The sequence below is a fragment of the Oncorhynchus nerka genome, linkage group LG9b (assembly GCF_034236695.1).
Source record: "Oncorhynchus nerka isolate Pitt River linkage group LG9b, Oner_Uvic_2.0, whole genome shotgun sequence".
NCBI classification, from domain to species: Eukaryota; Metazoa; Chordata; class Actinopteri; order Salmoniformes; family Salmonidae; genus Oncorhynchus; species Oncorhynchus nerka.
This window is the reverse complement of record NC_088424.1, coordinates 3644317-3716405: the sequence shown is the minus strand read 5'-3', so window position 1 is coordinate 3716405 and position 72089 is coordinate 3644317. Positions and strand designations below refer to the sequence as shown.

Here is a 72089-nt window from a genome sequence, read left to right as displayed (position 1 = left end):
GTTAAGGCCATGAAAAACATGTTTACTCTATGTTGAAGCTTCCATTGGCAGAGAGCCAGAAGATGTACAGAATGTCCTTAAAAACATCAACACTAGAGCAGGAAAATAGGCCATCGACTATTCTGGCCTAGTGAACTTAGACATGACAAGGAATCTGGCAGGAAGTGAGCTGAGGGTTACTGGTATTACATCTTACTAGCCATCGGCTGCTGTTTTTCCCTTGAGCATCAACTGCTCCACGGGCACTGTAGTATGGCATCCAGCTGCTCCAACCTCTTCAACGTGTATGTGTGTCTTTCAGAAGGGTTGGGATGAAGCGTAAGCCAGATTTCTGTTGGACCGTGTGTACAAATGGACAAATAAATCTTAATAATACCACAAATAAAAACGTTAGAAATGTTTGGAGTCCGAGCTTGAACTAAGGCATTCATTGTTTTTTATCCTGATATTCCAATAAAGGAAAGGTGGTAGCATCTCCCATAAATGTCAGCAACAACAAGGTCTTTAATTCATGGTGCACTTTCTATTTGGAAAAAGCTGACAACCTTTGGATTTAGTTAAGCTTTTAGACATTTATGGGAGATGCTATCACATTTCCTTTTTTGGAATACCAAGAATCTACCATGACTACCCAGATAAGCAGAGCCCCATACCAGAGAATCCTTTGGTACTAAGTAACGTCAAGTTTTTAAGTTTCCCACTGGGCACAGGCATAAATTCAACGTTGGTATCAGGAATCAAAGTAAGACCCAGATGCAGACTGTCTAAGTAACCCTGTTTATTGTGGCAACACGGCAGGCAAACACAGGTCAAGCCAGGCCGGGGTCGAAAATACAGGGTAAGGCAAATGTACATGACGGCAGGCAGGCTCAGGCTCAGGCAGAGAGGTCAGGTGGGCGGGTACAGTGTCAGCACAGGCAAAGGTCAAAACTGTGAGAACTAGCAAAGAGAGGCTGGGAAACGATAGGCGCTGACAGGAAAAACGCTGGTAAGCTTGAACGAACAAGGCGAACTGGCAACAAACAGACAGAGAACACAGGTATAAATACACAGGGGATAATTGGAAAGATGGGCGACACCTGGAGGGGGGTGGAGACAAGCACAAGGACAGGTGAAACAGATCAGGGCGTGACAGTTGGTTCAACGTCATTTCATTGAAATTATGTGGAAACAACGTTGATTCCACCAGTATGTGCCCAGTGGGTAATCTCTGTTGGGGTGGCAGGGTAGCCTAGTGGTTAGAGTGTTGGACTAGTAACAGAAAGGTTGCAAGTTTGAATCCCTGAGCTGACAAGGTACAAATCTGTCGTTCTGCTCCTGAACAGGCAGTTAACACACTGTTCCTAGGCTGTCATTGAAAATAAGAATTTGTTCTTAACTGACTTGCCTAGTTAAATAAATAAATTCAGCAATGTCTACTCCAGTCACTGTCTTAGATTGATGACAATATGAGAAAGGTATTTTGGTCCCTAACCTATTCATGGGTTTCACGTCGCATCTCTACATTGGTGAAAGTTCTATGACTGAAAGTTCTACTCAATGCGTTCCTAATTGGCGCTGATGAAGCTGTCATCTAAAGTGCTTTATAGTGACTTGGAAAAAAAACAAGGACATTTCTAAAGGAGGCTAATTCTGAGTAGGCAAAGCTTTTGTCATCATTGTGACGTCGTCACCTTCTGATTGTTCCCAGTAGTCCCACAGTTTATACAGAGACAAATTGGTTTCCTAATGAATTATTTGCCTACTTAATCAATGTTATCGTATTTCCAAGACACTGCAGTGTAATTTAGACAAAATCCTCATTAGCCTCCATTTAGAATGAATAAACAAGTTTGAAAAGTTGGCCAGTCCTCAAGAAAACATTCATAAAAACGGCCTGACGCACTGGTGAATAACCCATGAATTAGCAGAATAGAGCCGACCACCGTTTCCTGAGTGTAAGCGTCGGCCAATTGCCTATTACTGTAACAAGGAAGCTGAGTCACTACATCTGTAGTTCTGACCTGTAAACAAGCAAACTATGTGTGGCATTGTGTATAATGTAGCAGAGTTTCTGGGAACGAGTCAAATTGTATTAGTTGGCCAGTGTAGGACCTACAGTCCTTCTAAGGAATCCTCTACCCCCTTTTCCTGTTTCACCTACTTCCTTTCCCCTTTCCCTTCCTTTCCTGTTTCACACTCACAGAGATTCATCAGATTGTCTTTGGTGTTGGCTCTGTCTCATGTTTAAAAATAGAAACCCCTTTCTGAATAGACAATAGATTTCTCGTCTAGCTCAAAATGGAAGACTAATTATAGACATGGGTGTTTGACTTCTCAGAATAAGCTTTATGCTTTATTTAACCTAGTCCTGGACTAAAAATCAATTTCAAATGGAGATTCACTATTGAGCATGCTTTTTAGACAAGGACTACACTTAATATGCGTCTCGGAAACTGGCCCAAAGTATTATAGTAATTTCAGTATCATAACAATTATTTATTGCAGTGGCATTACAATTACATCTCCAAACAGATGTTTTTTGCTTGAGGGCTGGAAATAAACTCAATCCAAACAACACATTTAAATAAATGATTGTGTGGATTTGCAATTAACTTTTTATTATGCTTGCTTAATATAATATGCTTGCTTATATTTGCTTCCTTCTTTCTAATCACACACGTGATGGTCAATCCCCCTCCCCCCCCCAAAGAAAAAAATGAAACGAGGGAGTATTTTTCTCCTCCCACGGCCCTCATGTCATTGGCTAAGAGACGTGATGTCACAGAGGGGGCTGCCTTATAAAAACACACTCTTCACACACAGCCAGTAGACCACACTGAGAACTAGTTTCACTGCAGTGTTAGAGCCATCGTAGACTAAAAGCTCCGGAACACTACAGAAATACAGCACAGTAGCACAAAGGATCACATCTCATCATCTCCCACCATGTGCCGAGAACTGGAATCACTGCCTATCACATGTCTGGAGAGGTATGTCTTGTCATATATCTCTTCCATCTCATTATATATGCCTGGATTTGGGTTACATTTTGGATTTACATCGATGGGAATTATTATATAGCTACTTCATGGGGAAATTCGATATACAGTTGTAAGTAAGATGTGAATGATTGCATCAATCTAATGTAAATGGTGTCTCTGTTTTCACAGGGCAAAGGAACTCAAAGCTCTCTTTAGAAGCTTTCTACAGAAGCCAGATCTGAGCATCAGTCACTCACACAAGATTGACAAAATAAGGTAAGATATTTTAGCTCAGAATACTCAACTGCTATATGGATTTTTAAACTTGATCTAAATTGAATAGTGATAAATGTAGTCATGATTGAAATTTTGCACCGGAAATGGAAAAAAAAACTTTAGGATTACAATGCTAAATAAATGCTAACAAATATTCTTAGGACTGGGTGAACTAACCTGACGCTTTTTATCAACAGGTTAAATATGGACGAGCCCTTAAAATGGAGGCAGTCATTTGAGAACCTGCTGTCCAACCAACGTAAGTCTGATTATTGATATGGGTTATCATACTGATCACTTCTCTTACTTAAATGATAAATGAATGTAGGATCTTAATTTGATCACCTTGTTGTTGCAGGAAATTATTTTAAAAAGCTAAAAGTGTGTCAACCCCTTCAAAAATGTCCATTAATTATAACCCACACAATAATTCACTTTTCCTGTTGCTGCAGGATTATTTTCCTGCTGTAGGAAACTGGTCAAATTAAGATCCTGCATCTTTAGCATACTTAATTGGGCATACTGTACAAGCTCAGAAGTATATCTTGTAGAGATGTGCATTGAAAAAGTGGATAGGAAAAGCCATGTGGCTGGTACCCCATATAGCCAGAATAAATAGCCTAAAGAGCAGTATCATGATGCACTCATAATATCACATTAAAATATACTATTCATACTTAAACACTATAGGAAATGCAGCTTTTTCCAAATATCAAAAATGGACACCTGTTGAAATTGAGTCTCATCTTTTCTTTTCCAGATGGACTGTGCTTGTTCAGAGCTTTCCTGGTGTCAGAGTTTAGTGAGGAGAACATAGCTTTCTACCTGGCCTGTGAAGACTACAGGATAACCAAGCCCTCCTCGAAGCTATCCGCTAAGGCTAAGAAAATCTATGAGGAGTATGTCTGCAGTGACGCACCAAGAGAGGTAAATATCAATATACCATACAAATACAATGATTCAATGGTTCTAACTACATACAGAATATATGTTTGAAGGGGAATTCATGGATTCAATGTACACTGCAGAAATATATGCGCCCACACACACATAATTTACTAATTGTACATGAACAATACTCAGTAACACTTAGTTTATTGTTAAAAACATATTAATCAAAATTGCCCTCTTTACCCAGGTCAACCTAGACCATGAGACCAAAGCCATCACCAAGCAGAACCTGGAGCGCCCCAGCCAGTCTTGTTTCAGCCTGGCCCAGAAGAAGATCTACGCCCTGATGGAGAAAGACTGCTACCCTCGCTTCCTCAAGTCCATCACCTACCTGGAGATCAGTCGGCACGTCAAAGCCGGGTAAGACCAGTTAAGGCTGGTTAATGCTGGTTGATGCTGGTTAAGGTTGGTTAAGGCCCACTGCAAGTGGCGAATGGGACACAAAGGAGACATCTATAGGAAACAAGCTGAAAAGCATACACTGGAAACCAGGTAGCCTCACTAGGTTCCTCCTCAGTACTGATTGGTCAGAAGTATGGAGGGGCAACTGGAGATGAATGTTGGACTGGAAGTCAGTCTGAATCAAGACTGGAAATCTTGTCCTGTGGCCTGGGAAAGAGCCTCGCTCAATGTGAAGATTGAGGTATTGAGGTTTGCAAAAGGTGAACCTGTGTCTTGAAGTCAAGGACACACCAAGAGGTTCCTGTTCACGGATTTTTGAGTAGAAAGAAGAATGAGATGGAAAAGGACTGCTTTTGCACAATCACTGATGGACAAGCTGTTATAGTTTTGTATTATCCAATGCTTTAATTTGACTATTTATTTCTGTATTTATTAGCATTTATTTATTTGTTTCTACTGTGCAACTGTTCGACTTAGATTGTAATATTTATGCATATATTTGTTTTTTTTCTTCCCAGAATTCCTTGTGACAGAATTATTTTTGGAAATAAAATGTAACTATATGAAACATAATGACATGAGGTTTTGTTCATTTTCATTACCAGATCAAAAAGGACAGAAATGATCAGATCAAAGGTTTGATGTCTTTTACATTCAATATGAATATGATATATGAAACATGCAAAACATATCCATAATTTCTGTCTCTCCTCTCTGACTTGCACATACTGTATATAGACCGAGAAGACAAAGGGGAAGGAGGTTGAAATAATTTGGCTCCAAGAACAAATTAAAGATAATCATCACTGGCCATGCACCATAATCTCCCATCTAATTGGGATGAAGCCTTTGCCTCCTAGTATCAGGCAGGCACACAAATTGCAGGGAGGACAGGGGATCATGACCCTCCTATTACAGACAGGCCAATTTGAATCCCTCAATAATATACCATGATGAATTTGATGCATTCAGCTTTCTGTGGCTTTACACTATACAGTACTATTCAATTCAACATTGTATGATTGGATCCCCCCGTGTCAATGATGCGTTTGCTTTGGCCTCGTCCTCAGAGGCCATGGTTTGTAAAGGGGAAAAAGGTTGAGCGAGGCTTGTAGCAGGGTTTCCACTAGGTGCATGTTTTTTTTGTTGCCCTACACAGTTGATTCAAATAACCAAGTCCTAATCAAGCTTTTATTATTCTAATCAGCTGTGTAATGCTCGGGCAAAAATCAAAACGTGCACCCAGGAGTGCCGAAGGACCGACTTTGGCAAACCCTGGTAAGGAGAATGGAGCAATAACTCCCAGTGGTGTAAAGCACTTAAGTAAAAATACTTTAAAGTACTACTTAAGTTGTTTTTGGGGGGAGCATCTCTACTTCACTTTACTATTAATATGTGAAACTACTTTTACTGTTACTTCACTACATTACTAATGAAAGGAATGTGCTTTTTACTCATATCTTTTCCTTGATATACAAAAGTTCTCGATACATTTGGAATGTTTAGCAGGAGAGGGAAATGGTCCAATTCACGTACTTACAGGGTAAAGTATCTAGACCTTTTCCACATTTTGTTAAGTTATGGCCTTATTCTAAAACGGATTAAATTGTGGAAAAGGAGAAGAGGTCTGTATACTTTCTGTACAATATCAATAAAACATCCCTGGTCATCCCTACTGCCTCTGATCTGACGGACTGACCAAACACACGTTGAAGAATCTCTCTCTCTAACTCTCTCTCTCTCGCACCAATAAGAATTGTATCGAAAAGGACATTTTTTAAGTAAAGTTTATATTGCGACGTGACTAGATGCACATGCGTTTTTTCTCAAAACGAGAGATAATTGGAAATGGTTATATGTTTGGAGTTCCAAGACAACTTTAGTAGTATTTTAAACTTTCAAACAACTGGTTTCTATTAGGCTACGGAATTAGAGAAGGGATGTTCCTCTGAACCTCAGGCAGTAGACTCAAGCAAGCCTGTTTCTCAAGCAAGCCTGCCTGTCTGTCTCACAGACTACGACCAGCAGCAGCAAACTATCCTCCTTATTTATGTGGAAGTAAAACACTCGTCATGTTTAAGCAACTCAATAATCATCCTAAGAATACCACCAGAACCACCTTCATATTTTATTTCAACGGAAAATCTACAAAAGAAATTGGCCCAGCCTAGTCTTTATTGATAGAGATGCATGTGACATTGCACAGCAGTAAGCTGGTTAATTATTCATTCATAAAATTGTTCTTCTTGATTTCAATATGGAAGGTACTGGTGTTTGTATGTATTGTTTCTTGATGAGTGAAAGGTATTCTTATACCATATTTTTCTGTAACAATAGTAGCACTTCATCCAATTGGGGGAATATGATTAATCGGTCGACCACACTAGAGGTCGACCGATTAATCGGAATGGCCGATTAATTAAGGCCAATTTCAAGTTTTCATAACAATCGGAATCAGTATTTTTGGACACTGATTTGGCTGTTCCTAATTTAATCTTTATTTAACTAGGCAAGTCAGTTTAGAACGCATTCTTATTTTCAATGATGGCCTAGGAACAGTGGGTTAACTGCCTCGTTCAGGGGCAGAACGACAGATTTTTACCTTGTCAGCTCGGGGGATTCAATCTTGCAACCTTACAGTTAACTAGTCCAACGCTCTAACCACCTGATTACATTGCACTCCACGAGGAGTGCAATGTTGCGTATCGTTGCTCCAATATGTACCCAATGTGTACCTAACCATAGACATCAATGCCTTTCTTAAAATCAATACACAGAAGTATATATTTTTAAACCTGCATATTTAGCTAAAAGAAATCCAGGTTAGCAGGCAATATTAACCAGGTGAAATTGTGTCACTTCTCTTGTGTTCATTGCACTCAGAGTCAGTGTATATGCAACAGTGTGGGGCGCCTAATTTGCCAGAATGTTACGTAATTATGACATAACATTGAAGGTTGTGCAATGTAACAGGAATATTTAGACTTATGGATGCCACCCGTTAGATAAAATACGGAACGGTTCCGTATTTCACTGAAAGAATAAACGTCTTGTTTTCGAAATGATAGTTTCCGGATTCGACCGTATTAATGACCTAAGGCTCTATTTCTGTGTGTTATCATGTTATAACTAAGTCTATGATTTGATAGAGCAGTCTGACTGAGCAATGGTAGGCAGCAGCAGGCTTGTAAGCATTCATTCAAACAGCGCTTTTGTGCATTTGCCAGCACGCCTATCAACTCCCGAGATTAGGCTGGTGTAACAGATGTGAAATGGCTAGCTAGTTAGCGGGGTGTGCGCTAATAGCGTTTCAATCGTCACTCGCTCTGAGACTTGGAGTGCTTGTTCCCCTTGCTCTGCATGGGTAACGCTGCTTCGAGGGTGGCTGTTGTCGATGTGTTCCTGGTTCGAGCCCAGGTAGCGGCTAGGAGAGGATGGAAGCTATACTGTTACACTGGCAATACTAAAGTGGGAAAACGTCATTCAGTGCAAATGACCCCCCTGGGAGATTTATAACTGTGAAATGGTTGTTTATGGTGAATTTTGAAGGGGAAATACATTTCCTGATTGTTTGTTCAAAATATCCCAACCACAACTGAAGTACCAAACATGTCTGTATTACTTTTAACTGTTGGTCTAACTCTAACAGTTCAGAGGGGAACTATGCTTGGTCACACACCGCAGAATTGACTTTCTCAGTCGTTCTACAAAAAAATGACCAAGCATGGTTCCCCTCTGAACTGTTAGAGTTAGACCAACAGTTAAAAGTAATACAGACATGTTTGGTACTTCAGTTGTGGTTGGGATATTTTGAACAAACAATCAGGAAATGTATTTCCCCTTCAAAATTCACCATAAACAACCATTTCACAGTTATAAATCTCCCAGGGGGGTCATTGTGTTGTATATTGGGGCTGTCAGGTTCAAAGTTACGCCATTGGTCTCAGGATTCTTGTGTATGTGAGGGGGGTAGACTGCAGGAACATCTGGAGGAGCAAATTCCCCAGCAAATTCAGCCTCCCGGAGGGGTTTTCCCAGGAAGCGGCGTCAGAGAGTATGCCAGAAAGCGGCTTCAGAGAGTATGGGCTGGCCGTGGTCTCCATGAAGACTAGTGATCCCCGTTGCGCACCTCTTCAGGTTTGTTTGCTGTGGCGCCACGGCCCACGATTGAACCCCTCAGAGCCGCGGTGACTCACTTTACATAACCTCTCTCTCTTCCCCCTTTCCTTCCACACATCAATGAAGTATGTAATACAGACTCCCACAGAAAAGTGGGTGAGGGAAAAAAAGGGTTGTTCATCAAAGCCATTCATCACATGGAGAAGGACGGTAGCCAACCAACAACTCCAGTCAAACCCACTAACTCAGTAAACTATAAGGTCAAAGATTGATGGCACATATTCCCAACGCAGTGCACTACTTTTGACCAGGGCCCATCCTCTCTCCTAGGAGTATGTAGTCTGACCAGAGGGCAATAGACAGAGCAGTAAAGCAAAGGATCAATCAAAAATATTTGATTGTAACTGTGGCAATAGTTGGAAGAGATGCATTATTTACATATGTACTGTATACAGTTCACTGTATTGTAATGAGCATGGAAAAAAACAAATGAGTGATAGAATCATTCTATGTCATTGTTGATTATAAACGTTGTATCTTCTCCAGACAAGGTCCACTGGATTAAGAATACATCCCTTATTGGCTATATTTAACTATATTTAGCTCTAGTATGGTGATCAAATCTTATGTTTACCATTCAACTTGGTTGATCGATTACAGCCAATACGTCTTAATCAAGGGGCTTTAAATCCCCTACTAGAAAGTTTCATAAATGTATTTCTCCCCAGTTCCACCTAGGCCTGCGCTGTTAGAAAAAAGGGTTCCAAAAGAGTTCTTTAGCTGTCCCCATAGAACCCTTTTTGGTTCTAGGTAGAAGCCTCTGCGGAAAGGGTTCTCCTATGGGGACAGCCAAATAACTCTTTAGGGTTCTAGCTAGCGCCTTTTTTTCTAAGAGTGTAGAGCCATTTAAAATTACCTTCATGTCTAGACTAAGTCCTTAGTCAGGCCTCGGCCAGAAGAAAGTAGCTGCGAAAAACGTGTAGGTCACGGACCTACCATTTGGAACACTACTCTAAGTGTCAGTCTATTGCGTCGAATCAGATTTGCTTGGAAATGGTTTTACTCACTCAGTACGCCATCCCCAAGGGAATATTTCCTGATTTCAGTTACTGGAAGTACTTCCCCCTTACAGTGTCAAACTCCTAACCACTCTGGAGAGAAGTTGGTCAAGTTATAGAAGTCTTTCCAGGGTAACAGTCACACAATAGGAATTCCTTTGAGTACTCCAACTCTGCCCCGTTGTGGTGAGATGGATGTAGATAAATGCACTTTTGTCTCAATAGAGATTACCCTGAGGTCAATGCTAGTTCACTGCAACTCCGCAATTAGTTTAGAATAATTTCTTTATGTGACGTTCAAGTTTTATTCTTCCACATTCACACCATTCTCAGCACTAAGATGTGAATAAACGCGCACTGTGAAGCTCATGTAACCTCATATTGTAAATGGTCCATGGTCGTATTTGGAAGAGTTAACTGAAAGGTTTCTTGGAGCTTCATGTGAACAGACCAAGGAAAACTCCGGGCCCCAGTTGCAGGTATAGCGAGATTCCCCTAGCTTGGGTGAAATAAGTTTTTCCTGGTCACATAAACATCCTTTCCCTATACAGCATATCCTAGATGATCTGATCACTACTGAATCACAAACAAATATGATGTATCATTAAAAAAGATTGTTCCATCTTACTGAGATGTTCTTCTTATGATACTGTGTGGGTGTTGTGGGAGAAAACATCCCTTTGGAGACCTGTGAGAAATGACCAAACCAGAGAGATTAGCAGACTGTGCTTTCTGAGATTTCAAAATAAGGCCGTACACATTTTTAAAAATCCACTGTGACACAGCAGACCTATTGGTGCATTGGTTGAGATTTTATTTATTGATCTATTTAACGATCGACGATCTGACCAAAGCGTACTCAGCCCAATGGGAGGACACGGGGGTCTTTCGAGGGGCTTTAAGGAAGAAACATCCACCCCTGTTAGAACATGTACTGAGATTTTATTCCAAGAAATGGTTTGAAATCCACCCACAGAGGGCAAACAAACTGTAAACAAGGCTGTTGCTTGGCAAAAAAGCTTTCCTGGCTTTCTCTTCAGTGGAAATCTTGGCTGGTTGGATTCTCTTCCCGTCTGTCAGTCTGTCTGTCTTTGTCTGTAGACAAGCGGTGCGACTGGATCACGAAGGTCCAATGTTGTTATAACCCGAAAGGAAACAATGGTTGGGATTTTCTTCCTGTGACTGTCTGTCTGTAGCTTTACAGTGTGGGTGGTTCCCAAGGTTCAGGCGGCAGGCCAGGTAACTGAGTCACTGGCTGGAAGAAAAAACAGACAGGTCCTTTCTGATTCCTGTCAAGCATAACAATCAACTGCCTCTGTGAGCCCAACAGCCTTGTGAATCTTAAGTATTTTGCCAATTCTCTAAATGGACATAATAGAGACATAATACTTTAAAACATTGTCCTTGAGCGTCTCAAAAGAAATGGAATGTCAGAAGAAGTCAAGTGGAAAAGATAGATGAACGCGTAAGCGTAGCTTAGAAGGGCAACAGATATATGTGGACTTATGATTGTTGCAAAAGGACCCACATGAAAGCATTTCACTGTTAGTCTACACCTGTTGTTTTACGAAGCATGTGACAAATAGATGTTGATTTTATTACTAGCCTAAGAGGGCCCTTATCTATTGTCCAAGAAGATGGATCATTGGACTTCGCAGATGAGACAAAACAGCTTACTTCTCCTCAAACCCCTTGTGAGAACATGTTAGTCCTTTCTCCTCGTCTTGTGTCCCAAAAAAAGCTTGGTGGACTTCAAGGAGTTGCCAGTAAATCTGAAGCAGGTACAACAACAAGAATATGAACAAAGAGTAGCAGGGCCATTAGAGTTAGAGCTTGATCATCACGAATGAGTCACATACTGGACATGTTTAATACAGTACATTGCTGGCTTAGAAGTGATGCTTGATGATTTTGCCCTTCACTTAAAAAATAAATAAATACGTATAGCGTTGAGAGAGCCATGTTCAAAACACAGGGCCATAGTCATGGTAACAAGGTTACTAGGGGAACCAAGCCGACGAGTAGCGGAGTTGTCATTTGGAGAACGTTCTCGAATTACATGACATTTGCCACTCAACCGAAAACATTAGATCCCCGTGATTGCGATTGACTTAATCCATTGTGGTTCATCTTATTGTAAGACAAATTAATTTTTTGCAATTAACTGTCCGTATCATAACAGATAATAATCAACGTTTAACGTTTGCCTCGTCACTGGAAATGTAATGGTAGCTGCCTCAGCTCTGGCATTAATTAGGTACATATTACTCACAGCATGGCATTTACAGTTTGCAGGGTGATTGCCCCCCCCAACACTTACAAAGATTTACTGGAATGAGTATAGGTTCCGGAAGGTAATAAAGTACCGGAAAGGTGTTGGATGTTCCTTGAAATACTCGTTCAAAATACTATAAATATTCATAATATCATTTAAATACTCATATGGAGCACTTAAAATACTCATAATATAGCTGAAATGTGTTTTTGTTATGCATTGTTAAATTATAACACCAGCGGACTGCAATTAGTTGTCATCACATTACAAATAGAGAACTCAAAACTCCGAAAATAGCATTCGTCATTATTTTCTATTGAATACACATTCCTTAGTTTAACTTTTTTTTTAAAGCAGGAAAGGATTCATTTCAGATTGCATGTTTGTGGACAAAAGTTGCTAAAATAAATAAATAAATAATAACTTTTTTAAAAGTATTTTGTGGCACATTTGTGTGACCACATCCCAGAGGGTGAGTGACCCACTAGACGAGTCCATGTTCTTTGGGATATAACTAATGTGATGTCAACATGAGCAGCCCAGATGTCTCCTCTAACTCTCAGCTGGACCCAATTCCTCTTCTTTAAACCCTTGGCCAATAAACTGTCTCTTTAGAACAGAGCTTTTCAAAGAATTATGCAGAGGAGAAACTAACAAAGGAAACATCAGAGAATGTGTAAAAGGCCTTACAGCAAGCATGCTTTGAGAGGTGAATGCAGTTCTATATGGCCCCCCATTCTGACCTGAGCGCGTAAATGCACTTTTCGCTCAATGCGTATTCTGACTTTGAACTTATGCATGAGAATAAAATGCTATTCACCTGCTATTCATTTTGGGTGGAGAGTCTACAGATATGTCATATTCTGAACTTGACTTCATTCCCTAATAAATTTCACCAGCTGTACCACAAGGACACCCTGAATAAGGTCTAACGAACCTGCCAGTTCTAAGTGGAAAAGCATGTACTTTATTTTTTTTACAATTGATATAACACTATTCTCCGGCACATCACAGCACCCCTCACCCTCACCATGGGACCCATGCACCAGGAAAGCCTTCCCTACCTCATCACCACCGCACACGTACACAAAGCAATCCTCTGCCTCCCGTGGCTTCAACGTCATAGTCCCACCATCTCCCGGTCTACCAGGATGCCGGAGGACTTGCTTTCCCGTACCCTGTGGTTCCATGCCGGTTGAAAGTCCAGTAAGTGCCCTCCAGCCCATCAATTGGTCCTCCCATATCGTTGGCCCCGTGTTTTGGGACGTAGATGTGGACATACGCCAAGTTCTGGAGAGGGAACCCGCTCCTGCTACCTGCCCTCCAGAACACATCTACGTCCCCATGGGGGTAAGAGATCGGCTGTTGACCTGGTCACGCACATCCCTCGCCGCTGGACACCCTAGTATCACCCACACCATCCAATCCCTCTCCAGGAAGTACTGGGGAACCACCTTGGAGCAGGACATCACCCACTATGTCAACTCGTGGTCCATATGTACCCAATCCAAATCTACCCAGCACGCTCCAGTAGGGAAACCACTTCCCCTTCCACTACCTCAGCGGCCTTGGTCACATCTGTCCATAGACTTTGTCACTGAACTCCACCTGTCTGATGGTTTTACCATTATGGTTGTTGTTGTCAGATACTCTAAATCCTGCCGTTTTACCCCACTCTCTGGTCTACTTACCGCTTTCCAGGTCACTGGGGACTATTCGGTCGTCCGGTACTATGGGCTTCCCGACGACATTGTTTCCAACCATGGTCCCCAGTTCACGTTTACGGGTCTGGAAAGCCTTTATGGAGAACCTGGGGGTCACAGTCAGCCTCACATCCATGTACCAGCCTCAGTTCAACAAGAGGAGAAGACCAGCCAGGAGCTGGGGAGGTTCCTAAGGAGTCACTGCTAGAACCAGCGTGGGGAGTGGGCCTGGTTCCTTCCTTGGGCGGAATACGCCCAGAACTCACTTTGACACTCCTCCACTGGCCTGACACAGGGTGGACTCCGAGCCAGACCGAGGCTCCTGCAGTGGACAAGTGGTTTCCGGCACAGAGGAGAGGAATATGCATATATTTAGATGGACTTCTTTCATTGATCCTTGTTTTATGAACCCGTTCTCTCTATGTATTCCAGTCTGTCGACAAAATTCTAACTAAATGTACATTGTATTTAAAGGGATGGCTTGAGACAAATGTGCTGATAAAACCTATTGAATGAAAAGGCCACAAGAAAATCTGTTGGCCAGCAAGTGGGAGGGTTTTCCGCATTTGAATTATATTTATTTAGCAGTTTGCAAGGGAACCACGTCTGCAAAGCCCTTTACGCACCCTTCATAAGATAACCTCTGACCTTAGTTCCTTTGTTTTTGTCTTTGTTTTAGTATGGTCAGGGTGTGAGTTGGGGTGGGCAGTCTATGTTCCCTTTTCTATTATTTGTGTTTTCTGTGTACTTTTGTGCACGCCTGTAAGTCACGGTTTTGCGTGTATGTGTGTTGTTCTGGACTATTTAGTTCCCCTGTGTTTTGGGGCATTTGTTTGAGTGGCGTCGTGTTCACCAGTGTGGTGAATAAAAAAGTATCGCTACTCTGAACTCTCTGTTTCCTGCACCTGACTTCTTCCTCCACTACACCCCGGGCATTACAGAATCACCCACCACCAAAGGACCAAGCATTGTGGTAACGGGCAGCAGCAGCGATCTCCAGACTCTTGGACATGGGAGGAGATCCTGGATGGCAAGGGACCCTGGATACAGCCGGGAGAGTATCGCTGCCCAAGGCAGAGCTGGAGGCAGCAAAAGCCGAGAGGCGGAGGTATGAGGCAGCGCGGCGGCGGGGTTGGAAGCCCGAGAGGCAGCCCCAAAAATGTCTTGGGGAGGCACACGGGGTGTGTGGCTAAGTCAGGTAGGAGACCTGAGCCAGCTCCCCGTGCTTACCGTGGAGAGAGGGGAACCGGGCAGGCACCGTGTTATGCCGTGAGGCGCATGGTGTCCCCGGTGCGCAGGCATAGCCCAGTGCGGTACATAGCAGCGCCTCGTATCGGCTGGGCTAGAGTGGGCATCGAGCCAGGTGCCATGAAGCCGGCTCAGCGCATCTGGCCTCCAGTGCGTCTCCTCGGGCCGGGGTACATGGCACCAGCCCTACGCATGGTGTCCCTGGTTCGCCAGCACAGCCCAGTGCGGGCTATTCCACCTCGCCGCACTAGCCTGGCTACGGGGAGCATCCAGCCAGGTAGGGTTGGGCAGGCTCGGTGCTCGAGACCTCCAGTGCGCCTCCACAGTCCGGTCTATCCGGTGCCTCCTCCACACACCAGCCCTCCGGTGGCAGCCCCCCGCACCAGGCTGTCTCTCCATCTCCTCCCTACAGGTGCTCCCATCTGTCCTGAGCTGCCAGAGTCTCCCGTCTGTCCTGAGCTGCCAGATCCGCCCATCTGTCCTGAGCTGCCAGAGCCACCCGTCTGTCAGGAGCTGCCAGAGCCGCCTGTCTATCAGGAGCTGCCAGATCTGCCCATCTGTCAGGAGCTGCCAGAGCCGCCCGTCAGTCAGGAGCTGCCAGAGCCGCCCGTCTGTCAGGAGCTGCCAGAGCCGCCTGTCAGTCAGGAGCTGCCAGAGCCGTCCGTCAGTCAGGAGCTGCCAGAGCCGTCCGTCAGCCAGGAGCTGCCAGAGCCGTCTATCAGTCAAGAGCTGCCAGAGCCGTCCGTCAGTCAGGAGCTGCCAGAGCTGCTCGTCAGTCAGTAGCTGCCAGAGCCGTCCGTTAGCCAGGAGCTGCCAGAGCCGTCCGTCAGTCAGGAGCTGCCAGAGCCGTCCGTCAGCCAGGAGCTGCCAGAGCCGTCTATCAGTCAAGAGCTGCCAGAGCCGTCCGTCAGTCAGGAGCTGCCAGAGCTGCTCGTCAGCCAGGAGCTGCCAGAGCCGTCTATCAGTCAAGAGCTGCCAGAGCCGTCCGTCAGTCAGGAGCTGCCAGAGCTGCTCGTCAGTCAGTAGCTGCCAGAGCCGTCCGTCAGCCAGGAGCTGCCAGAGCTGCTCGTCAGTCAGTAGCTGCCAGAGCCGTCCGTCAGCCAGGAGCTGCCAGAATCGCCCTTCACTCCGGAGCTGCCGGAGTCTCCCGCTTGTCCGGTGCTGCCGGAGTCTCCCGTCTGTCCGGTGCTGCCGGAATCTCCCGTGTCGCCGCTCTAAAGAGGCCACGGAGGCAGGTTAAGAGGCGGACAAAAACTATGGTGGAGTGGGGTCCACATCCCGCGCCAGAGGCCGGAGTCCGCACCTTTGGGGGGGGGGGGTGGGGGTACTGTCACGTTCTGACCTTAGTTCCTTTGTTTTTGTCTTTGTTTTAGTATGGTCAGGGCGTGAGTTGGGGTGGGCAGTCTATGTTTATTTTTCTATAATTTGTGATTTCTGTGTTTGGCCTGGTATGGCTCTCAATCAGAAGCAGCTGTTAATCGTTGTCCCTGATTCAGAACCATACTTAGGTAGCCTGGTTTCACTTTTGAGTGGTGGGTGATTATTTTCTGTGTCTGTGTGTTCCACACGGAACTGTTTCAGTTTTTGTTATTTCACGTTGTCATTTTGTATTTTTCTGTGTTCTATTAAAAGTATCATGAACACTTACCACGCTGCGCATTGGTCCTCCGATCCTTCCTGCTACTCCTGGTCAGAGGAGGAAGAAGACCGTTACAAAGACAAAATACCAACTACTGAAAAGTGTGTAGGAATGGCATGCGCAAGAAAGGTGTAATTTCCTAAATTGGAATTGGGCACTATGAGCATTCTGTCAAAATGATATGTATACTGAATGAATTTTCACATCTAGGCTATTTAAATACATTCACTCTTTTTGATATGACAGTTGACTTTTAGGGTTGTGTTTGACTGATGATTTATTAATCCTATACAGGTTTTTGCCTCTGTGCTTTGCAATTGCTCAGTGTCATTAAAATCATGCCACCCGTTTAACACTTATTTGTTTAGCACTTGTTGTTTAACACTTGTTTAAAGCTTTAGCACTTGTTCTCCTGACTCCTAATGTTTAAATGGAAATGTACAGTACGTACATGTGTGCTTTTCAAATTTACCTCATTCAATTGTCTTTATTGTAAATGTTAATGTTAAGAAGCGGATGTTAATTCTGATTCAAACATCAGAAATGAAATTAGTCTGTGAGTTGATGGTATGCCAGATTGTCACATGCTCATTCTTCTTGTAGGGCCAAACAGATCAAATTCAAGTTTGGTATCCTGCTTCAGAGGCCAGACCATGATCACACTGAGAATGTCGTCCCTCTTCCAAAGAAACCTGAGAGATGTTTGGAGATGCCTCCGAAGCATGGCAGGTAATGGAAAAACATGCTCTTCAAAACAGACAAAGCTTGCAGGCCGTAGAAAAATATGTGTCCCTACAGAATCATTTGTTATTGTAAAAGCTCAAATGTTGATTGCAATACTTTTCATTATATTAACGAAGTCATGTGCTGGATTATTATGTTTCTACATTGTCAACATTTTTCCATATGCATAGAAAGTGGATACATGGACATGCATCACAATCAGTGTTGGAATTAGATTTCATTTCTTCCCGGTACAGGACCTGCTATTTATGCATACTCTTGTATCATTGTTTTATGGCCCTAATAGAAATTTAGGTATCAGATTGTTCTGAGAATTCTCACATAGAAACTTCATTGGGAGGAAGGATGTTTGAAATGCGTTTTATACTGAACAAAAATATAAATGCAACATGTGAAGTGTTGGTCCCATGTTTCATGAGCAGAAATGAAAGATCCCAGAAATGTTCCATGTGCACAAAAAGCATATTTCTCTCACATTTTGTTCACAAATGTGTTTATGTCCCTCTTAGTGAGCATTTCTCCTTTACCAAGATAATCCATCCACCTGACAAGTGTGGCATATTAAGAAGCTGATTAAACAGCATGATCATTCCATATACAGCCGGGCTCCAGAGTGGCGCAACAGTCTAAGGCACTGCTGCCATCTAGAGACCACATCTAGGGTGTAGTGTAGGTGGGCAGTTTGCTAATGACAACTTTGTGAACAGAGTGTCCCATGGTGGCAGTGGGGTTATGGTATGGGCAGGCAGTCATAAGCTATGGACCTTGAACACAAATGCATTTTATTGATGGCAATTTGAATGCACAGACATACTGTGACGAGACCATTTCCGGAGACCTCCTCCCTTACCTCACCTCGCTCATCAACTCATCCCTGACCGCTGGCTACGTCCCTTCCGTCTTCAAGAGAGCGAGAGTTGCACCCCTTCTGAAAAAACCTACACTCGATCCCTCCGATGTCAACAACTACAGACCAGTATCCCTTCTTTCTTTTCTCTCCAAAACTCTTGAACGTGCCGTCCTTGGCCAGCTCTCCCGCTATCTCTCCCAGAATGACCTTCTTGATCCAAATCAGTCAGGTTTCAAGACTAGTCATTCAACTGAGACTGCTCTTCTCTGTATCACGGAGGCGCTCCGCACTGCTAAAGCTAACTCTCTCTCCTCTGCTCTCATCCTTCTAGACCTATCGGCTGCCTTCGATACTGTGAACCATCAGATCCTCCTCTCCACCCTCTCCGAGTTGGGCATCTCCCGGCGCGGCCCACGCTTGGATTGCGTCCTGACAGGTCGCTCCTACCAGGTGGCGTGGCGAGAATCCGTCTCCACACCACGTGCTCTCACCACTGGTGTCCCCCAGGGCTCTGTTCTAGGCCCTCTCCTATTCTCGCTATACACCAAGTCACTTGGCTCTGTCATAACCTCACATGGTCTCTCCTATCATTGCTATGCAGACGACACACAATTAATCTTCTCCTTTCCCCCTTCTGATGACCAGGTGGCGAATCGAATCTCTGCATGTCTGGCAGACATATCCGTGTGGATGACGGATCACCACCTCAAGCTGAACCTCGGCAAGACGGAACTGCTCTTCCTCCCGGGGAAGGACTGCCCGTTCCATGATCTCGCCATCACGGTTGACAACTCCATTGTGTCCTCCTCCCAGAGCGCTAAGAACCTTGGCGTGATCCTGGACAACACCCTGTCGTTCTCAACTAACATCAAGGCGGTGGCCCGTTCCTGTAGGTTCATGCTCTACAACATCCGCAGAGTACGACCCTGCCTCACACAGGAAGCGGCGCAGGTCCTAATCCAGGCACTTGTCATCTCCCGTCTGGATTACTGCAACTCGCTGTTGGCTGGGCTCCCTGCCTGTGCCATTAAACCCCTACAACTCATCCAGAACGCCGCAGCCCGTCTGGTGTTCAACCTTCCCAAGTTCTCTCACGTCACCCCGCTCCTCCGCTCCCTCCACTGGCTTCCAGTTGAAGCTCGCATCCGCTACAAGACCATAGTGCTTGCCTACGGAGCTGTGAGGGGAACGGCACCTCAGTACCTCCAGGCTCTGATCAGGCCCTACACCCAAACAAGGGCACTGCGTTCATCCACCTCTGGCCTGCTCGCCTCCCTACCACTGAGGAAGTACAGTTCCCGCTCAGCCCAGTCAAAACTGTTCGCTGCTCTGGCCCCCCAATGGTGGAACAAACTCCCTCACGACGCCAGGACAGCGGAGTCAATCACCACCTTCCGGAGACACCTGAAACCCCACCTCTTTAAGGAATACCTAGGATAGGATAAAGTAATCCCTCTCACCCCCCCTCCCCCTGAAAAGATTTAGATGCACTACTGTTCCACTGGAGGTCATAAGGTGAATGCACCAATTTGTAAGTCGCTCTGGATAAGAGCGTCTGCTAAATGACTTAAATGTAAATGTAAAATGAGATGCTGAGGCCCATTGTCGTGCCGTTCATCCGCTGCCATCACCTCATGTTTCACCATGATAATGCATGGCCCCATGTTACAAGAATCTGTACACAATTCCTGGAAGCTGAAAATGTCCCAGTTCTTCCATGGCCTGCATACTCACCAGACATGTCACCCATTGAGCATGTTTGGGATGCTCTGGATAGACGTGTACGATAGCGTGTTCCAGTTTCCGCCAATATCCAGTTACAACTAACAGCCATTAAAGAGGACAACATTCCACAGGCCACAATCAACAGCCTGATCAACTCTATGCGAAGGAGATGTGTCGCACTGCATTAAGCAAATGGTGGTTATACCAGATACTGACTGTTTTTCCGATTTACTACCCTACTTTTTTTTTAAAGGTATCTGTGACCAACAGATGCATATCTGTATTCCCAGTAATGTGAAATCCATAGATTAGGACCTACTGAATTTAATTAAATTGACTGATTTCCTTATATGAACTGTAACTCAGTAAAATCTTTGAAATTGCTGCATGTTGCATTGATATGTTTTTGTTCAGTATAGAAAATGTAAATGTCTTACCCAGTACATTTTGTCACATCTGGGCTTAACTACACGTCAAATACGCCCAAACTCTGTCTGTCACGTTCTGACCTTTATTTCCTTTGTTTTGTCATTATTTAGTATGGTCAGGGCGTGAGTTGGGGTGGGCAGTCTATGTTTGTTTTTCTATGATTTGGGGGATTTCTATGTTTCGGCCTAGTATGGTTCTCAATCAGAGGCAGGTGTCATTAGTTGTCTCTGATTGAGAATCATACTTAGGTAGCCTGGGTTGCACTGTTTGTTTGTGGGTGATTGTCTATGTTGATGGCTTGTTTCAGTGCAGTGTGCATTAGCGTCACGGTTGTTATTTAGTTTATTGTATTTGTATAGGGTTTCAGTGTTCAGTGTTTTCTTTATTAAAATTAATGATGAACACATACCACGCTGCATTTTGGTCCTCCGATCCATCTCGCCTCTCCTCTTCAGATGAAGAGGAGGACGACCGTGACAGAATCACCAACCAACCAAGGACCAAGCGGCGTGGTAAAAGACAGCGACGACAGCAGCAGCAGCAGCAACAACAGCGGCCAGCATCACAGGACTACACAACTTGAGAGGAGATAGACAGGTGGGCGGTCGACCCAGGGAGAGTGCCGGAGCCCGCCTGGGATTCGATGGAGCAGTGCGATGAAGGTTACAGGAGAATGAGGTTGGCGAAGCCAGCACGGCAGCACGAGAGGCAGCCCCCAAAATACGACGAGGTGTGGGGCTAAGCCAGGTAGCAGACCTGAGCTCACTCCTCGTGCTTATTATAAGCAGCGAATTACTGGTCAGGCACCGTGTTATGCGGTTAAGCCCCAGTGAAAGTTCCGCCCCTGGTAGCGAATGCTATGTTACAGTGAACAAGTGAACTTATGTCACATTCGTCTGCAATAAAAAGATGTCAAGCAAGGTAAACAAAATAAACATCAGTTTAAGACTTTTTTGCACACTATTGCAAATGTTCTTGGAGAAAACTAAATCTCAAATTTGTACAATTCCAGCCCTGTTCCTAACTGTATTTCACTGTTAGACATCCAGAATGTTGCTTCTCTAGCAGCCATGGCTTCTCTTAAACCTAGTGTTCGTAACTCTCATGGCCTTAAAAACAGATAGCCTCTTCTCAAAACAAGTTTTCAAGCTGAAGCAAAAATTATATATTTAGGTTGAATTTATAAAATTCACCTTTTCAGCTGCCCTGACAAATCGCCAGTACGTACAGTCAGTATCCAGACTGAATAACCGAAAAACATGGAATGATGATTATGCTCCTGAGGACATGAGCATGACATGTCACGTACGAAAAGGTGTTATTTTGGTATTGGTGTATCTGGCTTTCTGCACCTCACAAAGGAGGCTGGTCAGTTTCAAAACACTGAGGCAAAAAAAAGAGTGAGGTTACATTGACTGTGATTGGCAGAAGTTTTTGGTCAATTATTTATTTCAGATGTCATTCCCGACTCAACATGGTCAAACTCCATTTCCATCAAGCCATGGAAATGTTGTCACTCTAAGTGAATTCAAAATGTGGAACTAATATAAATCGATAAGAAGAACAATTTCCTGGTTATTTTTTACTATTTATATTGAGAATAAATCTGAAATGGTACATTATGCGTACACTATTGAGAGAAGTTCGGCATTTGTTATAATGTTGTTGAGATTTGTCAGCATGTAATAGTTTCAAGTTTCAAGTTTTAATGTCACATGCACAGAGAAATGCCTTTCTTGCAAGCTAACCCCAACAATGCAGTAATCAATAACAATGTAATACTAAAAGTAACAAGGTAGAACAAAAACTTAAAAATAAGAACACGTTAATAAGTAAGTTAGAATACTATATACAGGGTCAGTTCCAGTACCATATTTACAGCGTGCAGGGATTCTGGACCAATAGAGGTAGACATGTATAGAAGGCATTAGGATATATGATAAACAGAGCAGCAGCAGCATATATGATGATTGTATAGGAGTGAGTGTGCGTGTGTGTAGAGTCAGTATAAGTGTATGTGCATATCAGTGGAGGCTGCTGAGGGGAGGACGGCTGGAATGGAGCGAATGGAATGTTATGATGTATTTGATACCATTCCACTTATTCCACTCCAGACATTACCACGAGCCTGTCCTCCCCAATTTAGGTGCCACCAACCTGCTGTGGTGCTGTGGTGTGTGTGAGCAAATAATGGAGTGAGTGTTTGTATGTGTGTTGGAGTTTCTGTGTGCGTAAGTGTAACTGTTTAGCTATTTTGTAAGCTATTTAGCAGTCTTATATAAAAGCTGTTCAGGGATAGAAGATGTTCAGGAGCCTGTTGGTGTCAGACTTGATGCACCGGCACCGCTTGCCTCGCGGAAGCAGAGAGAACAGTCTATGGTTTGGGTGGTTGGAGTCTAACAATTTTCCTGGCCTTCCTTTCACAACGCATGATATAGAGGACATGGATGGAAGTGAGCTCGGTTCCAGTAATGTACTGGGCTGTCGACACCACCCTCTGTAGCACCATGCGATCAAGAGCGGTGCTATTGCCGTACCAAGCAGTGTTGCAGCCAGTCAAGATGCTCTCAATGGTGCAGCTGTAGAACTTTCTGAGGATTTGTGGGCCCATGCCAAACCTTTTCAACCTCCTGAGGGGAAGAGGCGCTGTCCGCCTTCTTCACGACTGTGCGCGTTTCCGGTAGTCCACAATCAGGAAGGGTAGCCTGGCTTGTAGGAGTGTTGGGCCAGTAACTGAAAGTTTGCAGGATCAAATCCCAGAGCTGACAATGTAAAAATCTGTTGTTTTACCCCTGAACAAGGCAGTTGTTCAGGGGAGCCGAAGGCAGTTGTTCCCCGGGAGCCGTGGATGTCGATTAAGGCAGCTCTCCATACCTCTCAGATTCAGAGGGGTTGGGTTAAAACACATTTCAGTTGAATGCATTCAGTTCTACAACTTTCTACATATCCCACCTACAGGCCTTTCAGTATTACTGCCTTTGGTTGGATCACTATATATAGTGCATTTGGGAACTATTTAGACTAATGGAGTTTTTCCATATTTTGTTACCTTACAGCCTTATTCTAAAATGGATTAAATATTTTTTTTAATGTTCTCATCTACACACAATAATCACAAAACAAAAACAGGTTTTTATACATTTTTTGAAAATGTATGAAAAATAAAAAACAGAAATATCACATTTCCATAACTTTCAGACTCTTTACCCAGTACTTTGTTGAAGCACCTTTGGCCGTAATTACAGCCTTGAGTCTTCTTGGGTATGGCGCTACAAGCTTGGCTCACCTGTATTAGGGGAGTTTTTCCCATTCTTCTCTACAGATCCTCTCAAGTTCTGCCAGGTTGGATGGGGAGTGTTGCTGCGCAGCTGGCTGGGCCACTCAAGGACATTCAGAGACTTGTCCCGAAGCCTCTCCTCCTGCGTTACCTTGGCTGTGTGCCGAGGTTCTGAGCAGGTTTTCATCAAGGATCTCTCTGTACTTTGTTCTGTTCATCTTTCCCTCGACCCTGACTAGTCCCTGTCGCTGAAAAACACCCCCACCACCATGCTAAACTGTAGGGATGGTGCCAGGTTTCCACCAGATGTAACGCATGGCATTCAGGCCAAAGGGTTCAATCTTGGTTTCATCAGACCAGAGAACCTTGTTTCTCATGGTCTGAGAATCTTTAGGTGCCTTTTGGTAAACTCCAAGCCGGCTGTCACGTGCCTTTACTGCGGAGTGGCTTCCGTCTGGCCACTCTACCATAAAGGCCTGATTGGTGGAGTTCTGCAGAGATGTTTGTCCTGGAAGGTTCTCCCATCTCCACAGAAGAACTCTAGAGCTCTGTCAGTGACCATCGGGTTCTTGGTCACCTCCCTGACCAAGGCCTTTCTCCCTTGGTCAGGGAGGTGACCAAGAACCCGGAAGCGTCTGGGTGATTCCAAACGTCTTCCATTTAAGAATGATGGAGGCCACTGTGTTCTTGGGGAACTTCCATGCTGCAGCCATTTCTGGGTACCCTTCCCCAGATCTGTGCCTCGACACAATCCTGTCTCTGAGCGTTACATACAATTCCTTCAACCTCATGGCTTGGTTTTTGCTCTGACATGCACTATCAACTGTGGGACCTTATATAGATAGGTGTGTGCCTTTCCAAATCATGTTCAATCAATTGAATTTACCACAGGTGAACTCCAATCAAGTTGTAGAAACATCTCAAAGATGTTAAATAGAAACAGGATGCGCCTGAGCTCAATTTAGAGTCTCATAGCAAAGGGTCTGAATACTTATATAAATATTATATTTTTTCTGACATTTTTTAATACATTTGCAAACATTTCTGAAAACCTGTTTTCGCTTTATCATTATCGGAAATTGCATGTAGATTGATGAGGGGAAAAAAATATTTTGCACATTTTAGAATAAGGCTGTAACGTAACAAAATGTGGGGGGAAAGGAAGGGGTCTGAATGCACTGATTTCCTATTATCTAGGTGGGTGAGGGCAGTGTGGAGTGCAATTGAGATTTGCGTCATCTATGGAAATGTTGGGGCGGTATGCAAATTGTAGTTAGTCTAAGGTGTCTGGGATGATGGAGTTGAAGTGTGCCATAACCAGACTCTCAAAGCACTTCCTAATTACGGAAGTGAGTGCTAAGGGACGATAGTCATTGTGGCATGAAAAGTCTTAGAGTTCTTGGGAACAGGAATGATGGTAGTCATCTTAATAAAACGTAGGGATTACAGACTGGGACAAGGAGAGGTTGAACATTACCTTGAATATGCCTGCCAGCTGTTCTGTACATGCTCTGAGAATGCGCCCTGGAATACCATCGGCCCCGTGGCCTTGCAGGTGTTGACCTGATTAGACTTTACTCACGTCGGCTTCAGACAGCTAGATCACCCAATCTGAGTTGGTGGCGGCCCTCACACCCAGCACAATGTTATTATTGTCAAAGTGTGCATAAAATGCATTGAGTCTGTCTGGTAGAGAGGCTTCGTTGGGCAGATCACGTCTGGGTCTTCCTTTGTAATCCAGAGATCTAGTGCCATCCTCTGGACACAGAGAATGTTGTCATGACAAGAAATGATAGAGCAGTCAAAACTACTTAAGGGAAAGGGGGATACCTCAGTTGTACAACTGAATGCGTTCAATTGAAATGTGTCTTCCGCATTTAACCCAACCCCTCTGAATCAGAGAGGTGCGGGGGGCTGCCATAATCGACATCCATTACTGTGAAAATAACGTTTGTGACAACCACTCAATACATTCGACTAAAATATAGAGGATTGTCATTTTCACAAGACAATAATTGTTTTAATAATTACAAATTATTTGTAATATGAGTTTTCTCCCAAGTTGCCTCTTGTGATGGACATTTCTACCTGTGGTTACTGAGATATCCAGACCAGTTGAATATACCAAGCAGACTAAATAATAGAAGAAATCCCAAAGCTAAGACCGTAAAACACTTCAAAAGTGACTTCCACAGTGCAAATCCAGGTACACAAACACATTTAGCCACGAGGCAAAAATGACCAAAAATGAAAGTTACAAATAAATGCATTCTGGCTAGTAGGTACTTTTAATTGTGTATGTTTACATGGACCGATTCTAAGAATACTCTAATTAATGAAATAGTTTGATTAAAACGTTTACATGCTTTTGCAAGAGGAACGATTTCCCTAATTATCCTGTTTACATGGTCAATCAAAACCCTTAAAGGCGCAGGGTCTTTTTTTTACAGGTCCTATTTAACCACATCTGTCCTCCAGGTTCATTACACATGGGCTTTGCCCTGTTGGCATTGTGTAGCAAATCCATTCTGGGGCCCATGGCTTGGTCCTTGTGCCCAAGCATATCAAATGGATTCTGTGATCAGTTGTTGCCAAAACAGTACCATCTGCAAAGGACTACTTTGTCAATCTGGAGACCTATAGTGAATACAGTAGGCCCGATTGAAAACAGCAGCTGCGCTGTTTCCAGATGATACCACTAGATGTCATACCTGTATCAATTATTACATATTGTGTGGTTTTATCTGAATTGGAGATAGAGTTATACCAAAGATGCAAGTAACTAAGCCAAGAGATCTCATTGGCATTTATTTTTCAAATGAGAGCAAATGAAGCATAGTGGGAAGAATAAATGGGCAGAACCAAGCACAAGCTAGCGAGATCCTATTGTCGAGTTTTAGCATGTATTTGCATATTTCCGTTCGTTCGGGTACTCCTTCTCTGTGAAGTGTTTCCACTTACCACAGCCACAAAGTCCAAATTGGCTATAGTAAACATTAATGAAAACAAAAATGCTTTTTGGTCTTCATTTAAGGTTAGGGAGAGGCATAAGGTCAGCAGTATGGTTAAGAATAAGATTACGTTTAAAATCACATTTTAAGAAAATAAATTGGAAAAATAGGCAGGGTTTTTAGTGACGACCCTGTTAAGTGTGCTTGTGCAATAACTCAATCTGCCCTTGCACTCCAAAACAACACAATTGTTTTCAACTTTAGCAAAGGGTAAATTCTATACTCTGTTCATAACAGATTCTAGTTTTGGGAACAGAACACTGCATTGAGATTGAATGTTTCATTGCCAGTGTTCAATAAATGTGAAATAGAATACAGCTTTGTAGTGAATTCCAATTAATATATATTTTTTAAACAGAACAGTCGCAACAGCCAATTACTGCAGGATATCGAAGGATATGCAGTAACAACAACCACCAGTATTTCAGTTCTCAAACGGGGGGTGCGGGGGTGTCCGGTACACCAGTGACTGCTGTGCTCTGTTCCAATGAAAACAGCCGAATCCCCCGATTTAAAAAACAAGACAAAACACAGCTGGTCTTCAAGAGGACGGGGCTTCAAGACAACTGGTAACTCTGGGAAAAAAACAAGACAAAACACAGCTGGTCTTCAAGAGGACGGGGCTTCAAGACAACTGGTAACTCTGGGAAAAAACAAGACAAAACACAGCTGGTCTTCAAGAGGACGGGGCTTCAAGACAACTGGTAACTCTGGGAAAAAAACAAGACAAAACACAGCTGGTCTTCAAGAGGACGGGCTTCAAGACAACTGGTAACTCTGGGAAAAAACAAGACAAAACACAGCTGGTCTTCAAGAGGACGGGGCTTCAAGACAACTGGTAACTCTGGGAAAAAACAAGACAAAACACAGCTGGTCTTCAAGAGGACGGGGCTTCAAGACAACTGGTAACTCTGGGAAAAAACAAGACAAAACACAGCTGGTCTTCAAGAGGACGGGGCTTCAAGACAACTGGTAACTCTGGGAAAAAACAAGACAAAACACAGCTGGTCTTCAAGAGGACGGGGCTTCAAGACAACTGGTAACTCTGGGAAAAAACAAGGTCAAAGCATGACGTCAGTGATCTTCAGGTTGAAATGTCAGTGCTCTAGAAAGATGCCCTAGTTTCTGACTTGGATTTCCCGAGTTTGATGATCGTTCCCAGTCGGAGCTCGTTTTTTCCCCAAGTTCCTAGTTGTTCTGAATGCAGCATTAGACGGTGAGAGGAAGGTAGCCAAGCGGTTAAGAGCATTGGACCAGTAACTGAAAGGTTGCTGATTTCAATCCCTGAGGTGGCAAGGTGGGAAAATCTGCCGTTCTGCTCTTGAGCATGCCAGTTAACCCTCAATTACAACTTCTCCCCGGGCGCCGATGATGTCGATTAAGGCAGCCCCCCGCACCGCTCTGATTCAGAGGGGTTGTGTTAAATGCGGAACACACATTTTGGTTGAATGTATTCAGTTGTGCAACTGACTAGGTATCCCCCATTCCCTCATTTGTCACAGGCTCTTCTACCTCCAAGCCATAAGACTGCTAAAGAGTTCCTTAATGGTTACCTGGACTATCTACACTGACCCTACACACACTCACTAAATTACACTGAGTGTACAAAATATTAAGGACACCTGCTCTTTCCATGACACAGACTGACCAGGTGAATCCAGGTGAAAGCTTTGATCCCTTATTGATGTCACTTGTTAAATCCACTTCAATCAGTGTAGATGTAGGGGAGGAGACAGGTTAAAGACAGAGTTTTAAGCCTTGAAACAATTGATTGTGTATGTGTGCCATTCAAAGGGTGAATGGGAAAGACTAAATATTTTAGTTCCTTTGAATGGTGTAGGGTAGTAGGTGCCATGCGCACCGGTTAGTGTCAAGAACAGCAACGCAGCTGGGTTTTTCACGCTCCCGTATGTCCCGTGTGTATCAAGAATGGTCCACCACTCAAAGGACATCCAGCCAAATTGAAACAACTGTGGGAAGCATTGGAGTCAACATGGGCCAGCATCATCACTTTTGACAACTTGTGGAGTCCATGCCCCAACGAATTGAGGTTGTTCTGAGGGCAAAACAGAGGGGGGAGGCTCAATATTAGGAAGTTGTTCCTAATGTTTGGTATACTCAGTGTATATATACACAGGGCCGGTTCCAGGCATAAGCAACAGTCGTGGTTGCAACTTACCATTAAGAGTAAGAAAGTACCAGGTTCAACTTTGAAATTTGGTTGTTCATCAGCAGTTTTTTGCTTGTTATGTCAGTCACTGACAGTCACTCAATTAGCCATGTCAGCTAACAACTTTTGATTGGTCGTTAGTCTAACCAGCTACAGTACATTCGGAAAGTATTCAAACCCCTTGACTTTTTCCACATTTTGTAACGTTACAACCTTATTATAAAATTGAATAAACTTTTTTTCCCCTTATCAATCTACACATAATACCTCATAATGACGAAGCAAAACAGGTTTAAAGACCTGATTGGGAGAGTGCTGCAGAGATGGTTGTCCTCCTAGAACAGGCCTGGACAACTCCAGTCCTCGGCGAACTGATTGCTGTCACACTTTTGCCCCAGCCCCAGCTAACACACCTGACTCCAATAATCAACTAATCATGATCTTCAGTTAAAAATGCAATTAGTTTAAATCAGGTGTGTTTGCTAGGGATGGGGAAAAAGTGTGACACCAATCAGGCCCCCATGGTCTGGAATTGCTTAGGCCTGTTCAAGGAGGTTCTCCCATCTCCAAAAAGGAACTCTGGAGCTCTGTCAGAGTGACCATTGTGTTCTTGGTCAACTCCCTTACCAAGGCCCTTTCCCCCCCGATTGCTCAGTTTGACTGGACGGCCAGCTCTAGGAAGAGTCTTGGTGGTTTGAAACTTCTTCCATTTAAGAATGATGGGGGCCACTGTGGTCTTGGGGACCTTTGATGCTGCAGAAATAGTTTGGTACCCTTCCCCAGATCTGTGCCTCGACACAATCCTGTCTCGGAGCTCTACAGACACTTCCTTTTACCTCATGGCTGGGATTTTGCTCTGACATGCACTGGGATATGTTTCGTATTGCGTCAGACAACAACATTGACGAATACGCTGATTCGGTGTGCGAGTTCATTAGAACGTGCGTTGAAGATGTCGTTCCCATAGCAACGATTAAAACATTCCCAAACCAGAAACCGTGGATTGATGGCAGCATTCGCGTGAAACTGAAAGCACGAAACACTGCTTTTAATCAGGGCAAGGTGACCGGAAATATGACCGAATACAAACAGTGTAGCTATTCCCTCGCAAGGCAATCAAACAAGCTAAGCGTCAGTATAGAGACAAAGTAGAATCTCAATTCAACGGCTCAGACACAAGAGGTATGTGGCAGGGTCTACAGTCAATCACGGATTACAAAATGAAAACCAGCCCCGTCACGGACCAGGATGTCTTGCTCCCAGGCAGACTAAATAACTTTTTTGCCCGCTTTGAGGACAATACAGTGCCACTGTCACGGCCTGCAACCATGCGCAGACCAGCTGGCTGGTGTGTTTACGGACATATTCAATCAATCCCTATCCCAGTCTGCTGTTCCCACATGCTTCAAGAGGGCCACCATTGTTCCTGTTCCCAAGAAAGCTAAGGTAACTGAGCTAAACGACTACCGCCCCGTAGCACTCACTTCCGTCATCATGAAGTGCTTTGAGAGACTAGTCAAGGACCATATCACCTCCACCCTACCTGACACCCTAGACCCACTCCAATTTGCTTACCGCCCAAATAGGTCCACAGACGATGCAATCTCAACCACACTGCACACTGCCCTAACCCATCTGGACAAGAGGAATACCTATGTGAGAATGCTGTTCATCGACTACAGCTCGGCATTTAACACCATAGTACCCTCCAAGCTCGTCATCAAGCTCGAGACCCTGGGTCTCGACCCCGCCCTGTGCAACTGGGTACTGGACTTCCTGACGGGCCGCCCCCAGGTGGTGAGGGTAGACAACAACATCTCCACCCCGCTGATCCTCAACACTGGGGCCCCACAAGGGTGCGTTCTGAGCCCTCTCCTGTACTCCCTGTTCACCCACGACTGCGTGGCCACGCACGCCTCCAACTCAATCATCAAGTTTGCGGACGACACAACAGTGGTAGGCTTGATTACCAACAACGACGAGACGGCCTACAGGGAGGAGGTGAGGGCCCTCGGAGTGTGGTGTCAGGAAAATAACCTCACACTCAACGTCAACAAAACTAAGGACATGATTGTGGACTTCAGGAAACAGCAGAGGGAACACCCCCCTATCCACATCGATGGAACAGTAGTGGAGAGGGTAGCAAGTTTTAAGTTCCTCGGCATACACATCACAGACAAACTGAATTTGTCCACCCACACAGACAGCATCGTGAAGAAGGCGCAGCAGCGCCTCTTCAGCCTCAGGAGGCTGAAGAAATTTGGCTTGTCACCAAAAGCACTCACAAACTTCTACAGATGCACAATCGAGAGCATCCTGTCGGGCTGTATCACTGCTTGGTACGGCAACTGCTCCGCCCACAACCGTAAGGCTCTCCAGAGGGTAGTGAGGTCTGCACAACGCATCAACGGGGGCAAACTACCTGCCCTCCAGGACACCTAAACCACCCGATGTTACAGGAAGGCCATAAAGATCATCAAGGACAACAACCACCCGAGCCACTGCCTGTTCACCCCGCTATCATCCAGAAGGCGAGGTCAGTACTGTAACGTCGTTCTTCGTTTGTGGAAAGAGAGTCGGACCGCAGCGTGGTTATTACTCATGATCTTTAATGAAGGAAAACGGAACGATACATGAAATAACTCATAAGTACAAAAACAACAAACGGAACGTGAAACCTATTACAGCCTATCTGGTGAACACTACACAGAGACAGGAACAATCACCCACAAAATACAAAGTGAAACTCAGGCTACCTAAATACGGTTCCCAATCCGAGACAACGAGAATCACCTGACTCTGATTGAGAACCGCCTCAGGCAGCCAAGCCTAACTAGACACACCCCTAATCATTCACAATCCCAATGCTATAAAACCCCAATACGAACACAACACATAACCCATGTCACACCCTGGCCTGACCAAAATATATAACGAAAACACAAAACATATTGACCAAGGCGTGACAGAACCCCCCCCCCCCCTAAGGTGCAGACTCCCGGACGCACCTCAAAACCATAGGGAGGGTCCGGGTGGGCGTCTGTCCATGGTGGCGGCTCCGGCTCGGGACGTGGACCCCACTTCCTTAATGTCCTAGTTCCTCCCCTTCACGTCCTGGGATAATCCACCCTCGCCGCCGACCTTGGCCTAATAGTCCTCACCCAGAACCCCACAGAACTGAGGAGCAGCTCGTGACTGAGGGGCATCTCGGGACTGAGGGACAGCTCGGGACTGAGGGGAAGCTCGGGACTGAGGGGCAGCTCGGGACTGAGGGGCAGCTCGGGACTGAGGGGCAGCCCGGAACTGAGGGGCAGCCCGGGACTGAGGGGAAGCCCAGTACTGAGAGGAAGCCCAGTACTGAGATGAAGCTCAGGCAGGTAGTAGGCTCCGGTAGATCCTGGTTGGCTGGCGGATCTGGAAGATTCAGGTTGACTAGCAGATCTGGAAGATTCTGGTTGACTAGCAGATCTGGAAGATTCTGGTTGACTAGTAGATCTGGAAGATTCTGGTTGACTGGCAGATCTGGAAGAGACTGATTGACTGGCTGATCTGGAAGAATCTGGTTGACTGGCAGATCTAGAAGATCATGGCTGACTGGCGGATCTAGCTGCTCTATGCAGACTGACAGCTCTGACTGCTCCATGCAGGCTGACAGCTCCTTGCAGGCTGACAGCTCCTTGCATACTGGCAGCTCCTTGCAGACTGGCAGCTCTTTGCAGACTGGCAGCTCTGGCTGCTTCATGAAGACTGACAGCTCTGACTGCTCCATGCAGGCTGACAGCACCCTGCAGACTGGCAGCTCTTTGCAGACTGACATCTCTGGCTGCTTCATGCAGACTGACAGCACCTTGCAGACTGACAGCTCCTTGCAGACTGGCAGCTCTTTGCAGACTGGCAGCTCTGGCTGCGTCATGCAGACTGACAGCTCTGACTGCTCCATGCAGGCTGACAGCACCCTGCAGACTGGCAGCTCTTTGCAGACTGACAGCACCTCTGGCGGATCCTGGCTGACTGGCACTTCTGGCGGATCCTGGCAGACTGGCGACGCTGGGCAGACTGGCGGCGCTGGGCAGACTGGCGGCGCTGGGCAGACTGGCGACGCTGGGCAGACTGGCGGCGCTGGGCAGACTGGGAGCACTGGCGGCGCTGGGCAGACTGGGGGCACTGGCGGCGCTGGGCAGACTGGCGGCACTGGCGGCGCTGAGCAGGCGGGAGACTCCGGCAGCGCAGGAGAGGAGAAAAGCGCTGGCTGCGCTGAACAGGCGAGGCGCACTGAAGGCCTGGTGCGTGGTGCTGGCACTGGAGGACTGGAGTGTGAAGGTGGCACAGGATGGGCTAGACCGTGAAGGCGTACTGGAGATCTTGAGAGCAGTGTTGGCACAGGACGTGCAAGGCTAGGGATGTGCACAGGAGGCCTGGTGCGTGAGGCTGGCACCAACTTCACCAGCCGACTAACGCGCACCTCAGGTTGAGTATGGAGCGCTAACTCAGGTGCTATCAAATCCCCAACACGATCCGTCGGACGAATATCGTATCTATAGCACCAAGCTAGCAACTCCCTCATTACTCTCCACTCCACTTTCCCCATTAACTCCTTCACAGTCTCTGCTTCGCTCACCTCTAACACCGGCTCTGGTTCTGGTCTCCTCCTTAGCTCCTCACGATAAACAAGGAGAGTTGGCTCAGGTCTATCTCCTGACTCAGCCACTCCCCCTCTGAGCCCCCTTCCCCCAATACATTTTTTGGGGTGACTTTCGGGTTTCGCTCTGCGCCGCCGTGTCTGTTTCTCTAACTCCATTCGCCTATAGCCCTCTTCGCACTGCTCTAGCGAATCCCAGGCGGGCTCCGGCTCTCTCTCTGGGTCGACCGCCCACCTGTCTATTTCATCCCACGTTGTATACTCCATGCTTCTGCTGTCCATAACGTCCTCATAACAGCGTCTCTCAGCTCTCGTAAGTGCCTCCTTTCGCTCCTGCTGTCGCTGCCTGTAACCACGCCACTCGGTCCGTGTAGGGTGGGTGATTCTGTAACGTCGTTCTTCGTTTGTGGAAAGAGAGTCGGACCGAAATGCAGCGTGGTTGTTACTCATGATCTTTAATGAAGGAAAACGGAACGATACATGAAATGACTCATAAATACAAAAACAACAAATGGAACGTGAAACCTATTACAGCCTATCTGGTGAACACTACACAGAGACAGGAACAATCACCCACAAAATACAAAGTGAAACTCAGGCTACCTAAATACGGTTCCCATTCCGAGACAACGAGAATCACTCTGATTCACTCTGACTCTGACTCTGATTGAGAACCGCCTCAGGCAGCCAAGCCTAACTAGACACACCCCTAATCATTCACAATCCCAATGCTATAAAACCCCAATACGAACACAACACATAACCCATGTCACACCCTGGCCTGACCAAAATATATAACGAAAACACAAAACATATTGACCAAGGCGTGACAAGTACAGGTGCATCAAAGCTGGGACCGAGAGACTGAAAAACAGCTTCTATCTCAAGGCCATCAGACTGTTAAACAGCCACCACTAACATTGAGTGGCTGCTGCCAACACACTGACTCAACTCCAGCCACTTTAATAATTGGAATTGATGGGAAATGATGTAAAATATATCACTAGCCACTTTAAACAATGCTACCTAATATAATGTTTACATACCCTACATTATTCATCTCATATGTATACGTATATACTGTACTCTATATCATCTACTGCATCTTTATGTAATACATGTATCACTAGCCACTTTAACTATGCCACTTTGTTTACATACTCATCTCATATGTTTATACTGTACTCGATACCATTTACTGCATCTTGCCTATGCCGCTCTGTACCATCACTCATTCATATATCTTTATGTACATATTCTTTATCCCCTTACACTTGTGTGTATAAGACAGTAGTTTTGGAATTGTTAGTTAGATTACTTGTTGGTTATTACTGCATTGTCGGAACTAGAAGCACAAGCATTTCGCTACACTCGCATTAACATCTGCTAACCATGTGTATGTGGCAAATAAAATTTGATTTGATCTGTCAACTGTGGACCTTATATAGACAGGTGTGTACCTTTCCAAATCATGTCAAATCAATTGAATGTACCATAGGTGGACTCCAAATCAAGTTGTAGAAACATCTCAAGGATGATCAATGGAAGCAGGATGCACCTGAGCTCAATTTTGTGTCTCATAGCAAAGATTCTGAATACTTGTAAATAAGGTATTTCTGTTTTTTATTTTTAATACATATGCAAAAAAAAACAATGTTCTTGCTTTGTTATTGTGGGGTATTGTGTGTAGATTGATGAGGAAAAAAGTTATTTAGTCCATTTTAAAATAAGGCTGTAAGGTAACAATGTGGAAAAAATTAAAAGGGGTCAGAATATTTTCCGAACGCACTGTATCTAAACTTGTAATCGTGGACGAATACCGACCAGGCATGTCGTTGGTCATTCTGACTCAGATATCATATTAACATGGTATAAGTCATCACAAAACGTATAGAATTGCACAGAATTTGCTTTATAATTCAAAAATGTCTCTCCACTAGATGGCAAAATGTGTAGAATTGCAGGAAATAAGCTGTAAAACAGCACAGTTTTTCTCTTTGCCCCATGGCAAAATGTGTAGAATTTCAGAACAAAATTGCTGCTGACACTCATTTGCTGATGATACTCTGAACAGCTAGTCAATGAACAGCATTCTTGCATAAGTATTCCTCTTGTCCAGATGGGATAGGGCAGCGTGAAGTGTGATGGCGATTGCATCGTCTGTGGACCTATTGGGGCGGTAAGCAAATTGAAGTGGATCTAGGGTGACAGGTAAGGTGGAGGTGACTAGTCTCTCAAAGCACCGTTATTATTTCCTATCCTGATGCCTAGTCTCTTTACCCTGCCTTCATGTACACACAGTCCATTCAAAAGTTTGGACTCACATACTCATTCAAGAGTTTTTCTTAATTCTTTAACATTTTCTACATTGTAGAATGATAGTGAAGACTTAAAAACTATGAATTAACATATATGGAATCATGTAGTAACCAAAAAAGTGTTAAACAAATCAAAATATATTTTATACTTGAGATTCTTCAAAGTAGCCACCCTTTGCCTTGATGACAGCTTTGTACACTATGGCATTCTCTAAATCAGCTTCATGAGGTAGTCACCTGGAATTTGTTTCAATTAACAGGTATGCCTTTTTAAAAGTTAATTTGTGGAATTTCTTTCCTTTCTAATGCATTTGAACTAATCATTTGTGTTGTGACAAGATAGGGGTGGTATACAGAAGATAACCCTATTCGGTAAAAGACCAAGTCCATATTATGGCAAGAACAGCTCAAATAAGCAAAGCAAAAAGAAAGTCCATCATTACTTTAAGACATGAAGGTCAATCAATACGGAACATTTCAAAAACGTAGAAAGTTTCTTCAAGTGCAGTCACAAAAACCATCAAGCACTATCATGAAACTGGCTCACATGAGGACCGACACAGAGTTACAGAGGATACATTCATTCGAGTTAACTGCACCTCAGAATGCAGCCCAAATAAATGCTTCAGAGTTCAAGTAACAGACACATCTCAACATCAAATGTTCAGAGGAGACTGGGTGAATCAGGGCTTCATGGTCGAATTACTGCAAAGGAAGAAACCACTACAAAATTACACCAATAAGAAGAGACTTGCTTGGGCAAAGAAACTCGAGCAATGGATATTAGACTGGTGGAAATATGTCCTTTGGTCTGATGATTCCATATTTGAGATTTTTTTGTTCCAACCCGCCGTGTCTTTGTGAGACGCAGAGTAGGTGAACGGATTACCTCGCATTGTGTGGTTCCCACCTTGAAGCATGGAGAACGAGGTGTGATGGTGTGGGGGTGCTTTGCTTGTGACACTGTCTGTGAAATATTTAGAATTCAAGGCACACTTAACCAGAATGGCTACCACACCATTTTGCAGTGATATGCCATCCCATCTGGTTTGCGCTTAGTGGGACTATCAGTTGTTTTTCAACAGGACAATGACCCACCACACCTCCAGGCTGTGTAAGGGCTATTTGACCAAGAAGGCGAGTGATGGAGTGCTGCATTAGATGACGTGGCCTCCACAATCACCTGACCTCAACCCAACTGAGATGGTTAGGAAAGAGTTGGACCGCAGAGTGAAGGAAAAGCAGCCAACAAGTGCGCAGCATATGTGGGAACTCCTTCAAGACTGTTGGAAAAGCATTCCTCATGAAGCTGGTTGAGAGAACACCAAGAGTGTGCCAAGTTGTCATCAAGTCAAAGGGTGGCTACTTTGAAGAAACTCAAATATAAAATATAGATTTTTTTGGTTACTACATTTTTCCATTTGTGTTATTTCCTATTTTTGATGTCTTCACTATTATTCTACAATGTAGAAAATAGTCAAAATAAAGAAAACCCCAAGGATGAGTAGGTGTGTCCAATCTTCTGACTGGTAATTTATCTACCTCAAATACCACAGCACAATGATCTGGTGCTGGTGCAGTCCTCACTGTAGCTCCATTCTTATCTTTTTTCCCTCTTGTTAATCTTTTTGCTTTTCATTGTTATTTTTAAACACCGCATTCTTGGGAAAGGCTCGTAAGCAAGCGTTTCAAGGTAAAGTATACACCAGTTGTATTCTTCGCATGTGGCAAATGAAAATGGATTTGATTTGGCACGCGCGTAAACTGCACATCACCTGTTGTTTTTATTTATGGCCAAAACAGGAAAAAAGGACAACCTTGCCTTGAGGGGATTCGATTAATCTGTCTCGGGACCCCGGGTAGGCGTGTTTTGCACCGGGTGAAATTTGATTGCGTTCGTTTTAGAACCGGGTTGCCTCCCCGGCGTGAGCCAGGTGCCCAATTCAAAGCACACGGCAAAGTCGGCTCAAAACAAAAGTGACATGGTAATGAGTACGATTCTGAGTTTTCACGTCAGTGTGATTTGATTTTGATAAAATCATGTTATCTGCCTTCCCAATGACAACTAGTTTGACAATTCAAACATACATTTAATGGAAAATAGATGTATGTTTCTGGACGATGCACCATGCTGCGTTACACTGGCGCAGATTACGGTTCAATTTGAGATGTACACTCCTCCCTCACCGCTTTTGCCCGTTTCCTTCATGGGCCATAGACCGGTGCCCTGCACCTCAGCATAATCGAATCCGGCCCTTGAGAATTGTGCGTCATCCAAAACAGCACTAGAGCGGCAGATATTCTATCTCGGACTGTATAAAATTGGACCGCTAGACGCATATTGTGTTAACATAGTGGTTCCATTCCAAAGGCGACTAACCAATCAAAGACCTTCGTGAGTGTTGAGCGAGATGCGCGTATTTACAGTATTCTAATAGCGTTGGCATAAAACTAGAGTCGGACTAGTCGTGTATCGGAAGGGCGATGCCAGGGATAACCAAGTATAATTTAGTGGATGATGCACAGGACTTGAGGATCCCCATGCACAACGAGGCGGCATTTCAGCATGGGGTCTGCTTTGAGGCAAAGGTAAGGTTACCTAGTAGGCTATAAACGACAGTAACCGCTTATCAATGTGGGCCAACAATGTAGTTAAGGATAACAGGAGTGACCCGGCGTCGCGCTTAGTAAATCATGAATTGATATCTAAAATGACATTCTTCCAAAATGTTATGACAGTACAATGTAATGAGGATATATGTACATGTTTTATTTTAATCGTACGGTAATATTACGCTGTGCTTGTTAATTGAATTCTAAATGTACTGTATTAGATTATAGGTGCGCTTTTGACATATATTAATTCATTTTATTAAGCTATATACCAACTTGTTTGCTATTCAAATCAATTTACAGTACCTTAACAATTTATTCAGAATGTATAGTGAACTCCTTTTGACAAGAAGCAGTTGAGATCAGAGTAAGAGTTGAAGATATCGATAGGCTACTTGAATTACTAATGACGTCTCATAACTTTGTAAACATTATAGTACATTGGCAGTCTGGAAGTCGGTCGTCCAAATAGCCGAATGGAGATAGTGGCTGCAATGAGAAGGATAAGGGTAAGACACTTTCAACAATACAATCTGTGAGCCATAATATTAAATGCATTTCTCTCCCTTCCAGAAAAAATACTTTCGCTATATATATGGAATACTGCAATGCCCTTCAAAACTTGGACTGTATGTGTGTGTGTGCATGCACGCAAATATATGTTTAATAAGATACTAATATTCTACTCTCTCACATTGGTATGGTATCTGCATATAAAACAGAATGACATTGCCTCTTATCAAATATTGCAAGTCAATCATAATATTCTAAGGCTATAAGACTAAAATAACAGTCTAAAGGCCCCCACAGACTACGATTTTAGCAGTCTTATGCCACGTTTTTGCGGACACAGACAAAAAGTCCACGTCGTGGGCAAATTCTTAGGTTCATAAATGATTGTCGGACATCTTGGCTCGTTTAGTGTGACAGCAGCTGTGCTCGAATACCCATACTAACATACTGTATACTACATACTTAGGGTGCGTTCATAAATTCAGAGCGTTGTCAGATTCAGAGTTTTTCGCTCTCTGAGCGTTCAGAGCGCACACTAGGTGCTCGGGCTGAGGAATAGGGTTGATCAGAGCGTTCTGACCTCACAACGGCAGTCAAGCACCCAAGCTAATTGGCTAACTTGCTAGCTAATTCAAGACACAAATGAGAGAAGAACTCACTCTGACCATTTTACTCACCCTAGCAGAGTTGGTTAGGCTGTTTTTATGTTATCCAGAGCATTGGTGACAGTAACTGTGCTGATGGCAACAATTTAATTACGCTTTTTTTGCTGACATCGACCATATTCAACTGGTGTTGCAGTTATTCTGCGCTCTTGCACACTCAGACAAGTGCTCTGAAATCAGAGTAGATAGCCAGAGTGAATTTACGAGCGCACCCTTAATGAGTATATACTACATACTTAATACCATTAGTTCATTTTAGTATACTGTAAATGAACTATCGTTTCAGTTGAGCATACTAGTGCTTCGCTTTTGCTATGCAACCTCTTGTTAGCTTGTTAGCATAAATTACTAGCTAGACATTTTACATTTTCGGGTGTGTTCCTAAATTCAATCTGGAGTACCAGGGAGCACTCAAAGTGCGCTCTGGGCGTTCGTAAATTCAGAGCTTTGTTAGATTGTCCGTTTGTAAATTCAGAGTGTTTTGCTCTCCAAGCGTTCAGAGAGCACAGTGGACGCTGGTCAAAGAGTAGGGTTGATCCGAGTGTTCTGACCTTACAATGGCAGTCAAGCACCCAAGATAACTGGCTAACTTGCTAGCTACTACCAGACACAAATGAGAGAACACCTCACTCTGACCAATTTAATCACCCTAGCAGAGCTGGTTAGGCTGTTTTTATGTTATCCAGAGCATTGGTGACAGTAACTGCTGCTGGCAACAATTTAATTACGCTTTTTTGCCGACGTTTACTGACACCGGCCATATTTAACGGGTGTTGAGCGTTTGTAAATTCACCAGTTATTCTGCGCTCTTGCACACTCAGACAAGTGTGCTCTGAAATCGGAGTAGATAGCCAGAATTAACCATGTCCATTGAGAACGCACACCTATACCACTTAGCTAAGAATGACGTGAATAACCAAGTCAATAAACATTTGGTAGTTAGTTAGATAGCATATAGTTAATATACTGCCTGGCAAGTTCGATGTATTTAGTAGTCAACTAACGTTAAGTAAGTATCTAACATACTGGTACATACAGCTGTAATGCTATGCGGTTCGTAAGGATAGCGTAGATAACAAATTGTCAGCCAACGTAACTTATTTGAAAAAATCATTACTTTATTACATTGCTCAACATCTTAGCATTTTTCAAAATTAGTTAAAGCAATGAATTTGTATCCTCTCTCCTCGAAATTCGGCTGCATATTTTCTGCCATTTTCTTCAAATCTGAAAACGTGAAGCCACGCCCATTTTCTGAAGAATAGCATTATGGGCCCTAAAAGCACGGAAATAGTGTCCACTGTTTGTATACTTTGTATTTTGGCGAATTTAATACGACATCCGGGAACTTTTGGCATACTAACTAAATCCATACTATGACCAATAAGCCTAATACATACTCAATTTACATCACAAATAATACTGTTAGTGAGGTTAGTATGACTATTCGAACACAGCTAAAGTCTAGGTCTGCCGATTAAATAACACTATGTGCGGTCGTAGGCTCGGACAAAGTTATGGCAGTCAGAACGTTTTAGCATTTATAGTGTAGTGTTCCGGGTGTTACAAGCGATGTGACTGACCAATGGGAACACGGTCGGCTCTGAGTAGGCACACAATATTATGATTATTGGGAGTTGTCATATGAATTAAATAGTTTGATAAAAACATTTGCATGCATTGCAAGAATACTGATTTCCCTAATACTCTTGTTGACATGGCAAATAAATGTAAAGAATGGCAATCAAAATGAACATTCTACCATAGAAACCATGTTACTTTTGGGAAGCCTGTTTGATTCCGAGTTCGTATGTGAAAACTATTTCTAAGATGCATATTTTCAGTTTTTCCGAACTCACTTGGGAAGCTTGTGCTGCGGGTGCTGGCACATGCGCAGATTAAATAGCCTCGCAAGCCAATCGCAGAATGTGGCGATAGAATTTAAGCAAATCATACAATCTAGCCAGGTTGATATCAAGATTTTAATTGGACAACATCGCACAGTGTGACAGAATAATAGTAAAATATTGAATCCGATGTACAGTGTGGGAAGGCCTTAAACCAGCCATCTCTTCCAATCTTATATAACCAATATTTCTAACCATCTCTTTTTGAAGAGTCCTCTTTCTAAATCTTAAAACCAATACCCCTAACCATCTCTTTAAGAGACATCCACTCCTCTGGAGAGATGAGACGGAGATGGCAATGGTGTCTGGCATTAACGGATACTGCAGTGGGCCAGAGTATTACAGTGTTACAGAGAGGATTTAACTGCTGCAGAGTCAGCTGGGAGAGCCAAATGTTACATTTAATCTAGTGATGCGTCTGTGTCACACAGAGGTCGGCCAGTCCCTCAATGACACCCAGAGAGGGACCATTTCTATACGTTGTATTTTCACATGCACAAGTACAGTGAAATGCTTAAGTTGCCTGCTCTACCCAACAGTGCAGTAATCAATATCAAAATAGTTTAATAAAAAAATCTATCTATCTATCTATCTATCTATCTATCTATCTATCTATCTATCTATCTATATATATATATATATATATATATATATATATAAGAAAGAAAGAAAACACGAACAATAAGAAATAAGAAACAGTATGTTTAAACAGTACAGTATGTAGTAAACAGTATGGCAGCAGCATAAGTGGTGAGTGGGTGTGTGTGTCTGGTGGCGATTGTGTGTGTGTAAGTGTTTGTTAGAGTGACAGTGTAGACGTGATAGGTGGATATACATGTGAACAGGGCTGGAAAGTAACTGGTAGCAAGAATATATGAATACTTAAGATAATATACTAGTGGTAATACATGCATGTAAACAGGAGTAATAGTGACCAGTAGCAGGATAAATAGATAGATACTAATGGTAATGGAAATCAATAATCAATGAACAGCAGTGTAGTGGTTGTATTTAACAATATTATGGCCAGGGGATAGAAGCTGTTTAGGAGTCTGTTGGTCTGAGCCTTGATGCACTGGTGCCGTCTGTTGGTCTGAGCCTTGATGCACTGGTGCCGTCTGTTGGTCTGAGCCTTGATGCACTGGTACCGTCTGTTGGTCTGAGCCTTGATGCACTGGTACCGTCTGTTGGTCTGAGCCTTGATGCACCGGTACCATCTGTTGGTCTGAGCCTTGATGCATGGGTACCATCTGTTGGTCTGAGCCTTGATGCACCGGTACCATCTGTTGGTCTGAGCCTTGATGCACTGGTACCGTCTGTTGGTCTGAGCCTTGATGCACCGGTACCATCTGTTGGTCTGAGCCTTGATGCACTGGTACCGTCTGTTGGTCTGAGCCTTGATGCACCGGTACCGTCTCCACCATCTGACGGGAGCATGGAGAACAGTCCATGTCTCGGGTGGCCAGTCTTTGGCCATTTTTAGGGCCATTCTCAGACACTGCCTGGCATGTACTTCCTGGAAGGCTGTGAGCTCACCCCCAGTGATGCGCTGGGCCATCCGCCCCAACCTCTGTAGGGCATTCCTGTCGAGGGTGGTGCAGTTGTCATACCAGACAGTGATACAACCAGTCAGGATGCTCTCAATGGAGCAGCTGTAAAAGGTTGTAAGGATGTCAGGAGCCATGGCAAATCGTTTTAGCCTCCTGAGGGAGAAGAGACACTGCCGTGCCTTCCTCACAACTGTGCCGGTGGGAGAGAACCATGATCCTCAGTGATGTGGGCACCGAGGAACTTGAAGGTATTGACCCTCTCCACTGCGGCCCCATCGAAGTGAATGGGGCTGTGCACCTGCCCATGTTTGCTGAAGTCCACGATCAGCTCCTTGGTCTTGCTGACATTGAAGGAGAGGTTGTTGTCCTGGCACCACATTGCCAGGCAGTGGTGTAAAGTACTTAAGTAAAATAAATACTTTGAAATACTACTTAAGTCGTTTTTTGGGTATCTGTACTTTACTATCTACTGTATTTTTTGTACTACTTTTACACCACTACATTCCTAAAGAAGATAATGTATTTTTTACTCCATACGTTTTCCCTGACACCCAAAAGTACTCATTACATTTTGAATGCTTAGCAGGACAAGAGGACATCCCTGGTCATCCCTGTTGCCTCTGATTTGGCGGACTCACAAAACACACATGCTTTGTTTATAAATTATGTCTGAGTGTTGGAATGTGCCCCTGGGTATCCGTAAATAAATAAATAAACAATAAAATTGTGCCATCTGTTATGCTTAAGATATACAGTACCAGTAGAAAGTTTGGACACACCTAGTCATTTAAGGGTTTCTTACATTTACATTTAAGTCATTTAGCAGACGCTCTTATCCAGAGCGACTTACAAATTGGTGCGTTCACCTTAAGACATCCAGTGGAACAGCCACTTTACAATAGTGCATCTAAATCTTTTAAGGGGGGGGGGGGGGGGTGAGAAGGATTACTTTATCCTATCAAAGGTATTCCTTAAAGAGGTGGGGTTTCAGGTGTCTCCGGAAGGTGGTGATTGACTCCGCTGTCCTGGCGTCGTGAGGGAGTTTGTTCCACCATTGGGGGGCCAGAGCAGCGAACCCAGCCAACAGCGAGTTGCAGTAATCCAGACGGGAGATGACAAGTGCCTGGATTAGGACCTGCGCTGCTTCCTGTGTGAGGCAGGGTCGTACTCTGCGGATGTTGTAGAGCATGAACCTACAAGAACGGGCCACCGCCTTGATGTTAGTTGAGAACGACAGGGTGTTGTCCAGGATCACGCCAAGGTTCTTAGCGCTCTGGGAGGAGGACACAATGGAGTTGCCAACCGTGATGGCGAGATCATGGAACGGGCAGTCCTTCCCCGGGAGGAAGAGCAGCTCCGTCTTGCCGAGGTTCAGCTTGAGGTGGTGATCCGTCATCCACACTGATATGTCTGCCAGACATGCAGAGATGCGATTCGCCACCTGGTCATCAGAAGGGGGAAAGGAGAAGATTAATTGTGTGTCGTCTGCATAGCAATGATAGGAGAGACCATGTGAGGTTATGACAGAGCCAAGTGACTTGGTGTATAGCGAGAATAGGAGAGGGCCTAGAACAGAGCCCTGGGGACGCCAGTGGTGAGAGCGCGTGGTGAGGAGACAGATTCTCGCCACGCCACCTGGTAGGAGCGACCTGTCAGGTAGGACGCAATCCAAGCGTGGGCCGCGCCGGAGATGCCCAACTCGGAGAGGGTGGAGAGGAGGATCTGATGGTTCACAGTATCTAAGGCAGCCGATAGGTCTAGAAGGATGAGAGCAGAGGAGAGAGAGTTAGCTTTAGCAGTGCGGAGGGCCTCCGTGATACAGAGAAGAGCAGTCTCAGTTGAATGACTAGTCTTGAAACCTGACTGATTTGGATCAAGAAGGTCATTCTGAGAGAGATAGCGGGAGAGCTGGCCAAGGACGGCACGTTCAAGAGTTTTGGAGAGAAAAGAAAGAAGGGATACTGGTCTGTAGTTGTTGACATCGGAGGGATCGAGTGTAGGTTTTTTCAGAAGGGGTGCAACTCTCGCTCTCTTGAAGACAGAAGGGACGTAGCCAGCGGTCAGGGATGAGTTGATGAGCGAGGTGAGGTAAGGGAGAAGGTCTCCGGAAATGGTCTGGAGAAGAGAGGAGGGAATAGGGTCAAGCGGGCAGGTTGTTGGGCGGCCGGCCGTCACAAGACGCAAGATTTCATCTGGAGAGAGAGGGGAGAAAGAGGTCAGAGCACAGGGTAGGGCAGTGTGAGCAGAACCAGCGGTGTCGTTTGACTTAGCAAACGAGGATCGGATGTCGTCGACCTTCTTTTCAAAATGGTTGACGAAGTCAAGTTTCTTTATTTTTACTATATTGTAGAATAATAGTGAATGCATCAAAACGATGAAATAACACATATGGAGTCATGTAAGTAACCAAAAAAAGTGTTAAACAAATCAAAATATATTTTATATTTGAGATTCTTCAAAGTAGCCACCCTTTCATAAAATAGTCCATAGGCCAATACTAAAAATGAAGTAAAAAGTCAGCCAATAGAACAGGCAGAATATCATGCATTTTTATAGGAAAAGAAGAGCAGCATGGAGAATCTTCAAACCTTTGACATGAGAGAATCCTGATGAGCGTTTTGGTAGATGGGAAAAATGCTTTTGATAAAAGTCCTCATTTGATCAATTCGACTTCTGATGTTGTGTTTCCTCATTTGGGGAAAACATGTTTATTTTAGATTAGTATTTGTCGTTTAGATGTCTGGTCCCTTTGACTGCAGTGAGGCAGCGAGAACGGTTCTAACTACTCAAAGGCAAGAATAAAAGCGCTGCACACTGCCGAGTCTTCCTTCATGTCTAATGCACTCTGAGGGGAGGGGGAACCTAGATGCTGGAGACTTTGCCAGCTCTACCATCTGACTTTTCCCGTCTTCTTCAGCCTTAGGCAACTTTGTGTTGACCCAAACGTTGATTTACTCTCAGCAGCAGATGGTGTCTTGTAGGGACAACGATGGTAAATACTTAAGTACTCACTCCCTGCCTTAATGCATATGTTTCCATCCCTTTACATCTCTACAGGAACTGTATCTCTGAGAAGGTTGAAGAAAATTGGAATTGGAGTCTAAGTTTACTTCCTGAATATGAATGAATTGAAATGGAATTTACTCCAACCCTGCTCTGTGGTTATGTGCAAACTATAATGACATGATACACACACAAAGACCATGATGTCACCCCTAGGCTATACACCGTAAGCTTGTGTGGATCATTTTATATTCCAGTTTCATGTACAAATCTATGGAATTTACATTTCCCCCCACAGTATGAATTCAAATTGAAGAACATCAAGAAGAAGAAAGTCAACATCATCGTGTCTGCGGATGGTGTAAGGGTGGTTTTGCGAAAAAAGAAAAAGGTAAGTCCCCTTCAAAATATGAAATACCTGATGAAGTCAGAGTAGCTACCAACATGTTGGTCTTGATTATGAATTGTTCTATTGGAGAATGTGTGCCTTTTCCTACATTTGAATGAGCTTGACTGTCTTGTGCTCATAGTGAAAACTCACGTCAACATTTTAGCCACTTAGCAGATGCCCTTATCCAGAGTAAGTTCCTTTTATTTATCCTTTATTTAACTAGGCAAGTCAGTTAAGAACAAACTCTTATTTACAATGATGGCCTACCCCGGACGACACTGGGCCAATTGTGCGCCTCCCTATGGGACTCCCAATCACGGCCAGATGTGATGCAGCCTGGATTCAAACCAGGGACTGCAGTAACACCTCTTGTTCTGAGATGCAGTGCCTTAGACCACTGTGCCACTCAGGAGCCACTCTCTACACTCACAGTAGTGAGTGGATACATTTCATTTGTACTTTTGTACATCAACTATTATTTTGCACCAAGGTCAATGATACAAGAAACTGAAACTGTTATTTCTTAGCCCATCAAATTGAAGGGCTAGAGTTACTAAATGTTTCCACCAGTGTGAAGTGTACAACTGTTATTTTCCAGATGCAGTAAATCAAAAGGAAAATGAATCATCAGTGATGAAAAGACGGTTCTATGGTCAGACAGGCTTCCTTTGCGTATGGAGGCGGAATGGCTTATGGTTGTGAAATGTGGTGATTTGAGGAATGATCGAATGCCATAGCTCTCTGTTCTTCATAGAAGCTGCAAGGTCCCTCATCTTGTGACTCTGCAGATGGAAAAAGTTGAAGAACCTCCATATATACGTGTTTTTATAGTTGAAACACTGACCCTAAGTCATAAGTCATAGGAGTGAATTACAGCGTTGCGTAAGTGTTGTCACTCTGTGGTTGTGTTCCAGAGGAAAGAGTGGTCTTGGGATGACAATACAGTCATGATAACACAAGACCCCATCTACAGGTAAAGACAGGCACCAATTGCCCTCAAACATAACCCTCTTTAAGACTTCTTTGCTATGTCCATACAAACCCATTGATGATTTTTGATTGAGTAGTTCAGATTGAAATCAATCAAATTCTCGTGATCAAGATACTTCCCGTCCCATTTAGGATTTTCTATGTGTCACATGACGCCCAGGACTTGAAGATCTTCAGTTACATTGCAAGAGATGGAAAGAGCAACATGTTCCGTTGTAATGTCTTCAAATCCAAGAGGAAGGTAAGACCTTAGATATCCTATAATTCTACAGTATACAGTAGAAGTCAGAAGTTTACATACACCTACTTACACACCTACACCTACTTACACACCTACACACCACTTAAATACATTTAAACTCAGTTTTTCACAATTCCTGACATTTTATTAGAGTAAAAATTCCCTGTCTTAGGTCAGTTAGGATCACCACTTTATTTTAAGAATGTGAAATGTCAAAATAGTAGAGAGAATTATTTATTTCAGCTTTTATTTCTTGCATCACTTTCCCAGTGGGTCAGAAGTTTACATACACTCAATTAGTATTTGGTAGCATTGCCTTTAAATTGTTTAACTTGGGTCAAATGTTTCAGGTAGCCTTCCACAAGCTTCCCACAATAAGTTGGGTGAATTCTGGCCCATTCCTCCTGACAGAGCTGGTATAACTGAGTCAGGTTTGTAGGCCCCCTTGCCCGCACATGCTTTTTCAGTTCTGCCCACACATTTTCCATAGGATTGAGGTCAGGGCTTTGTGATGGCCACTCGAATACCTTGACTTTGTTGTCCTTAAAACCTGTTACGGCTAGACGTTCCGCTAGCGGAACATCCGGTGAAATTGCAGAGCTCAAAATTCAAATTAAATTATTAGAAATATTTAACTTTCATAAAATCACAAGTGCAATACATCAAAATAAAGCTTAACTTCTTGTTAATCCAGCCACCATGTCAGATTTCAAAAAGGCTTTACGGCGAAAGCAAACTATGTGATTATCTGAGGACAGCACCCCACGATAGAAACACATGAAAATCATATTTCAACCAAGCAGGTGCGACACGAAAGTCAGAAGTAACGATATAATTCATCCCTTACATTTGAAGATCTTCTTCTGTTGGCACTCCAATATGTCCCAGAAACATCACAAATGGTCCTTTTGTTTGATAAATTCCTTTTTATATCCCCAAAATGTCAATTTATTTGGCGCGTTTGATTCAGAAAAACACTGGTTCCAACTCGCCCAACATGACTACAAAGTATCTAATATGTTACCTGTAAACTTGGTCCAAACATTTCAAACAACTTTCCTAATCTAACGTTAGGTATTTTAAACCGTAAATAATCGATCAAATTTAAGACGGAATATACTGTGTTCAATAGTGGATAAAATGAAAGTGGAGCGAGTTCCAGGTCATGCGCACCAAACAAAAATGAACACTTGGTTTGACACTCAGAAAGGAAAGAAAAAACATCAACCAATTTCTAAAGACTGTTGACAGCTAGTGGAAGCCATAGGAGCTGCAACCAGGTGCCTCATAAATCTAGTTCCCCATATGAAACTAATTGAAAACACAGTGATCTCAATTTATTTCCTGGATGGTTTGTCATCGGGGTTTCGCCTGCCAAATAAGTTCTGTTATACTCACAGACATGATTTTAACAGTTTTAGAAACGTTAGTGTTTTCCATCTACATCTACCAATTATATGCATATCCGAGCTTCTGGGCCTGAGAAACAGGCAGTTTATTTTGGGCACGCTTTTCATCTGGACGTGAAAATACTGCCCCCTAGCCCAAAGAGGTTCAATTAAGACATTTTGCCACAACTTTGGAAGTATGCTTGGGGTCATTGTCCATTTGGAAGACCCATTTGCGACCAAGCTTTAACTTCCTGACTCATGTCTTGAGATGTTGCTTCAATATATCCACCTAATTTTCTTCCCTCATGATGCCATCTATTTTGTGAATTGCAACAGTCCTGCAGCAAAGCACCCCCACAACATGATGCTGCCACCCCCATGCTTCATGGTTGGGATGGTGTTCTTCGGCTTGCAAGGCTGCCTCTTTTTCCTCCAAACATAACGATGGTCATTGTGGCCAAACAGTTCTATTTTTGTTTCATCAGACCAGAGGACATTTCTCCAAAAGTACGATCTTTGTCCCCATGTGCAGTTGCAAACCGTAGTCTGGCTTTTTATGGCGGTTCTGGAGCAGTGGCTTCTTCCTCGCTGAGCGGCCTTTCAGGTTATGTCGATATAGGACTCGTTTTTACTGTGGATATAGATACTTTTGTACCTGTTTCCTCCAGCATCTTCACAAGGTCCTTTGCTGTTGTTCTGGGATTGATTTGCACTTTTCGCACCAAAGTACGTTCATCTCTAGGAGACAGAACGCGTCTCCTTCCTCCTTCCTGTTATGACGGCTGTGTGGTCCCATGGTGTTTATACTTGCAGACTATTTTTTGTACAGATGAACGTGGTAACTTCAGGCGTTTGGAAATTGCTCCCAAGGATGAACCAGAATTTCTTTTGATTTTCCCATGATGTCAAGCAAAGAGGCACTGAGTTTGAAGGTAGGCCTTGAAATACTGTCATGTCCTGACCTTAGTTCCTTTTTTATGTCTCTATTTTAGTTTGGTCAGAGTTTTGTGTTCTATGTTTTCTATCTCTATGTGTTTGGCCTGGTATGATTCCCAATCGTTGTCTCTGATTGAGAACCATACTTAGGTAGCATGTTTTCCCACACCACTTGTGAGTGGTTATTTTCCGTCTCAGTGTTTTTCACTATACGGGACTGTTTCGGGTTTTCTTTATTCGCTTGTTCGTTTGTTTTCTGTGTTCAGTGGAATAAATATGACGAACACTTACCACGCTGCATATTGGTCCGATATTTCCTACTCCTCCTCAGAAGAGGAAGATGACAACCGTTACAAATACATCCGCAGGAACACCTCCAATTGACTCAAATGATGTCAATCAGAAGCTTCTAAAGCTATGACTTCATTTTCTGGAATTTTCCAAGCTTTTTAAAGGCACAGTCAATTTAGTGTATGTAAACTTATGAACCACTGGAATTGTGATACAGTGTGTTTAAATAATTGTTGGAAAAATGACTTGTGTCATGCACAAAGTAGATGTCCTAACCGACTTGCCAAAACTATAGTTTATTAACAATAAATTTGTGGAGTGGTTGAAAAATGAGTTTTAACGACTCCAACCTAAGTGTATGTAAACTTCTTACTTCAACTGAATGTTCTATGTGATGATTATATGTATAAGAAGGGTGTATCTCTATGGGAGTGGGCTGAGTATGAGATTAAAGATATCCACAGGTTCCAGATCAGTGATATATAATCCGCTTATTTCTACAGGGTATCAGATCGTGGCAGCAGCTGCTTAGGGAAGGGGCAGGGAATAGGGAGGGAAGGGGGCTGGGTATAGAGAATGTGCCATGATGCATTATATTTTACTTGGGACTCATGGATCAATAGGGATCGTCGAGGGCTTAGTCTATACTAACACATACACACACGCTGTGCACGCACACACATTTTTTTCTGATCTACATGAACATAGTGCATACACATTTTATACACAGTACACCCACCTGATGAATTTCAATTTCACACAACCCTGCATGCAAGAAAAATTATTGGGAAAATGAATGGCACGCGACTACCCCATAGCTGCATATGGAACAGCGATACATTTCTGCATAACAAAAGCCTGGATAGCAACACCACCAATGAGGTTGGCTCTCATCACTTCACCATGGATACCAGTCATGTACTGTAGACAGTGACTGAGTGAAGCAGCATACTAATGAGTGCCTGCATCCCAAATGGCACCCTATTTCCTATTGGGGATTATGGGCCCTGGTCAAATGTAATGCACTGCGTAAGGAATAGGGTGCCATTTAGGACGCAGTCACTAAGTGAGGTGGGAAGAAAGAGGCTTTTAATTCTGTCCTTAATGTCATCTTCAAGCTGTACCACCCACCATCTTCACTTACCAGAGAACAGAGACACAGGCTGTAATCCTGTGCAGTGTAGTCTTGCCATTCAGATGACTCCAGCCTTGAAGCTCTTATCTCAGGCTTCCAGATCGAACTTTTCCCATTGGAGGGGAGGGTGAACCGATGATACTAGGCTTGATTTAATGGACTTCATGTGGTTTCCCATGGATCACTGTCTACGGTTTATAGTATCCCCAGAATCTTAGTGTTGACCTTGTCATCCATGTGGCTCAGTTGGTTGAAGCACAGTGCTGGTTTCACAACGGTTGTGGGTTCAATTTCAGCAGTGGCCATGCCAATAAAAAGATCTACTGAAAATGAAAAAAATAGTGTTATACAGTCTACATACTTTACATAGCACATTACACAGTACATTGTTGATGCACCTTTGGCAGCGATTACATCCTTGAGTCTTCTTGGGTATGACCCTACAAGCTTGGCACACTTGTATTTGGGGAGTTTTTCCCATTCCTCTCTGCAGATCCTCTCAAGCTATGTCAGGATGGATGGGCCACTCTGGCTGGGCCACTCAAGGACATTCAGAGACTTGTCCCAAAGCTACTCCTGCATTGTCTTGACTGTGTGCTTAGGGTTGTTGTCCTGTTGGAAGGTGAACCTTCGCCCCAGTCTGAGGTCCTGAGCACTCTGGAGCAGGTTTTCCTCAAGGATCTCTCTGTACATTGCTACGTTCATCTGTCCCTCGATCCTGATTAGTCTCCCAGTCCCTGCCGCTGAAAAACATCCCCACAGCATAATGCTGCCACCACCATGCTTCACTGGTGCCAGCTTACCTCCAGACATGACGCTTGGCATTCAGGACTAAGAGTTCAATCTTGGTATCATCAGACCAGAGAATTTTGTTTCTCATGGCAAGTGTCATTTAGATGCCTTTTGGCAAACTCCAAGCGTGTTGGCACTCCTTTTACTGAGGAGTGACTTCCATCTGGTTGTCTTTCTGGAAGGCTCTCCCATCTCCACAGAGGAATTCTGGAGCTCTGACCATCGGGTTCTTGTTCACCTCTCTGACCAAGGCCCATCTCCCCCTCAGTTTGGCAAGGCGGCCAGCTCTAGGAAGAGTCTTGGTGGTTCCAAACTTCTTCCGTTTAAGAATCATGGAGGCCACTGTGTTCTTGGGGACCAATGCTGCAGACATTTTTTGGTACCCTTCCCTAGATCTGTGCCTCGACACAATCCTGTCTTGGACCTCTGCAGACAATTCCTTCAACCTCATGGCTTGGTTTTTGCTCTGACATGAACTGTCAACTGTGGGACCTTATATAGACAGCAATCAATTGAATAATCCACAGGTGGACTCTAATCAAATTGAAGAAACATCTCAAGGATGATCAATGGAAACAGGATGCACCTGAGCTCAATTTCGAGTCTCATAGCAAATGGTCTTAATACTTATGTAAATAAAGTATCTCTTGGTTTTTATATATGCATTTGCAAAAATGTCTAAAAACCTGTTTTTGCTTTGTCATTGTGGGGTATTGTGAGTAGATTGTTTGTTATTTCATCATTTTTAGAACAAAGCTGTGACGTAACAACATTTGGAAAAGGGGAAGGGTATCTGAATACTTTCCGAATGCACTGTATAACTATATATATATATATATATATATATATATATATATATATCTGTATATTGTCACGTTATGGCGCACACCTGTCACCATCGTTACGCGCACCTGCGTGTCTTCAGACTCACCTGGATTCCACACATGGTCACACGTGACATATATAACTGTATATAACTGTAGATAACTCAAGGAAAAACGGCTCTAGAATGAACCAATCCGTTACAACGAAAGCATGCACCTCTACAGTAGATCAGTAAGGCTACGTCGCTGAATTACTGTGCTTTTTGTTCTCTTCCTATTTCCATCCCTCACTCCCCCCTCTTTCTATCTCCCTCTCTTTCAAATGTTTCTCCTTTTATCTCCATCCCACTACCCCCTCTTCCCTTCCTTCCTCTTCCCCCTTTCTCCACACCTGATCCTGTCTCTGTCCTACCCTTCTCCTCTCTTTTTCCCCTCTCCTCCCTCCCATCACCTACCTCTCTCCCCCGTCACTCCGTCAACTCACCTCCCTCTCCCCACTCCTCCCTCTCCCCCCTCCCCCTGCCCACCTCCAGTCCCAGGCCATGCGCATCGTGCGGACGGTGGGCCAGGCCTTTGACGTGTGCCACCAGCTGACCCTGCAGCAGACAGGGGAACAGATCTCAGAGGATGGAGGGGACACCAGCACTGCCGACGCAGAGGGGGCAGACGCCTTGCCAGGTGTGACTGGCATACTGTTTCATCTTTGCACAGTGGTGACATTCTCTGCTGAGGCTGAATCAGTTAGAGATTGTCGTGTGTGCTGTGACTCCAGCGAGTGTGGAGAGCAGCCAAGTTTGAATTCCATGTTTCAGTTTTTTTGGTCTGAGAAAAGCGCTATAAAAATATTATGTACTATTCATTTGTATGTAAGAAATGGGTTATGTTTCACGTTTTTGCTTGTGATTGTTATTTTGTTTGTTGTTGTTGTCTCTCTGTCTCTCTGTCTCTGTCTCTCTCTTTCTGTCTCTCTCTCTCTGTCTCTCTGTCTCTCTGTCTCTCTCTCTCTCTCTCTCTCTCTCTCTCTCTCTCTCTCTCTCTCTCTCTCTCTCTCTCTCTCTCTCTCTCTCTGTCTCTCTGTCTCTCTCTCAGCCAAGAAGAGGTTGGCATTGTCTGATTCCACTGACCTTGAAGCCACTACAGAGGAGAGCATCGATCGTTTGTCATCCGACCAGGACAAGAGCCAGGACCTTCACAGTAAAGATGGGAAGGTAATGTGTATGACCTGGGTTGTGTTTATTAGAGCAAACAGTTGCAAAATGGTTTACAAAAGAAAACAAAAATATGTATTTGTATTGGACAAGTTTAGGTAGTACCGTTTCCCCCTACTAAACCCTGTCTTTCAAAGATAATTCTTAAAAATCCAAATAACTCCACAGATTTTCATTGTGAAGGGTTTAAACACTGTTTCCCATGTTTCCCAACAATTAATGAACATGCTATATATAACCACAAAGCACCTTATTTTTTGCAGTGTAAAGTCGTGTTACCCAACATATACAGTGCCCTACAATTCCACAACCAAAGCTCATCCTTACGACATACGTTTGACTAAAATAAGGTATTGAAATATTCATCATCTCTCTTGTTCTATCGCTCATTTTGAAGGACATTCTCTCAGTCAGAGTAGAGAGAAGTTGAACGATCTGTCTTTTATACTATCAATAAACTAAACAAATAAACTGGTAAACTAAGGATCATCCTAAAAAAACAAACCATACCTATATCTGAAATGAGCTGAGATAGGGTTAAGGGTCAATCTAGACTCTAGATTAGTTGTTTTACTGTGATGTGGTAGATGTCTGTCTGGCTAACCTGCTGTACAATACAAGGAGGCACTCAAAGACATCCATCATTTCCATAAGGCTGATAACAACCGCTCTCTTTCATTCCAATAGTCTATTTTTCCGACTTTATTCAATATTCTTTTTTATAGATGAAATGCACTACACACTACACTAAACACTGAATAAAACAATGAAGTCCCATGATGGTAGTGACTGCCCATTACTGGTTCACACTTATTTACCATATTTTATTGACATTACTTAACTCTAATAAAATATGTCAGTTGTCTACTTTGTGCATGACACAAGCAATTTTTCCAACAATTGTTTACAGACAGATTATTTCACTTATAATTCACTGTATCACAATTTCAGTGGGTCAGAAGTTTACATACACTAAGCTGACTGTGCTTTTAAACAGCTTGAAAAATTCCAGAAAATAATGTCATGGCTTGAGGAGCTTCTGATAGGCTAATTGACATCATTTGAGTCAATTGAAAGTGTACTTGTGGATGTATTTCAAGGCCTACTTTCAAACTCAGTGCCTCTTTGCTTGACATCATGGGAAAATCAGAAGAAATAAGCCAAGACCTCAGAAAACAAATTGTAGACCTCCACAAGTCTGGTTCATCCTTGGGAGCAATTTCCAAACGCCTGAAGGTTACACGTTCATCTGTACAAACAATAGTACGCAAGTATAAACAACATGGGACCATCCAGCCCTCATACCGCTCAGGAAGGAGATGCGTTCTGTCTCCTAGAGATGAATTTACTTTGGTGCGAAAAGTGAAAATCAATCCCAGAACAACAGCAAAGAACCTTGTGAAGATGCTGGAGGAGACTACATTTGCAACTGCACATTGGGACAAAGATCATACTTTTTGGAGAAATGTCCTCTGGTCTGATGAAACAAAAATAGAACTGTTTGGCCACAATGACCATCGTTATGTTTGGAGGAAAAATGGGGAGGCTTGCAAGCCGAAGAACACATCCCAACCGTGAAGCTTGGGGGTGGCAGCATCATGTTGTGGGTGTGTTTTGCTGCAGGAGGGACTGTTGCAATTCACAAAATAGATGGCATCATGAGGGAAGAAAATTAGGTGGATATATTGAAGCAACATCTTAAGACATCAGTCAGGAAGTTAAAGCTTGGTTGCAAATGGGTCTTCCAAATGGACAATGACTTCCATACTTCCAAAGTTGTGGCAAAATGGCTTAAGGACAACAAAGTCAAGGTATTGGAGTGGCCATCACAAAGCCCTGACCTGACCTCAATCCTATAGAAAATTTGTGGGTAGAACTGAAAAAGAGGCCTACAAACCTGACTCCGTTACACCAGCTCTGTCAGGAGGAATGGGCCAAAATTCACCCAACTTATTGTGGGAAGCTTGTGGAAGGCTACCCAAAACGTTTGACCCAAGTTAAAACAATTTAAAGGCAATGCTACCAAATACTAATTGAGTGTATGTAAACTTCTGACCCACTGGGAATGTGATGAAAGACATTCAATTCTGACATTTCACATTCTTAAAATAAAAATAATTCTTAAAATAAAGTGGTGATCCTAACTGACCTTTAAACAGGGCATTTTTACTAGAATTAAATGTCAGGAATTGTGGATAAACTGAGTTTAAATGTATTTGGCTAAGGTGTATGTATAAACTTCCGACTTCAACTGTACTACTGTCACGCCCTAACCTTAGAGCCTTTTTATGTCTCTATTTGGTTTGGTCAGGGTGTGATTTGGGTTGGCATTCTATGTGTTGTATTTCTTTGTGTTTGGCCAGTGTGGTTCCCAGTCAGAGGCAGTTGTCTATTGTTGTCTCTGATTGGGAATCATACTTAGGTAGCCCCCCCCCCCCCCCACCTATGTTGTGGGATCTTGCCCTTGTGTTGTTGCTGTTGAACCCTCCTAGGCTGTACGTTTCGTTGGTGTTTTTGTTTTTCTGGTTATCATTAAAGAATATGATTAACCTACCCCACGCGGCATCTTGGTCTAATTCCACCAACGACGATCGTTACAACTACTTCAAATACCACTTGAGTAGAAGTCAAAGTATATGGTTTTAAATATAGTTAAGTTTGAAAAGTAAATATAATTGCTAAAATATACTTAAGTATCAAAAGTAATAGTATAAATTGTTTAAAATAATGTATGAGGTTGCAAAATGCCAGTATGTCCAAAATGTCCTGGTTTTCCTGAAAGCCTGGTTGGATTCCTGGAATTAGGAGGGAATAAGCAGCAAATCTGGGAATCCTCCAACCAGGATTTCTGGAAAACCAGGGAATTTTGGGGAAAATTACTGTTATCTTACAACCCTTGCAGTATGTAATGCATTGTGTATCCTCAGTCATTATAGATCATAATCACTGACCTGGTCCTCATTTTCCCCATCCAAGGACCCAACCCAGCAGCTGACCTCATCCAGGTCAGGGCCACCTGTGTCAAGCTTGCTAGCTGTGGACTGCTCTGTGGCACACCAGGTGCAGCTTCTCCAGAGACAGCTCCAGCTGCAGGAGCAGCAGGCCCAGGCTGCTGCAGCACAGGTAGACACACGTTTCCAAACAGTTCCAAATGATGGTTTGCCTTGTTGAATGCAGCTCATGCGTGTGGGTCTGCGCTATTCAAACATGTTGATGTTCAGTTTGCCAAAGTAATGTACACTGTTAGTAAAGGCAGTTTAGACCAGAAACATACGCTTTGATTTGCAGTGCGTAAACAGTACATTTAAAGTTGCTAGCTAACAACCTGAAAACTGGAGTGTGTGAACAGCACAAGTGGCTCAACTAGGGTTTCAAAGCTACCGGCAATTTACCAAAGTTACTGGAATATTCTGTCATTTTGATAATTAACTGGTAATCTATGGCAATCTATTGTACTTTGGTCATTTATATTTGATTAACTTTTTATTTTTTAAGTATTTTTTTTATTTTTATATATATATTTATATATATATATATATATATATATATATATATTAGTATAACTTTGTCTAAGTTTCTAGTGGATACACCATATGGTTCAAGACTAAGTGTATTTAAAAAGCATCTAATCAACAATGGAATTATTTTTCAATTAACTCTGCAACTCTTTCAATTAACTTATTTCACAACTGCCACCAGTTTGGCACCAAAACAAATTAAAGTGTGTAAAAAATGGATAGAAATTATATTTTATGCTGAAACCCTCATATTAAACACCAATGGTATTGACTAAATTGCCTGTTTATATTTAGGGTGATGTTTTACAGGCTTGTCATAAAAATGTGTATTTTAAAATCGTCTTAGCTGTTTGATTATTTTATATATTTTACAACGCGATATGGCCACACAGAGGGCCAGAGATAATTAGACACCTGTGATAATCGGAATTACCCAAAAAGGTCACTAGATGTTATATGATTAAAAAATATATATATAAAAAATGTGAAGTTAGCAAAATTCTGATAATTTACTGGTAAACTTAGAATGTTTATATCCAGAAATATAACCTCCCTTTGCAACCCTAGGCTCAGCTATTATCCTACACACAAACCTTTGGTTTAATTTGTTTTGGTTGCAACCCTGAGGTATCCCTATAATGATTGACAGTTCAATAAGGCAATTGTGGCTGTAAAGGGGGGACAAGACAGCGCTTTTCATCAAAGGTAGCGCTCATCTCTGCTGGAGTAATAAGACATTCCTTATGGCTAATGAGCAAGCCAGCTCAACGGTGTCACTCTGTGCTCTCTTTTCTGTTTCTTGTTCTCTCTTCTCTTTCCTATAATCACATGGCTTGGTCTAATGAGGTTTGGGCTTACTTTTGATTATAATGAGGGATTCTATCTAATGCTGATTGAACAGCGTCAGAATTGTAGAAGTGAAGAAACATTTGCTTTGATCTTGATCAGTGGGTGTGTGTACCATGAATTTTAATGAGATCTTGTGTGATGTGTGTGTTCGCATTTGTTCGTGCCCCTGGTGTGTGAGCCTGCACACAAACATACCTACATACACCACCGGTCAAATGTTTTAGAACACCTACTCATTCAAGGGTTTTTCTTAATTCTCTACTAATTTCTACATTGTAGAATAATAGTGAAGATATCAAAACTATGAAATAACATATGGAATCATGTAGTAACCAAAGTGTTAAACAAATCAAAATATATTTTATAAATAGCCACCCTTTGCCTTGATGACAGCTTTGCACACTCTTGGCATTCTCTCAACCAGTTTCATGAGGTAGTCACCTGGAATGCATTTGAATTAACAAGTGTGCCTTAAGTTAATTTGTGGAATTTCTTTCCTTCTTAATGCGTTTGAGCCAAACAATTGTGTTGTGACAAGGTAGGGGGATATACAGAAGATAATCCTATCTGGTAAAAGACCAAGTCCATATTATGGCAAGAACAGCTCAAATAAGCAAAGAGAAACGACAGCCCATCATTACTTTAAGACATGAAGGTCAGTCAATACGGAACATTTCAAGAACTTTGAAAGTTTCTTCAGGTGCAGTTGCAAAAACCATCAAGCGCTATGATGAAACTGGCTCTCATGAGGACTGCCACAGGACTGGAAGACCCAGAGTTACCTCTGCTACAAAGGACAAGTCCGTTAGAGTTACCAGCTCAGACACTGCAGCCCAAATAAATGCTTCAGAGTTGAAGTAACAGACACATCTCAACATCAACTGTTCAGAGGAGAGTGTGAATAAGGCATTCATGGTCGAATTGCTGCAAAAAACACTACTAAAGGACACCAATAAGAAGAGACTTGCTTAGGAGTCAGAAACACAAGCAATTGACAAATTGGAGAGTCCAAATTGGAGATTTTTGGTTCCAACCACCGTGTCTTTGTGAGACGCAGTGTGTGTGAACGCAATATCTCTGCATGAGTCTTTCCCACCGTAAAGCATGGAGGAGGAGGTGTTATGGTGTCGGGGTGCTTTGCTGGTGACACTGTCTGTGATTTATTTTTACACCACTTATTACACTTAACCAGCATGACTACCACAGCATTCTGCAGTGATACGCCATCCCATCTGGTTTGGGCTTAGTGGGACTAGTATTTGTTTTTCAACAAGACAATGACCCAACACACCTCCAGGCTGTGTAAGGGCTATTTGACCAAGGAGAGTGATGAAGTGCTGCATCAGATGACCTGGCCTCCACAATCCCCCGACCTCAACCAAATTGAGATGGTTTGGGATGAGTCGGACCGCAGAGTGAAGGAAATGCAGCCAAGTGCTCAGCATATGTCGGAACTCCTTCAAGACTGTTGGAAAAGCATTCCAGGTGAAGCTGGTTGAGAGATTGCCAAGAGTGTGCAAAGCTGTCATCAAGGCAAAGGGTGGCTATTTGAAGAATCTCAAACACAAAATGTATTTTGATTTAACACATTTTTTGTTACTACATGATTCCATATATGTTATTTCATAGGTTGTATGTCTTCGCGGTTATTCTACAATGTAGAAAATAGTAAAAAATAAAGAGAAACCCTTGAATGAGTAGGTGTTCTAAAACTTTTGACCGGTAGTGTATATGTGTGTGTGCACTCTAACCTCTCTTCTACGTATGCCTACCTAGGTGCGCTTGCTCCAGGACCAGCTGTCAGTGGAGGTGTGTGCCAGGACAGACGCCCAGGCCCGGGTTCAGAGACTCCTACTGCAGAACACTGATCTACTGCAGCACATCTCCCTACTGGTCAATCAGATCCAGGAGCTGGAGCTCAAATCTGTTGCAGGACTCAGCTCCAGTGAGTGGTGGTTCTTCTTCCCATTTGTATTATTTATTAAGGATCCCCATTAGTTCCTGCCTTAATGTTGCCGGACACTATTCCTGGGGTCCAGCAACATTAAGACAGTTATGTACAATCAAAAATATTACATGACATTACATCTCATAAAACTTTTCACAATACATTGTGTGTGCCCTCAGGCCACTACTCTACTACCACATATCTACAATACAAAATCCATGTGTACTTGTATGTAGAGTGTGTGTTATAATGTGTGTGTCTCTTCACAGTCCCCGCTTTTCCATGAAGTGTGTTTTTATCTGTTTTAAAAAATCTGATTCTACTGCTTACATGGCTCTATGTAGTAACGTGCGCCTCCCATAATCTGTTCTGGACTTTGAGATTGTGATTGTGGTGGTACGTCTTGTGGGTTATGCATGGGTGTCCAAGTTGTTTGCTAGTAGTTTAACCAGACAACGTTACTCCAGGGTTACTCAAAGCAATTTAGTCACCTCAACATGCTCATTTTCCACATTATTCAGTACTAGATTTAGTTGAGGTTTAGGGTTTAGTAAATGATTTGTCCCAAATACAATGGTTTTAGTTTTTGAAATATTTGGGACTAACTTATTTCTTGCAACCCATTCTGATACTGACTGCAGCTCTTTATTATGTAAGGTAAGGGTACTAGACAGCTGCCCTGGGGAATTCCTGATTCTACCTGGATTATGTTGGAGAGGCTTCCATTAAATAACACCCTTGGTGCTCTGTTAGACAGACACAATATAGCAGGAGGTGTAAAGCCATAACACATACGTTTTCCCAGCAACAGACTATGATCGATAATGTCAAAAGCCGCAATGAGGTCTAACCAAACAGCTCCCACAATTGTTTTATCATCAATTTCTCTCAGCCAATCATCAGTCATTTGTCATTAGTGTCTTCCGTACATGTTGAATCTCCATCCCTATAAGCGTGCTGAAAGTCTGTCAATTTGTTTACTGTAAAAAAGCATTATCTGGACAAGCACCATTTTTTTCCAAAGGTTTACTAAGGAAGAGAGAAGGCTAATTGGTTGGCTATTTGAGCCAGTAAAGGGGGCTTTACTGTTCTTTGGTAGCGGAATTACTTTTCCTTCCCACCAGGCCTGAGGGCACACTTTCAAATAGGAGTGGCATCTCTTACTTTTTATTCATCCCTTTGCTCTTTGATTGTCTGCCTTTCTTTATTCCTCCTTCTCTCTTCATCCCTTGTTCTCTCTCCCTCCTCTTCCATTTATATTTCTAGTGGTAGCCTAGTGGTTAGAGCATTGGACTAGTACCCGCAAGGGTGCAAGTTCAAATCCCCGAGCTGACAAGGTACAAAATCTGTCGTTCTGCCCCTGAACAGGCAGTTAACCCACTGTTCCTAGGCTGTCATTGAAAATAAGAATTTGTTCTTAACTGACTTGCCTCGTAAAATATATTTTAAAAATCTCTTTCTTCATCCCTCCCTCTCTTATCTCTTCATCCCTTTTTCTCCACTCACCCTCTTCATCCTTGTTTCTCTTCTCCTCTCTCACCCTCTCTTCATGCCTCCCTTCTCTTTCTTTGGTTCTCTTGCTCTTCCTTTCACACAGGTGATTCTGTACTGTTATGTCAACTCAGCGAAAAGAGAAACGTCCCTTTTTCAAGACCCTGTCTTTCAAAGATTATTCGTAAAGATTCAAATAACTCCACAGATCTTCATTGTAAAGGGTTTAAACACGGTTTCCCATGCTTGTTCAATGAACCATAAACAATTAATGAACATGCACCTGTGGAACGGTCATTAACTTCTTGGTGACAGGGGGCAGTATTTTCACGTCCGGATGAAATGCATGCCCAAGTTCAACTGCCTGCTACCCATCCCGAGAAGATAAGATATGCATATTATTAGTAGATGTGGATTCAAAACACTCTGAAGTTTCTAAATCTGTTTGAATAATGTCTGTGAGTATAACAGAACTTATGTAGCAGGCGAAACCCAGAGGAAAAACCATTCCGATTTTTAAATTTTGTTTTAGAGGTCACTCTTTTTCAATGAATTTTCATTGGGAATTCAGATTTCTAAGGGACCTTCTTGCAGTTCCTACCACTTCCACTGGATGTCACCAGTCTTTTAGAAATTGGTTGAGGTTTTTCCTTTGTGTAATGAAGAAGTAGCCGTGTTCAAAACAAGGGTCACTTCAAGTGTACTGTTTGTTAGAGGCGCGTGACCAGAAAGGTAGCGTCAGTTTGTTTTCTTCCTGTATTGAACACAGATCATCCCATCTTCAATTTTATCGATTATTTACTTTAATAAATACCTAAAGTTGTATTACAAAAGTAGTTTGAAATGTTTTGGCAAAGTTTATAGGTACATTTTGAGAAATTTTGTAGTCACGCTGCTCAAGTTGGAACCATGTTTTTCTGGATCAAACTCGCCAAATAAATGGACATTTTGGATATACACTGCTCCAAAAAATAAAGGGAACACAAAAATAACACATCCTAGATCTGAATGAATGAAATATTCTTATTAAATACTTTTTTCTTTACATAGTTGAATGTGCTGTTAACAAAATCACACATTTGATTTCCATTGATAATTTTTATCAACCCACGGAGGTCTGGATTTGGAGTCACACTCAAAATTAAAAGTGGAACACCACACTACAGGCTGATCCAACTTTGATGTAATGTCCTTAAAACAAGTCCAAATGAGGCTCAGTAGTTTGTGTGGCCTCCACGTGCCTGTATGACCTCCCTACAATGCCTGGGCATGCTCCTGATGAGGTGGCGGATGGTCTCCTGAGGGATCTCCTCCCAGACATGGAGGGCTGTGCACCCCACACCATGACTGACCCACCGCCAAACCGGTCAGGATGTTGCAGGCAGCAGAACGTTCTCCACGGCGTCTCCAGACTCTGTCACGTCTGTCACATGTGCTCAGTGTGAACCTGCTTTCATCTGTGAAGAGCACAGGGCGCCAGTAGTGAATTTGCCAATCTTGGTGTTCTCTGGCAAATGCCAAACGTCCTGCACGGTGTTGGGCTGTAAGCACAACCCCCACCTGTGGACGTCGGGCCCTCATGCCACCCTTATGGAGTCTGTTTCTGACCGTTTGAGCAGACACATGCGCATTTGTGGCCTGTTGGAGGTCATTTTGCAGAGCTCTGGCAGTGCTCCTCCTGCTCCTCCTTGCACAAAGGCAGAGGTAGCAGTCCTGCTGCTGGGTTGTTGCCCTCCTACGGCCTCCTCCACGTCTCCTGATGTACTGGCCTGTCTCCTGGTAGCGCCTCCATGCTCTGGACACTACGCTGACAGACACAGCTCGCATTGATGTGACATCCTGGATGAGCTGCACTACCTGAGCCACTTGTGTGGGTTGTAGACTCCATCTCATGCTACCACTAGAGTGAAAGCACCGCCAGCATTCAAAAGTGACCAAAACATCAGCCAGGAAGCATAGGAACTGAGAAGTGGTCTGTGGTCACCACCTGCAGAACCACTCCTTTATTGGGGGTGTCTTGCTATTTGTATGTAATTTCCACCTGTTGTCTATTCCATTTGCACAACAGCATGTGAAATGTATTGTCAATCAGTATTGCTTCCTGAGTGGACAGTTTGATTTCACAGAAGTGTGATTGACTTGGAGTTACATTGTGTTGTTTAAGTGTTCCCTTTATTTTTTTGAGCAGTGTATATCGACTTAATTAATTGAACAAAAAGACAATTTTTGATGTTTATGGGACATATTGGAGTGCCAACAGAAGAAGCTCGTCGAAGGTAAGGCATGATTTATATTCATATTTCTCCGTTTTGTGTCGTGCCTGTAGGGTTGAAATATGTTTTCTCTCTTTTGTTTACGGAGGTGCTATCCTCAGATAACAGCATCGTTTGTTTCCGCCGAAAAGCATTTTTGAAATCTGACATGTTGGCTGGATTCACAACACGTGTAGCTTTAATTTAGTATCTTACATGTGTGATTTCATGAAAGTTTGATTTTTACAGTAATTTATTTGAATTTGGTGCTCTGCATTTTCCCTGGCTTTTGGCCAGGTGGGATGCTAGCATCCCACATAACCTCTCTGGGATAAGACACTAACAGCTTACAGACGGTATGCAAATAAGGTCACAGTTATGAAAACTTAGGACACTAAAGAGGCCTTTCTACTGACTCTGAAAAACACCAAAAGAAAGATGTACAGGGTCCCTGCTCATCTGCGTGAACGTGCCTTACGAATGCTGCAAGGAGGCATGAGGACTGCAGATGTGGCCAGGGAAATAAATTGCAATGTCTGTACTGTGAGATGCCTAAGACAGCGCTACAGGGAGACAGGACGGAGAGCAGATCGTCCTCGCAGTGGTAAACCACGTGTAACAACACACATACAGGAGGGTGTGATGTTCGGTACAGGATGGCAACAACTGCCCGAGTTACACTAGGAACGCACAATCCATCCATCAGTGCTCAGACTGTCCGCAATAGGCTAAGAGGCTGGACTGAGGGCTTGTAGGCCTGTTGTAAGGCAGGTACTCACTAGACATCACCGGAAACAATGTCGCCTATGGGCACAAACCCACCGTCGCTGGACCAGACAGGACTGGCAAAAAGTGCTCTTCACTGACGAGTCGCGGTTTTGTCTCACCAGGGGTGATGGTCGGATTCGCGTTTATCGTTGAAGGAATGAGCGTTACACCAAGGTCTGTACTCTGGAGCGGGATCGATTTGGAGGTGGAGGGTCCGTCATGGTCTGGGGTGGTGTGTCACAGCATGATCGGACTGAGCTTGTTGTCATTACAGGCAATCTCAATGCTGTGTGTTACAGGGAAGATCCTCCTCCATGTGGTACCCTTCCTGCAGGCACATCCTGACATGACCCTGCAGCATAACAATGCCACCAGCCATACTGCTCGTTCTGTGTGTGATTGCCTGCAAGGAATGTCAGTGTTCTGCCATGGCCAGTGACGAGCCCGTTCTCAATCCCATTGAGCACGTCTGGGACCCGTTGGATCGGAGGGTGAGGGCTAGGGCCATTCCCCCCAGAAATACCGGGAACTTGCGGGTGCCTTGGTGAAAGAGTGGGGTAACATCTCACAGCAAGAACCAGCCAAATCTGGTGCAGTCCATGAGGAGCTGCACTGCAGTACTTAATGCAGCTGGTGTCCACACCAGATACGGTCTGTTACTTTTGATTTTGACCTCCCCTTTGTTCAGGGACACATTATTCAATTTCCGTTAGTCACATGTCTGTGGAACTTGTTCATTTTATGTCTGTTGTTGAATCTTATGTTCATACATACATTTTCATGTTAAGATTGCTGAAAATAAACACAGTTGACAGTGAAGACGTTTCTTTTTCTGCTGAGTTTTTAAAATAATTATCCACATTGACATCACAGCTCGTAAGCAACACTGTCATCTTGCCCTTTTTAATCTATCATCATCTCCTCTCTCAGTCCTGTCCTCAACTCACTTCCTCTCGCTATATTCCCTCCACTCATCTTCTTTCCTCCATTCCAACAAATTCTCTCTCTTCTCTCCACAGTGGGCTCCCAAGACAGTCTGCTGGAGATCACCTTCCGTGCCAAGCCCCCCTCCTTGCTACATGACATCACCACCCCCCACACCTCAATGGGCCCCCTGCAGGGTCAGCCCCAGATAACCAATGGCTCCTGGGCCTCCATCCTACCAGGGGCCTTTCCTCCAGGGACCAGGGCCCCGGACAGCCACTCTCTGGGCCCGGGCGGAGTGAGGCTGGAGTGCTTCCGCTTCCCCCGCAGTGGGGGAGGGGACAACCACGAGAGCCAGAACCAGGAGGCTGAGAGTCCATGCTCGGGCTGCCCAGGCGGGGACTCCCCTCTGGGGGTTCTTGGATCCCTGGAGCTCCTCCGTTTCCGGGAGTCGGGGATAGGTTCGGAGTACGAGTCCAACGCGGATGAGAGCAGTGATAGGGACAGCTGGGGGCGGGGCGAGGGGGCGCGGCCTGAGGGCGTGGCACTTCTGTTCAACGTAATGAATGCGGAGAGCCCCGCGGACTGTCTGGGTGATGAGGTGGCCGTGTAGCCGTCCGCGGCTTCGTCTTCACCCAAGAATGAAATCATATCACAGTCTACAGTTCTATGGTGTTAACTGTTCACCACCCTCCAAACTCTGCTCTGCAGTTTTGTTTGATATTCGTTTGTTGCATTTTTTGTATTTGTGGGATATTTTGTTTATATTTGGTCACGTTTGTCTGATGTTTATTTATATCTGTTGCAGTTAATTACATGTGTTTCTTGAATGTGTTTACATTTTTTCATACATTTTGTCTCAGCACTTGACTTGCTGCTGCTGTTCCTGCTCTCCTGGGCTTACTGCTGTGTAGCTGTAGTTTGTGTCACAGCTGTCTAAATATGTGGTTCTGGTCTGTGTTATTGAAGCATTGTGTAATAGTGAAACAACCCAGCATGGCCAGTCGTTGGCGCTGTTTGTTTGTTTTTTGACTAAAAGACTTTGAATGAGTTGAAAATGAGTAAACGTCTAATGTAAAGACTGCGAACTTCAAAAGCCCGCTGTACTAGTGCTGTATTACATGACTGGATCTCATTTGTGACTGACAATTGATTCAAGACAGTTTACATTCAAGTTTTCCTCCACCGTGATGCTCCATGCAATAAGTCCTCTTTGGTACTATTCACTTTTGAGCCAACTCAATATCATACACCCAAAAAGTTGTCGTTGTTTGTTTGGTGCAATTGAAGAAAAAAAAATGAGTGGTCTTTTGTTGAATGACAACACACACTTCATTGAATAATCCCTACTCTTGACCAATGACTGATGAAGGGGCGTAGACTTCGGCACCGAACATCAGCTTGCCTCAATTTCTTTTGTGTTCACAAACAGCCGAACAAACCCTTGCCGAAGACCAAAACTTCACAAAATGGCGTCATAATATATGCATGAACTGTTCCGAACTGTTTCGGAAGGGAAGCGGACGCCTTAAGTGTACAATATATCTCACCACAGTTATTTACCCTCTCTCCCAATACAAGGCATGCTAGGGTTTAGATGGAACCAATAATATCTCACTAGTCTCTAATATCAAATTTAAATCAAATGTATTTATATAGCCTTTTGTACATCAGCTGATATCTCAAAGTGCTGTACAGAAACCCAGCCTAAAACCCCAAACAGCAAGAAAAGCAGGTGTTGAAGCACTAATAGAGTAGAGGTTTGAAGCCAATTGAATATCACTTAAATGTTATTAAATGTTAAATGTTATTACGCCTATATCTACACTAGCTCAACATAGCGATTTTTCCCCCTCCCAAGATTAAGGCGGTTAGGATTCAGTTTGGAGCCAACTATATATCACTACTCTTTAGACATTTACTGACTTTATCATCCCCCTAAGGACAATTTGTTTGCAACACAGAGGTGTGTGTGTAACAAAATCAGCAGCAGCATATTTAGCAGGTTCTGCTCTCCCTGCAGCTTGGCTGTCACTGCTCCCCATGTCTCCGTACTGCACCAATGCTGCATTGTCATGTTCTAATGGCCCAGCTGTCAAACAGGCAGGACTTTTTGAGTCGGCTCCAAGCCACTGACTCATCGTATTGGGACCACGTCTTTGAGCGCTCTCCAAATCGATACATCGCTTACATCGCTCTCTTTTGTTAATGTGTTTTACTCCCTCTCTCTCTCCCTCACACACACACACACACTATTTTTCCCTGTCACCCTCCATTTTTGCGTTTGACTATTTTTCTACTCTTCTCTCTTGTCGTGTCTTTGGCTATGCCGGATTAAGTGATATGATAAGCTATTATATAAAATAATTTCTCCGTAATTAACATTACCTGATTGAGCTAATCATGTAAATGTAATTAACTAGAGAGTCGGGGCACCACGAAAGAATATTTATAGAGCTGTTATCTTCTGAATAATCTCTTAAAGACCTAGTAATATTTTACATCAATAGCAGTCTATTAATCGTCATCTTAATTCAGTCTCATCTGAAAGTTGTAAATTCTTGGTTATCTGCACGAACCCTGGCTAACAAGTTGAATCAGCAATACAAAATTGGGTTTAATTATTTATTTACTAAATACTTAACTAATCACACAGAATTACACATACACATAATTAAATTGTAACTTGATTACAAATTACGTCATAAAGGAAAAAGTCCCTAGCGGACGGAACAGATATGACAGCTGGTTACACAAAAGAAAAGGGCTGGGTTTGAGTGAAAGAGCGGGAAGACTGAGGAACAAAGGGCGAAGCTGTGCTAGAGTAAATACAGAATCTTATGCATTCTAAATTACCGCCCATTTGGAACAGGAAAATGCAATAAATATTTACTCTGAGCTGCGCTTCAGTAGGTTGGTGGTAGATGGAAGGCCGTGTTGCCCAACCGAGTCCTTTGTCCTTTGAAGAATGTCTCTGCTGGTAAATTGGATACGTTGTAGTAATGTCGTTGTGTGGTAGATGGGATACTCTGTCTGTTCCTTCCTAACCTTCGTTTGCAGCTGCTGTTGCTAACTCAACAGCTAGAAGGTATCACTTCTGTAGTGAATAAGAGTTCAAAGTACATACCATTCCCAACCAAAGCTCACGCTGATGTTGGTTTCGTTCTGTAGTTATCTGAACCATTCTGACATCGGACCGTCGTCCTCACATCCTCGGAACAGGAGGTTACATTGTCGTCAAGGCTTTATATAGGAAGGGAGAGGAGGGCGTGTTTGAAAAGTTTTATAGGCCATGTCCCTTCACAGGGGCGGGCCACTGATTGAGCATAGCCCTAACCTTATGAAAACCCACATCTCACATTTTAGAAGCTAAAATCAGATTTCATCCCATCACGAATAATTTCATATTCAAACATGTAAATTGAACAACAATTCCATGTGAATCTGATAACTCTGATGTGTAGACTTTCCACTGTAGAGTTTGTCATCTTATCATTGATGAAAATGTCTCAGATGACAACCGAACTGACATCATATTCATTAAGTACCACCGCATATGTTCAATTGGTTGGAATACCAGAATATAGTTCATTTCCCACCACCTTCTGATGTTCCCAGAATCTCTATGTTAACCAAGGTGTTTGCAAATGTAACATCAGTAGGGTAGAGAGAGGAAAAAGGGGGGAAGAGGTATTTATGACTGTCATAAACCTACCCCCAGGCCAACTTCATGACACTCTCAATCGTTTATTTTCAGGGTCATGTCTTTTCTGATATGAAAGTGTACAAAAAGTGGAAAGGGAAGATACATCCAGTTGGACAACTGACTAAGTGCATTCAGTTAGGTGTGATGTCACTAATGCTCTCCTCACTGAATTAAACACCCATTCTCAAATGCCATGTTCGATGTATCTCCTCTTTTAGCTCATCTGAATTTATTAAAAATAGCTTACTGTCTTAGAAGGTGTCCCAAATGACACCCTATTCCCTATGTAGGGCACTGCGTTTGAACAAAACCTGATCAAAATAAGTGCCCTACATAGTGAATCGGGTGCCATTTGGGACACATCCTTAGTTCGCCTTATCCAGACCCGGGTTCAAATACTATTTGAAATCTTTCAAATATTTTAAGCATCCCCTTTAAGATGGGCTTGGGGTGCACTTTTGGGACTGTTCTATTACATCCATTGCAAAAGGCAAGCTCAATCAAGCACAGCTGAAGTATTTGAAATGATTTCAAATAGTATTTGAACCCATGTCTGCTCTTCTCATATTCAGCACCGATTCTCCTCTGGATACGACTTTCCGTTCTCCAACTAACGTTGACCTTTTCAACTATCTGTCTCTGTGGGTATTTATAGCTATTTTCTGTCTGTGGACTGTGTTGAGATCATTTTTAAAGGTGCCGGCCTAACTGGGAGAGTGAGAAGACAACAGCGCTGGTCTTCGGATTGGGTCAGTACCCTTGGGAGCATTCGTTAAGCTCAACTACTGACACCTCCCTGTTGCCTAACTTTGGGTAGCTAATGAGGTCGAACACGTAAATGTTGGACATGCTACAAAACATTTGATGTTTATGGAATCGATTGTTTTGACTCATTAGAGTTCTGAAGGTGTGTGCCCCTGTCTGATGGTTGACTTCATGACTATATAGCTGATATGACGGTCATTTCTAAATCAATATTTTCAGTGCTTCAGCTTAAAGTGCAGCCAAAAGTTCCATGAATATCAAGAAAAATATTCAGCTTTTAATTTTTTATTAATTTGTAAATATTAATAAAAACATAATTCCACTTCGAAATTATTGGGTATTATGTGTAGGCCAGTGACACAAAATCTCAATTTAATCTATTTTAAATGCAGGAAAAAGTGGAAAAAGTGAAGCTGATTCAGACAATCATTTCTAAATCACAAATTCAGCGCTTCAGCTAAAAGTGCTGCCAAAAGTAGATGACACTTGCTCAACAAATCTTACATTGTTAGCTTAAAAATATGTTTTAACCCATCAATATTTGAGACAGAGATAGTCACACCCTATTTCTTCAGGTTGTCAGAGTATGTTGTCAAAAAGCACAACTCTGTAGGACTGACACACCCTGTATTGAGACTACAAAGGAAAGTAGTAAAAATTGCAGTATGGTAACAGCCCAAATATGCTCTTTGTGCTTTGAGGTAACACTCACAGTGGCCTGCAGATGAGTACTAAGAAGAGCACTGTGATAATGATTATTGGAAATTAGAGAACAAAACCTGGGCCAACAAACATCAAACAGTCAGAACAATGTTTATTATATCCTTTTCATATAATAAAACCTGGTTATCAATTTTTTGCTCCTGACACTGAAGGCATGTCTAGCCTATAGCTACAAAATATCTAGCTTACTCTCAAACAAGGACCGATAACAGTTAGGCTGTCTATGTATAGAGGTCAGTCCCTCCTGATCTCCATCTGTGGTCGGTCTTTTATGGAGGCGGAGAGTGTTTACTCCTGTCAAAATCTGTCCACGATAAGCAGATCGATAAGAAAACCGCCTGCCTTCTCGCCTTTGGCAAATATGGGCAGCTGCAGCCCAATATGGTGACCGGAGTATGGGTGTGTCTAAAGGACGGGTGTATGGAAAGAAAATCAGCTAATTGGGTAGATTTGTTGCCCCTCAAGACCGTTTTGCGTGGCTGACTGGGCTGCACGAGTCAAGTCGATAAGCCAGCGACCAGTGCACCGATGTTGTTTCGATGTGCCTGCTGACCACTGATAGGGGCTTGCTACTATCAGTCTGGTGGTGTTGCCGACGGTAGCAAATGTTTTCCCTCCCATGATTTTATTTCAAGTAGGATAGCAGCCCGCACAAGAAATTACTAATATTGATAACCATCTAGATGCCACCTTGATATGTACATACAATCTACTCAATGGGGAGGGCATGAATGGCAACGACACAGGGACACAGCGCTCTTCGCTCCCGCTTGACAAGCACTACTGTCCTGCAACGGCCTGGGAAGTAACCAGCTACCTAGTAGCCAATATCAGGGTGACAGTCACAGTAAGCACACACATACAACTCACGAAGCAACAGTACACTGATACTTCACTT

General features: G+C 43.4%; 2 protein-coding genes across 2 annotated transcripts; both read left to right on the top strand.

The window, feature by feature from the left end:
• The first annotated feature begins 2824 nt into the window (after positions 1 to 2824).
• LOC115114865 (regulator of G-protein signaling 5-like) lies at positions 2825 to 5159 on the top strand. Its single transcript, XM_029643357.2, has 5 exons — positions 2825 to 2972; positions 3153 to 3239; positions 3437 to 3498; positions 4000 to 4166; positions 4378 to 5159. The coding sequence occupies exons 1-5, from the start codon at positions 2929 to 2931 to the stop codon at positions 4552 to 4554; spliced, it is 537 nt and encodes a 178-aa protein (XP_029499217.1). The 5' UTR covers positions 2825 to 2928; the 3' UTR covers positions 4555 to 5159.
• Positions 5160 to 38104: 32945 nt separating this feature from the next.
• On the top strand, positions 38105 to 69899 carry LOC115114864 (carboxyl-terminal PDZ ligand of neuronal nitric oxide synthase protein-like). The gene is made up of 10 exons (XM_029643356.2): positions 38105 to 38386; positions 38848 to 38919; positions 46347 to 46439; positions 47354 to 47412; positions 47562 to 47670; positions 53573 to 53717; positions 54129 to 54247; positions 57224 to 57370; positions 60391 to 60559; positions 66093 to 69899. Exons 1-10 carry the CDS (start codon positions 38282 to 38284, stop codon positions 66608 to 66610), a joined length of 1536 nt encoding a protein of 511 aa, XP_029499216.1. The 5' UTR covers positions 38105 to 38281; the 3' UTR covers positions 66611 to 69899.
• Positions 69900 to 72089: the final 2190 nt, after the last annotated feature.

What these genes read in the sequence shown, in the direction of transcription:
- LOC115114865 (XM_029643357.2), top strand. Translation starts at nt 2,929, where the DNA reads ATGTGCCGAGAACTGGAATCACTGCCTATCACATGTCTGGAGAG. An exon ending in CCTATCACATGTCTGGAGAG is followed by an intron (nt 2,973 to 3,152) that starts GTATGTCTTGTC and finishes CTGTTTTCACAG; the next exon opens with GGCAAAGGAACTCAAAGCTC. An exon ending in GCAGTGACGCACCAAGAGAG is followed by an intron (nt 4,167 to 4,377) that starts GTAAATATCAAT and finishes CTCTTTACCCAG; the next exon opens with GTCAACCTAGACCATGAGAC.
- LOC115114864 (XM_029643356.2), top strand. Translation starts at nt 38,282, where the DNA reads ATGCCAGGGATAACCAAGTATAATTTAGTGGATGATGCACAGGACTTG. An exon ending in GGGTCTGCTTTGAGGCAAAG is followed by an intron (nt 38,387 to 38,847) that starts GTAAGGTTACCT and finishes TAAACATTATAG; the next exon opens with TACATTGGCAGTCTGGAAGT. An exon ending in GGGGGCAGACGCCTTGCCAG is followed by an intron (nt 53,718 to 54,128) that starts GTGTGACTGGCA and finishes TCTCTCTCTCAG; the next exon opens with CCAAGAAGAGGTTGGCATTG.